Source organism: Pseudochaenichthys georgianus, chromosome 22 (genome assembly GCF_902827115.2).
Source record: "Pseudochaenichthys georgianus chromosome 22, fPseGeo1.2, whole genome shotgun sequence".
Lineage (NCBI taxonomy): Eukaryota > Metazoa > Chordata > Actinopteri > Perciformes > Channichthyidae > Pseudochaenichthys > Pseudochaenichthys georgianus.
The window spans coordinates 9,981,519-10,053,607 of NC_047524.1; the positions used below are offsets into that span (position 1 = coordinate 9,981,519).

Here is a 72,089-nt window from a genome sequence, read left to right on the forward strand (position 1 = left end):
CAACGTCCCAACACTCCATCAGTTGAGGTCAACAACGTCCCATCCTTACTGTACACAGCTTGGATGGTTCCCTGCTTCCCCCCTCCTGAGGTGTCGGACAGTTTTCCAGACAACTTTGGTGCCGCCCGAAAGTCCTTCTCCATGTCTTCTCCAAACTTCTCCCACACCCGCTGCTTTGCCTCGGCCACGGATGAGGCTGCTGCCCTTCGGGCCTGTCGGTACCTTGCAACTGCCTCGGGAGTCTCCCGGGATAACAAATCCCTGAAGGCCTCCTTCTTCAGTCGGACGGCTTCCCTGACCACCGGTGTCCACCAGGAGGTTCGAGGGTTACCGCCCCTTGCGGCACCTAGGACCTTGAGACCACAGCTCCCCCGCCGCGGCTTCGGGCAATAGAGGCTTTGAACACCGACCACTCTGGTTCTATGTCCCCAACCTCCACAGGAATGCCCGAAAAGCTCCGCCGGAGGTGTGAGTTGAAGGCCTCCGAACTTGGGCCTCCTCCAGACGTTCCCAGTTCACCCGAACTACACGTTTGGGCTTACCAGGTCTATCCAGAGGCTTCCCCAGCCACTCGACCCAACTCACCACCAGATGGGTGATCAGTTGACAACTCCGCCCCTCTCTTTACCGAGTGTCCAAAACATACGGCCTCAGGTCCGATGATACGATAACGACATCGATCAATGGACCTTCTGCCTAGGGTGCTCTGGTACCCACGTACACTTATGAGCATCCTTATGTTCGAACATGGTGTTTGTTTATGGCCAATCCATGACTAGCACAGAAGTCCAGTAACAAACCACCACTCCGGTTCAGATCAGGTGGGCCGTTCCTCCCAATCACGCCCCTCCAAGTGTCTCCATCATTGCCCACATGTGCGTTGAAGTCTCCCAGCAAGACTAAGGAGTCCCCTTCAGGAGCCCCATACAGGACTCTTTCCAGGGTCTCCAAGAAGGGCCGAATACTCTGAACTGCTGTTGGGTGCATAAGCACACACAACAGTCAGAGTTTTCCCCCCCATAACCCGCAGGCGTAGGAGGCGACCCTCTCGTCCACTGGGGTAAACTCCAACAACGAAGCACCTAACCGGGACTTGTGAGTAACCCCACACCCCGCCCGGCGCCTCACACCCTGAGCAACTCCGGAGAAGAATAGAGTCCAACCCCTATCCAGAAGTAAGGTTCCAGAGCCGACGCTGTGCGTAGAGGTGAGCCCAACCAGATCCAACTGGTACCGCTCCACCTCCCGCACAAGCTCCGGCTCCTTCCCCCCCAGAGAGGTGACGTTCCACGTCCCCAAAGCCAGCTTCTGCCGCCCGGGTCTGGTCCGTCGAGACCCTCCGCTTTCACTGCCACCCTTCTGGCAGCGCACCCGACCCCATCAATGTTTCCCGTAGGTGGTGGGCCCGCGGGACGGAGAAGCGGAGGTGTTGCCCACGTTGCCTTTTCGGGCTGGGCCCGGCCGGGCTCCGTGGCAAGCCCGGCCACCAGACGCTCGCCGACGAGTCCTCCTTCTGGGCCTGGCTCCAGAAGGGGACCCCGGGCTTCCTCCGGGCCGGGTATCCTCACTTCTTGTTCTTGTTTCTTTCATGAGGTCTTTTGAAACAATCTTAGTCTGGCCCCTTGCCTGAGACCAATTTGCCATGGGAGACCCTACCAGGAACACAAGGTTCCAGACAACACAGCCCCCAGGTTCATCAGGGCACACAAACCTCTCTACCACGGTAAGGTGCTGGTTCTTCACATTTCAATAAATTGTATTTGTATTTGCACTCCTTTTCAATCAATCAATCAATCAATCAATCAATCAATCAATCAATCAATCAATCAATCAATCAATCAATCAATGTTTATTTATATAGCCCAATATCACAAATGTTACATTTGTCTCAGTGGTATTCACAGTGTGTACAGAATATCAGTATGACAATACGACACCCTCTGTCCTTAGACCCTCACATCGTACAAGGAAAAACTTCCAAAGAAAACCCACAGTTTAAAGGGAAAAATGGGAGAAACCTCAGGGAGAGCAACAGGGAGGGATCCTCTCCCAGGACGGACAGACATGCAATAGATGCTGTGTGTAAATTGAAAGATAATATATTTGCAACATAGGTATTCCAAATGTTTGGAAATGCATGTGTGTATAATAGGAAGATGAATCCACGAGGATATCCATCCAGGACCGATGATCCAGGACCACAGCCACGACTCGCGATCCAGGGCTCGCGATCCAGGACACAGGACCGCAGGATCATCCATGACTCCGGATCCCGGCGTGTATAGACACCAAAAAGAAAGACATTTGGGGAAGCTGGGTTAATCGGAACATGAGAGTACACAGGTATAGACAGAGAGAAGGAAGAAGTAAGATGTCCCCCGACAAACTAAGCCTATATCAGCAAAACTAGGGGCTGAATCTAATCAGCCCTAACTATAAGCTTTATCAAAAAGGAAGGTCTTAAGCGCACTCTTAAAAACGGATAGGGTGTCTGCCGCCTGAACACAAACTGGAAGCTGATTCCACAAATGTGGAGCTTGATAAGAAAAGGCTCTGGCTCCCATTGTACTTTTAGAGACTCGAGGAACAACCAACAACCCTGCATTCTTGGAACGCAATGCCCTAGTAGGACAGTAGGGTATAATGAGTTATTTAAGGTAAGATGGCGCCTGCCCATTAAGGGCTTTGTAGGCGAGAAGAAGAATTTTAAATTCTATCCTGTGTTCTATAGGGAGCCAGTGTAAGGCAGCCAGAACAGGAGTAATGTGGTCCCTTTTCCTAACTCTGGTTAGTACACGAGCTGCAGCATTTTGAATCAGCTGAAGCGACTTGACTGACTTCTTGGTACTCTCTGATAATAAAGAGTTACAATAATCCAGCCTAGAAGTAACAAATGCATGGACTAGTTTCTCTGCATCGTTTTGAGGCAAGATATGCCTGATTTTTGCAATGTTACGTAGATGGAAGTAGGCGGTCCTTGAAATTGATTTTATGTGGGCGTTAAAGGATAAATCCTGATCAAATATAACACCAAGATTCCTTACAGTCTCACTGGAGGCCAAATTAATGCCATCCATAGTTAGTATATCTTTAGATAATTTGTTTCATAGATTCTTCGGGCCAAGTACAATAACTTCAGTTTTGGTCGTGTTTAACATCAAAAAGTTTAAGGTCATCCACGTTTTTAAGTCCTTAAGGCAGTCTTGAATTTTATTTAGATGATTAATTTCATCAGGCTTGATTGATAATGGCTAACTTTGGTTTGCGTGGAAGATTCATCATTAACACGTACAAACTGAGAGCGTTCAGATAGATGGGACCTAAACCAGCCTAAAGCAGTTCCCTGTATGCCAACTAAGTGCTCTAGTCTTTGCAATAGGATATCATGGTCGATAGTATCAAATGCAGCACTGAGATCAAGCAAGACAAGAATAGAGACAAGTCCCTTGTCTGAGGCTATTAGAATGTCATTTGTGACTTTAACCAGAGCTGTCTCTGTGCTATGATGTGTTCTAAAGCCAGACTGAAAATCTTCAAATAAATCATTGTTTTTTAAGTAATCACACAGCTGTTTTGCGACCGCTTTCTTAAGAATTTTTGAGAGGAACGGAAGATTAGAAATAGGTCTATAGTTGGCTAAAACCTCTGGATCGAGGTTGTGCTTTTTAAGAAGCGGTTTTATCAACACATCCTCACTCCCAGGTCGGCCTATGTTGACGTTATGTCAAGTCCCCTGCCGGCTTTTTCCAACGCAAGGGGGGGGGCCTTAGCGTCCATTTTCAACGCAAGGGGGGGGGCCCTTAGCGTCAATTTTCAGCTTTCCGGGATGTCCATGTGCTTGTATGGACGCTCATGGAAGCACGGCATTCGTTTGTGTCGACTGCCCTTAAAGGCAATGAGAGCGTCGATTCTCATTGGATAATGGAGAATTGTACACCCGGAAGTAAATATTCCCCTTACTGACGATTGATTTTACAGTGATATCTGCACTACTCATCGACTAAAAAACACCAGATTATCCTTGTTAATTACACAACATTGATTGGTTTAAATTGTGTGCAATGCTTTTATATTTTTCCCCTTCGATTCGGAGAAACACGCTGCTATCGATATTATTTCTGTTATGTTATGTAACTGTTTAATGGTGTTATCTTTATTGCTACCCCCTTCCCCGTCAACGTATAGTGTTGGTCCACAGCGCAAACATATTAGTTTAACACAATCCGCATCTAAAGATACGTTATTTTCCCCTGTGCAATTCCAGTCTCACATCTCAGAGCACATCGTCATTAACAAATACCGGAAACAGACCGAAAACATTTTTTAAAAATAAAATAATACCTTATTCCGAGTGTGCTTGCTTTTCTCTTTGAAAGTCATCACATAACGACATTGTAATACACGGTTCGGCTGCATTAAATATTACATATCTGCCGTAGTTCTGTATTTATAGCCCTGATGAGAAGACAAACATGAGGAACTGAAAACGTGACGTGGATCATAAATATATCAGCCATTAAACAACATCTTACATTTCTTTTCACACAATACGTCTCCTTGCAGTATCAACACTAATTCGGCTCACTTTTATATTTGATCCAATTGGCTGTATTTACACCATAAAGGTGCACAGATGATATAAAGAGACACCTGGTGGTTAAAGCATGTTATTGAATTTCATTATTTTTATTATTAGATATTAATAGGATCCCTATAAAGTATATTCATTACTCGTTATTCTCTACTAATAGTTAATTAAAGACTGTATATAATGACTATTTTGCACATCCCGTTCAAGATTTCAAGATGTTCTAAGGTTTATTGACATATCATATAGGCCTACACAACTATGGTGTAGTTCTGCACTGAATGAAAAACTTGGGTCGCAGGTTCCTCAACAGTGCATTACAAGACATCTATCAATATGTGTGCATACCTCCAGCAATGTTAACTATGTTGAAGCACTTATTTTAACTGATATTATACATAATGTATACTCTTATAAGATGTATGCAGATATTTCATCTCCGGCCTTGTCAGGTATTGAACAATCAATAAATAAAGAACACAGAATTGTTAAATATAAAACACAGAATTTGTGTGATTATACTAAATGATTTACAAATAAACACCACTGCATATTTAACTGTTACACATGCTGATGTAACGCAAATGTTCCAACTTGGGATCAATAAAGTATATCTTATCTTAAGCTGATCGATGGCTGCTGCCATATTTGCAAAATGTGCCTCTGAACCTTGACAAGTGCATGTTTCAGGCTTATCAATTAATGTAATGTAATGTTATCAATTAACAACAGGAGGGGTCACAAACATAAGTCCAGCTGTTAAATAAAGCTCTTCTGACCTTAGCTGGCGTGTGGGTATATATATTAATACTGCCCATTATGGGCACAAGCAATTTTCACCCATTTATTAATTATATGTTTTAAATGTGAGTGTTTCCTGTCCCCTAAACCTCCAGGGATGTACACAGTTTAATACTGGCAACTTCTTATTATGGGAAATACGAAAACGTCTTTTAAAACTACAACTCCCAGTAGAGACGTGCCATAGAGAACATGTTGCGAAACATAATAGCCAGCATGTGTAGTTCTGGGGACGGGGTGGGGGAGGGGGGGGACGCGGTGGACCCGTTCAAATCCAGTTTTGAACAGTCTGCCGTGGTTCCATCCCATTTCAAGTGCTGTTCGAGGCTCGGTAACCCTCGGAGCACACTCTCCAATCACAGAGCTTGAGGACTATCACGGGGTTTGTCAAACAGAGCACATGGTTTAGTCCAAACGATAGCTGGGGATTCTGGGTAGTGTAGTGTCTTCTGCCATCCTTTATTCCGAAAAAAGATTTGTTTCTCCGAATCGAAGGGGAAAAATACAAAAGCATTGCACACAATTTAAACCAATCAATGTTGTGTAATTAACAAGGATGATCTGGTGTTTTTTAGTCGATGAATAGTGCAGATATCACTGTAAAATCAATCGTCAGTAAGGGGAATATTTACTTCCGGGTGTACAATTCTCCGTTATCCAATGAGAATGGACGCTCTCATTGCCTTTAAGGGCAGTCGACACAAACGAATGCCGTGCTTCCATGAGCGTCCATAGAAGCACATAGACATCCCGGAAAGCTGAAAATGGACGCTAAGGGCCCCCCCCTTGCGTTGAAAATGGACGCTAAGGCCCTCCCCCCTTGCGTTGGAAAAAGCCGGCAGGGGACTTGACATAACGTCAACATAGGCCGACCTGGGAGTGAGGATGTGTTGGTTTTATCACTGCTACTTTGAATGTTTGTGGAACATAGCCTGATAATAAAGACATATTCATAATATTTAATAAAGAAGTGCTAATTAATGGAAAAACTTCCTTCAACAGCTTAGTTGGAATTGGGTCTAACATGCACGTTGATGGTTTAGAAGAGAGAATCATTGAATGTAATTGTTCAAGGTTTATGGCTGAAAAGCATTCTAGTTTACTATCTAGTGTAATATTAGAACTTACGTTTCCGGGAGCTGTTGATAACACTATACTGGTCAAAGGCGAGAGGTCATTCATTTTGTTTCTAAGAGTAACAATTGTATCGTTAAAAAAGCACATCAAATCATTACTACTGAGTGCTATGGGAATAGAAGGCTCAATCGAGCTGTGGCTCTCTGTCAGCCTGGCTACAGTGCTGAAAAGAAATCTTGCATTATTCTTATTCTCATCTATTAATGAAGAGTAGTAGGCTGCTCTCGCTTTACGCAGTGCTTTCTTATATTCATTGAGAGTAATATGCCAAATTAAACGAGATCCTTCAAGTTTAGTGGAATGCCTTTCAAGATGTCTCGACTTTTGTTTTATTTTGCGGGTTTCGGCATTATGCCATGGAGCTAATCTATGTTGTTTTATTTTCTTCTTTTTCAAAGGAGCAACAGAGTCTAATTGTATTCGCAGCGCATCTGTAGCACTATCAACAACATGATCAATTTGGGGTGGTGTACATTTTGTATACGTTTCCTCCCCTACATGCAGACATGCTATCGAGTTAAGTATTGGTGGAATCTCTTCCTTAAATTTGGCTATAGCACTAACAGATAGGTTTCTGCTGCAAGAGCTTTTGACTAATGCTTTGTAGTCTCGTAATAGTACTTCAAAAGTTACTAAGAAATGGTCGGATAAAGCAGGATTATGCGGTTCGACTAATAGTTGCTCAATTTCAATACCATAAGTCAGAACAAGGTCGAGAGTGTGATTATAGCAGTGGGTTGGTTTATTTACACTCTGACAGAAACCAACAGAATCTAATATAGAGTTAAATGCAACAGTAAGGCTATTTTTATCATCGTCAACATGAATATTAAAGTCACCTACGATAAATACTTTATCTGTTTTAAGAACCAAAGTTGATAAAAACTCAGAGAATTCAGATAAGAATTCTGAATAAGGACCTGGTGCACGGTACACTGTAACAAATAAGATTGGCTGCAAAGTTTTCCAGGTCGGATGCGTAAGACTAAAAACAAAGGAGGTATAATTTAATTTTGGTTTAGTATTGATAAGTAAACTTGAGTCAAAGATTGCTGCAACTCCACCTCCTCGGCCCGTGCCTTGAGCAATATGAGTGTTGATATGGCTGGGTGGAGTGGCCTCATTTATGCTGACATATTCTTCATGTCTCAACCAAGTTTCAGTGAGACAGCATATATCAATATTATAATCTGATATTAAATAATTTACCAATATTGCTTTAGATTCTAGAGATCTTATGTTTAAGAGACCACATGTAATCTTCCTGTTTTGTTGCACTGTAGTAGTTGTTACATTTACTTTTATTAGGTTATTATGTATGACACTTCTATTAGGTTTACCTTAAATTGTCCTTGGGCAGACACACACACCGCTAATATTGGGTATTTTATTGGGTTCGGGATTCCTATGGATGACTGCCTAGGAGAGAGCGCAGAGAAGCGTGTCAGACTGCGACTCCGCCTCCTGGTCTCAACTCCAGTTTGTCATGGATTAAGTCCACAAAGCCCTGAAATGTTTGCCGAAATGAGATCTGCACCTTCCAAAGTAGGATGAATGCCGTCTCTCTTAATCAGACCAGGTTTTCCCCAGAAGGCTGTCCAATTATTTACAAAGTCCACATTGTTTGCTGGGCACCACCAAGACAACCAGCGCTGAAATGATGACATGCGGCTATACATGTCATCATTGATCAGATTGGGGAGGGGACCAGAGAAGATTACGGTGTCCGACATTGTTTTAGCATAACTACACTAAACTACACTTTTGTCCATTATTCTTACTGAAAATGTTAGATTACACATTCACATCTGACTGAAGATTGGCCCCATGTATTTGTGACGTTGCAAACTCTGCGGTACAAGTGATGTGAAGCTCATAAAGTGAGGCAAATAGAAATAATCAGCTGATGGAGTGTAGATGTGGAAATAGGTGCATTCGATCAGCTGACTGTGTTTTCACAATAAAAGTAGTTTCTTAGAGAATGTCATGTACTGGTCTTAAAATCTCATAACATAAGCTTTTAATTTTCCTCTTGGATGTTCTTCTTGACCCTCAGAGAAGGAGAAAATGTTGAGTCGTGTCTTTCAGGCATGTCCTTTCCTAACAAAAAGTACAGGAAACATAAAACATATTGTTATTATTATTAATACAAGTGTGTTATTTATGAAAGAGGTGTGTTTGTGTGTTTAGGGGCTGTAGATATAATTATTTTGTAATGTTTTTTATTTATTTCAACAGTGAGCTACAAAGACAATCCGATTATGAATGAACAGTATGAAGTTCATCAACATTGAAATATATTTTATTATCAAAATAATATTTAACTGTTATCAAAACGTAGTGCAACTGTAGAAGCTTGCTCTGTTGTCTCACTGAAAGAATAACTTTTACCACGTTTTTTAAAGACAATATTGAGAGATAAATAGTAGCAGTTCTCACTGTGTGTTAAATATCTTTGCCTTCAATACATTAAATTAGAAAGCTGACAGTCATTGTTAACATCTAAATGTAACTTTTTGCATGGAAAAAACCCTCAACTTAACTGATGTGTAGGTGATCAAGTATTTAGTATTGTTTAGAACTAGAGTCTACAAATGTAAACCACCGCTTGTACTGTCAGATTTGCATACGCGGGATTTGATGCCGATAGATGCTCGTGATGCTTGCAAAGCCATGCCATGCTCCCCCAATGCAGTTCGGCGAAGTTTAAAAATCTTCTACGTCACCCCATTCAAATGAATAGGCGAAGCGTTGAAAGCATTTTTCGATGCCTGTAGTGTAGACGGGCCGTTACGAGGGCCGCGTGCTGCACGTATTGACCATAGACTGTATTTAGACCTATTTAATCCTATTAACCAAGCGGCAAACTCTGGGGAAGAGCCGGAGAGTGAGAGACAGAACTGGACTCCTCACAGCAGTGAACTTCAGCACAGGCATAGAGTCTTTGTTTCATACTGTAGCTACAAATAATCAAGAAAGATATTGGTTGAAATAAATGAAGTATTGACTTTAATACACTGATATACATTCCATTAAACTTTAATGGAATGTATATCAGTGTATTAAAGTAATCTGACAGTACAAGCGGTGGTTTACATTTGTAGACTCTAGTTCTAGAGTTATGTGTGTGGAAAAATGCATTAAGTAAAACGATTGCATTTATCCCAGAGTAAGTCATCTCTCTCCACAATTACACTTTTCCCCATAATGTCCGTTTCAAAGAGACGGCATTGTGACGGGCGCGAATAATTGGCCCTTTCTGTGTCGACCCTCCATGGGCAAATATTCCCTTCACGGGGAGTTTTGCGCCGGAACGGGTCACCATGATGCAACTCAATGCCTTTCATTTGACCACCCTTCCACATCTAACCATTCAACCCTACTCAGTAGGGCCTACTGTACACTGTTTACTCACCACCACAAAACAGACAGAGTGAGCAACCAGATGGTTATCACAGTGTAGAGGTGGCCAGAAACACTACCATAATGACGAAAATGCTACTTTTACAGCAGGGAAGTTCCAAAATGTAATCAGAAAGGTGTTTACGTGTTAACGCATACAGCCGTTATGACAATGTGTAACAGGCATGTAGAATAGTGTAAATACCATTCCTAAACATTTTTAACAAAACAAGTTTCCAAACATTAGATCTTCTAAATGTTCCCTGTACTTGCTCTGGGCACTGTGCATCTTAAAATATCCAAACTGCTGTCCTGTCATCCCATTGTTGTCGTCTTACATTTTTGTTTTATTATTTTTGCAAATATCAATGTCTACGATGTGATATTTCTTCTATTGCTTTTGGGCTAAGGCAGAGTTGGGAGCAGAGTGAGACAACAGATTTGTTCTGGCAGATTGCTTTGTTTACTTTCCTTTCTTTCCAGGACACACTTTATTTAATCTTCTAAAGTTTAATGCAGGCACAGATTACAGGAGGGCATAACATGCCTACGAACAGTTGTAGATGGATACGGTGAAGTCAGTGAGAAAACATGCTGTTTTAAGTTATGATTCCCAAAATACACAAGGATGTGTAAACATAAGAAATAAGACATCAGTTAAATTAACTATAATTTACCCAACTGTAAATAATTCACATATCACTGCAGCCATAATTATGATAATTGAGTTCAATGGCCTGTGACTTTCAAAATCATTAAGCTTTTTTTTTAACTATTCATCATTTGCATTTTATCGTGCATTTTACAACTACAACAACTTCATTTATTTTATACAACCATGAACTAACATTTGCTATGGCTTTTAGTCAGGGATCAATCCTGCCATTTACGTCGCTCCCCACCAAATATGGCAGCCCATTTGCGAGTTATCTCCAGGTAGATTGCAGGTTTATTGGGCAGGTAGTCCATATACACAGTCTGACCCGTTTTTGGTATTGCCATTTCAATCTGAGTCCCCTCGTGCCATTCATTAAAAGATGTTATAGCGATGAAATCAGGCCTGGCTTGTAACGCAGCACTCAGAGAGGTCTCGTAGTATTTGCCATTGATGCGGTTTCGAGTGTTTTGGAAGTTCCAGGGTCGAACGCCTGTGTCAATGTACCCGGGGCCCACACTTAAAATGTATATTAAGTTGTTATCTTCACAGAAAGCTTTAAGGGACTCCCAGTTTCGCTGAGTGGACCCATAGGAAAACCCATTGGTAGCAAAGTAGGTGTAGACACCATCAAAACCAGCAGTAAGGATATCCCTCTTATGTTTCTCCTCGACCAGCAGGGCGATGAAGATGGCGTCATACGGGGTGTCCCTGATGCTGTTACTATCTGTGTGTTTGAGCAGTTTGCCCCACTGCTCAGAGTTCATCAGATATGAGTCATACACATAGATGAGTGGAAGAAGCTTGCCAGTGTTCGTCCGGTACTTGAAGAAGGTAGGGTGATCTCCATATCTGAGAAGAGGAGGCGTGAAATAAAGGGAAGAAATACAAATGTCAAAGGAATAAAATGACTGATAGAAACCTTAGAATTATTGATCGAGAAAGATTTCCAGAGGGAGTTTGAGATTATGGTGCTGACATTTGACTGAAAACAGTGAAGAAACACCCACTTGTCAATGATGTATTTTACATTAGTTAACATGTTGACTTCATCTCTTCCTTTGTATGGCTCGATGTGAAACGCTACCTGTACACACAAAAATGACAGAATCACAAAATATTGATGAAGTTTGCTGATAACTACAAGCAAAAGGCTACTAAACTCACTACGTTCCTCATACATACCTTAACATGGTATTTATGTGCCACCTCCATCAGCAAAGGCACAATGTCATCCGTTGGTTCACCGTTATCATCGCTCATATTAGGAGGATACCAGGACACAACAAGGACACCTGAGAAAAAACACAGTATAGTGTACATGTACTGCAGTGATATTAAATGAGTCGGAGTAATTAAGATGGGGCAGAAATGATATGCCGACAATCTGTTTCATGGTATCTGTTAATATGGATTAATATGGAATCACAACTCTAAATGTTGGTTTGTTAACTAAATTGTGTGCCATTAACAAAAGCAGATTTTATAATTATGATGACAAAGTTAAGTTTAATGTCAATCTTACCAATGGCTGCTGTGCGTAGCTGTTGCATATGGGACTCTATGATGGAGGGATCCCTGGAGCTGTAAGCCCCTAAAGAGGGGTAGAAGTTGGCCCCAATGTCTTCAGGTGGGACGTGTCTTGCTTGTGGATAACCCTGAGCTACTTTTAAGTCCCAGTGAGGCAGCTGTGGGTGGTCCCAGTGGATGTATTTGCCATCAAACTTGGGGTTTCCATACCATGTGTAGTAGAAGGCATGGAGATAGTAGTTTGGAGGAGGGAACTTCCTCAGTGCAGCCTCCAGTTTGTCTGACTGAGCGGAGTCAGTCATTTGTCTCTGGACAAGTTTATTGTAATTTTCTCTCTGGATCTGGTCGTCATTCCTTCTCTCCGGGACCGGCTGTTCACCGACAGGGTTGTCGAACGGAGAGTCCTCAGGTGTCAGCGCTTTTAAGACCACTGTTACTATGAGCACGAGCAACACCAAAGCAATTAATGTGATGCAAGATTTGCGCCTAAACCTTGCCATTCTTCAGTCAGTGCTTGAGGCTTTCCACAGTTCATTGTTGAGACAGCAGTGAGGGACTGTAGCTGAACAGGATGCCATCAATGCTCTGTCAGTGAGGTAACGTTCAGCCTGGAGGTTTGAGAAAACAATGCATTTAAGTGTGTTACAAAAGGAAAAACTCTTCAACTTTGCCCCTAAAAATATCAGAAAATAAAGAAAAAATACTATCAGAATGTAATTCTTTTTTACGTTAGGCAGCAAAATGCTTACATGTAAGAGGTTGCATCAATCCAATATTTGGTTGTTGATTTAAATTGCATAACAGTAGCTTAAAAAAAACAGTGAATTAAAGAGGCACACGGAGCTAACCTAGCTACATTGTTTTAAATGACTACACACAAGCCGGAAGTGCTGTCAGAACGTACAGTATAGTAACACATGTGTTAATTCAGCAAAAGCTTCTTACATACAGTTTAGCGATGCATAGACACATTTACTAAACTTACCAGACTTTAACCATACCTATATCGATTAACTTTAGACTTGTCAACAGCAACCTAGAATAAAAATGGTGACACAATATTAGCTTTATCCTCCGACAGGACACCACTTCAATTGTTTTCGTAATAAAACTCTATTAATTGAAACAAAACCTCTAGTGTTAAACACTCAAGTACAGTCTTCACAGTTCGGACGACTCTTCATTACATATTTCGTTGTAAGAGATATGAGAGATATGAGAGATGCAGAGGACGGGACACAACCTGCACTTCTGGGCTCGGTTGTTTGCAGATCTACAAATGCTTCAGCAGCGCATGCGCAGTGGCAGCGACACATCCATGCTCTATATGAATCTGATGTTAGAGCTGCGTCAACAACAATGAGAGGAGCAGTTTTACTGAATGAGAATTATACGTGTCGCCCCCATTTGTTTGGTGAGGTGTATTACACAATGGAATCACTAAAAGGACCAATACATTGTTTTTTATTACTATACAAAAATTCTGTTTCGAAAAAAAACATTCCAGCGTTATTTTGTAGTTGCAACATTTAAAAACGTGCTCATCTCGACCATTGGGCCGAATCTGTGTAGGCTACACGGTAAGTCAAGCAAACTACAAATATATCAGAAATAAGGATATTGTTGTTTTGTCATTTGTTAATGTTCGTGTTTTATTTACCTTTTATATTTATATACCTCATAACATATATTGGAGTGTTGACACTAATGGAACAGCAATATTCATGTCAATAAGTTGATTTGATCAATCAATAGGTCTGTTTTAATGTGTCTGTTCATAGTATTCCATATTTGCTTGAAACCATGAATATGGAAGAACTAAAGCCAAGAAATCCATTAGTGTGCAGCAAGAAAATGAGCAGCCCTATCAGACAGCCCTATCGGAGCCAAAGCCTCCAGAGGTTTGGTGACGGCGATGATGTGATGATGGATCCAGTGAAACAACAGGATGTACAGGTTTGGCTAGTCAAGATGTTTGTCCAAAAATGCCCAAAATGAACATATAACCAGTTTTTTTGCAGAAATCTTAAATACATGTTAAATTAATTACTTTCATTTATTTTCTCAGGTCAACTCCACATTCAGCTCACAAACCATCATCTACTACACTCTCCTCTTTCTAAAGATGGGACTGTGGATCTGCTTTGCCTGGGTCATGGCCCACCTCCACCTGGGCCTGCCATGTTTCATCCTGCCACTCATCCTCTGGTTGTATTCAGGGCCGATGCACAGTGCTCTGAAATGGGCTAAAAGACGTCTGCGGGGCAACTTTGAATAAACTGAGATAAAAAGTGAAGAATATATAATTTTTGCAATTCCTCAAATTTCTTGAAAGACAGAGCATTCATGCAAATATGAGTGAATTCAGAGGGGACAGTTTTAGTTTCCATCAATTTTATTGATTTATAGTTTCAAACAAACTTGTATAAATTGCAAAACAGCTTTTGGTAACACTTCATTGTTTTCTTATTATCAGTATTGTGAAATAAATTAAGTGAATATAAAGAAAACAATGAGAATCATGAAACAGAAAAATTCCACAGAAAGCATTTTACCAAAAAGAGCAAACTAAAGATTGAAAAAAGGAAACGGTTAGCCACAAATGGGCGATGTTGCTTCTTTGCAGAAGACTAAAATGAACCTCCAGTACCTCCTCGCAACATTTTTCCCAGGACATAAAATGAAAAGCCCATCCTGAGCTGTCTGGTTTGAAACTCACTTGTTATTTGTATTGTACTACTGTATATATACACCAGGTGGCATCACTGTCACATCGCATAACGGCCGATCCTGCCACTCCTGACTCCTCCAGCTTTCAAACTCATTACCAGGACACACTGGGCGATGTGACAGGAGGATAGCTGGCACATTACTTACAACAGTTCCAAGAACAAACTTCCCTCATTATGTTTTTGATGTTGTGTACTCTACACCCACAGCCCTAAACAATTCAAACACTGTAGAGCATTTTGTGAAGCTGGCTTTTTATTCAAGTGCTGTTAGATGTTTTCTTTCCTTAACTTCATACAAATACACTTTTAGTACACCATTTATCCAGTATGTCAACAGGTAAGATACTGACTACAAGTCACACATATTTAAATGCATGGACATGAAAAAAAACTCAGCATCTTTCATCAAATATCAAGAGGACTTTGGGAACATAATCATAAACAAATAATAATTAGACCATGTCAATAGCAGCTCTTTGTGAGGAGAGGCGTGTTTTTGTGTGGGTGTGGAGTCGAGGCACAGGGAGGCATAGCAGAGCAGAGGAATGGATGCCCAGAGGGCGTTGTGTTTTGGGGAGAGCGGGTCCACTGCCAGCAGCATCCGATTTACCCTCTATCCTTCATTCAAGCCGGTCTCTTCACATTCCTTGCTACTCATAGGGAGGTGCACTTTTTTTAATGGTTAATTATATAAAATGTTCGCTTGCATAACAACCGCAAGTTCACCGCAAACGCAGTAATAATGTTTCAAACAGTTAAACCGGAATATAAGAAATGTTATCGTGTCTAAGGACCTCAGTCTCATTGTAACACATTGGAAGGATTTTCTCTGCTTTCAGAGGTCAAGGCAAAAACAACAACAATGTTCAATCTCTACTGTGTTTTTGTCAAACTCAAAAAGACTTCCTCTAACTCAATCACTCTGTCCCTCTTCGCGGAGACAACACAGAACCTCAGAAAACTTTAAATGGCATTGGAAGTAAAACCACAAACTCTGTTAATAATATCAAAAATACCAACAAACAGGCAAAAAAAAAAGAGATTGGTCACAGCAAATGTATGTACACATACACATTAAGAAAAGAGCTGTCAGTGGATTTTGGGAAGGTTGTGTGAGTGGGGGAAGAAAGAGGAGAAAGATTTGGGCAATTAGATAAGCCCTGTATCTTCGCTATACAGGGGAGTTACAGGGGTCGCCATGATGGCAGACCAGGGACGGAGCGGGTGAGAGATCAGGCGGTGCGTTCACCTCTTCTTAGGGGCTTGAGCGGTGCGGGGTGGGGTGACGGGACGACCAGAATTTACACCACCGTACTGATACTTGGCCTTCTTCTCCGAGGGCTTTAGGATCTTTAAAAAAACAGAGAGAGAAAATGTGAGTGTTTCTGAGATGAAGTTTAGTTTAAATATCAAAAAGGTGTTATAATGGTTTGTTAGAATACCTGGAAGGAGCACATGAGGGATTCATCCACACTCATCATGCCGCCTGCATTGTCGAACTCCCCGCAGTAGTTTGGAGCGGAGAAGAGTGTGACCAGTTGGCGTTTGGCAAAGAACTCATAGCCATCCTCCACAACCTGTTAGAAGACACGGGACATTATTCCACCGCCTACAGCGATCGATAAACACACACAGAACCAGCTGGTTTCAGAAACCTACTCTGCTATAATTGTCATGTGTCCACAACCACCTACATCTGAATCAATACAAAGCACCCAACGCAGAACCAAAACAGCCAATGTATTAGGGATGTGCATCTCCATCACTGAGGCCGATGCGATGCGCATCTCGATACGTTGCCACAATACGATACATTAACGATACATTTGAAACACCAGGCGATGCGATACGATACGATTCACCCCTGTTGCGATACAGTTCGATACGATTTGATTCAACATTATGCGATTCGGTGCGATTCAACACGATGCAAAAATAATGATACTTCAATATGGTACGACAGAGGATTTTTGTTTTATTCCTTATATGCAGCAAATCATAAATTAACAAAAAAGTGCTTTACATATTTGGTACTGCACATCCCATCATGCCATTTATTTGTTTACCTTTAAAAGCTCTCCAGAGTAGGCTACAGTACAATTGTATAACACCTCACAGTTAAACAATGTAAGGATGCATTGCTCATGATTAACAATGTGCAAATAACAGCTACCATAGAGCAATGCCCAGCTGCCAGCCTGATGTGCTTAACACTCATTCTAACTCACCAGTGAGCAGAAAGCAGTGGGTTCTATATGAACAATAAAGAATAACCTTTCACAAACAGGTATTTCATAACTGCTTACAGTGAGGAAGACATTTAAATTATTATTGGCCGTCACAGGCTGCTGTAAACTAAACACCACTCTCTCTGACAGAACACCTCACTGAGTGATTTAACTCATATGTCTAACTTTCAGGTTTCTCTTTTCAGCCGCAAACCCCATGTCGCCTCTTTATGTGGCTAAGTCGCTAAGTTCCTCGTACTACTACGGCATCGTTAACAATTTGCGAGCGATTTTTCAAGTTGACCGTCTGTAGTATATAGTGCCGCGCACATATACCATCAGGACGTTACTGATGGGGTGCGGTTGCGGAGTGATACTGTGTATGCAAGCCCGCATCTGGACGGATCTATGTATCATGGCTGTAGACCTGTTGAGTAATAAAGATACCTCATACAAAGGTCTACGGATACCTTATTACTCTCCATGACCTGCGGTCAACTATATAGCATAAAGGACTATTACACCGTCTTTCTTGAACAATCAGAAGTGTTGCCAAACGTTTGATTTGTATGTATTTTTCGGTGCGTTGTGTTTCTCTTTCTCCTCAACTTCCGTGTGTGTTGATAACCGAGACTCTCGGCCTCCGTAGTGGCGAAGCAAATATCAAAGATCGTCTCTGCTGACAAGACATGGGGATTTTATATGAATGAATCGGTTTTTTACCGATGCAAAGACGCTACGCAATCGATGCATCGCGAGTTCAACCCGGTTCAACCCAAACTGTAGCCGATGTGCACTCTTTCAACCGGTGCACTCGCATCTTGAACGTTTATGCCGGTGCACCGATGTGAATCGGTGAATCTTAACATCTCTACAATGTATACATTCTACTTTTGAAAACAAATAGTTTTTGGTCAATAAAACACAACCCCTCCTTCATGAGTTCGAGTTGCTCCCTTAAAATGAAATAGAAGAAGGTAGGCTGTACACCATGGATATAAATGAAAGGACTGTTTTACAATTGAGAAATATGTCCTGTTTCATGTGAAGCTTTTATCTTGAGCACATGTTTTTGTGTTCATTTTGTTTCTGGGTGACACCATAGATACTATTCTGTTGTATTCTTAATAAACATGTTGCCAGTGTCTTGCAAACAGCAGGTTCTTATTCTCTGTTCTATCTTGGTTCAGCAAAAAAGTTGATTGACAATAACTGAGTGCAAAATGAAGTAATAATGAATGATTCATGGGGGAGAAATACACTGGGCTAGACTGCTGTAGCAGGCCTATTAATAATGTGGTTTAGCTTGTGTTTCCTCCACAGTATTTACTTGTTCCAAAGACACACACACTAATGGAAGTCCACTATAAGTAAAGTGCATGGCCAAACTGTTTTAAGTCTCCAAGTTTGCTTGCCATGCACTTTTAATTTATACCATCCAACTCCCTTCATAATTACCTGGTGGGCTCTGCAGATGAGGTCCAGGTCGTGGCGGTTCAGGAACTTGCTGACCACATCTGCTCCGAAGGTGAAGGAGACCCCGCGGTCGTTCTCTCCCCAGCCCTGTACATCCTTATCTGGGTCCGACCACAAGAGGTCACACAGTAGGCCTGAGACACACATGAGAGGAAAGATAGAGACATAATTAGGTAAGAGTCGAAAGGAGAGGAAGAAGTGGCTTGAGATCCGACTGATGCAGCACAGAATATCTACTGATGTGATAGACATTAATTCAAGAAAACGTATACCAAGTATGAGCATGTACTTAAGTAAAGTGGACCTATCATGCTATATTTGAACAATATATTGTAGGGCCATACCTATATAAAGTATATGAATATAGTTTTTTTTTCAAAATACCAAAAAGATCCTGCATTTTAGTCATGCCTCATTTCGCTCTATTTGCTCTTTCCAGCGCTGTTTTTGCAGGGGGCTGATTCTGTGAGCTGCAGCTGACCACGCCCCCCTGCAGGAGAGGGGAGCGTGCTTTGAGATCAGCTGCTAGGCTGCAGCGGGGAGAAGAGGGGGAGAAAAAGAGATCTTCGTCCACGTGTTTTATTCTTATAGAAGTAAGAAGAGAAGTAACGGGGCAGAAACCCTCCTTTTTACGCAGCGGTCCAGACATAGACATCAAACGGCGACACATATTCAGTTGCCAGTTACTTTTGGCATTAGGGCAGGGATATCTAGATACTTTCCAAGGTTTGACATAATTAATTGTGCTACTTTTAAAAGCAAGCAACGATGTTTTCAAATCTGTAATCAAAAAGCTCCTCAAAAACACTATCGAAGCAGTTCCTGCCGTTGCTACGTTAGCTCAAACAGTAACAACGGACTATTTTTCTTAGCGGATGCAGGTCAATTTAAAATCAATACAACTATTTTTGAAATCAATAAAATCATTTTCTAAATCCATAAAAGTATTTCAATTAATATTGGGAGTCATGTCGTTACTTTGTCGAGAATGTGGCCGTGTAATAAGCGGGATAATGTGCACATTGCATAATGTGCCTTCATGCCGATCTAGATCCCTCCGCTTCGCGTCGGGCTCCCGATCGGCCTGTCGGTGTTCTTTTCCCCATAATGACCGCGTCGCTGCACATTATCCCTTACATATGATTATATAGAGTCATTATTCATTTGTTTTAAAGCAGGAGGCGCAAAAGCTTGCCTCGGGAGGGAGAAAAAGAGCCACAGCGGAGAATAAACAGAAGGGCAACCATGGCAACCATGCAAGGGAAGTCTTCTTCGCTGCTTTTGTGGCAGACTACAGCGTCACTTGCAGGCCTGGCATATGTACTACAGCGTCTCCAGCGCTTTCGAGCAGCAATGGCCGGCCATGGCCCAACCTCTCATTCCCCTGATAGGTGGAGAATTGACCAATAGCCGTAGCACCACTTTACTGACGTCAGTAAAGTGTTCAAATCTGGATCAGTCTGTATCAGACATGGATGTATAATAAGAACTGGATACAGCGTGGGAGGCTGGGCCTCATTCATTCCTATGAGTTGCTCAATGGCGCATGATGACAAAATGGCCCAACTTTTGAGAGGGCGAAACGTCACAGATTATCCGGCATGCCTGAGAAGTACCCGTATGTGTACTCAGAGCATGCGCAACTTTAACCACGCCGCCCAAAAGGCTCGTTCACATTAAGCACGTGAATTTGCGTACACGTAACAGCACCGCGCGTTCATGACAGTATGGTACTGGATTTATATTAACGAGGCGGCAGTTAGCAGCTAGCTAGTAAATTATGCTAAGTTACACATCAATCGTTATGTACTTTTATATTACGCTGACATCAGGATCTAGTGATATCCAAGCAACAGAGCTTCATTTAGCATGATACTTGTGTGGGTTGTACATGAAACCACTTGGTAATATATAAAAATGTATATGTTGAAGCCTGTTATGATCAATTGTGAGTTAAAACTTTATCTAAAAAGTAAAGCTGATGATGGATTACTGTGGTGGAGTTAAAATAACAATAGCCTATTTCTTTTTGAAATGTGATGGAGTAAAAGGATAGTAACTGTGATTATTCATGTTAAGTAGCCCACAAGTAACTAAAACAATTGTAAGTGCAATAAGAAGCTACAGGAACGTTAATCTACGTCGGTAATATTAACTTTATTTAATACAACATTTACGGTACAAGATTTACATCATACAGCCCATGTAGTATAATATTTTACAAATGATGAATTACAGCAAACATGTGCAATATATCCATTATTACAGCTCCGTGGGCTGGCAGTAAGGCGATATGGGTCCGTTGTTATTGTGCATCCATGGGTAAAGATAAACGCATGTATTGCTGAACACGTAACATGAACGGGCCGGGCGGTCCCGTGGATTAGATGCGCGTTCATAATGCAGAGGGAAATAACTCTCAGAATAACGTTATTAGCACATTATTACAACTTGTGGAACGAATGTTTTTAATAAGGGCTATACAAACGTTCATACTGGGTAGTTTATTTAGTTTAAAAAAAATTATCCAACGATTTACAGACCACTCTTTCCCAATGTAAGTCAATGGGAAAAAGTGTTTCCGGGCCCAGCAACCTAAAGGAAGTGTAGTACCGCCGTTTGACCAGCACGAATATTCTCATCCGACTCCGGCGCACTTCCTGGGGGCTTGGTATCAGATCCGTTGCAGCCCCTTTTTTAGAGATTTGGGTATGGAGGAAAATAGAGAGGGTTGTATTTTCTGACACTTGGTGAGTTCCCTGGAACACCGGGGACACATATTCATGTATAAAAGACGTACAAAAGTGCATTTTGCATGATAGGTCCCCTAGTGTGTACACTAACCCTAGTGTACACACACTAGGGATGTAACAATATACCGAATATCGCGGTAAATAAAAGTCCCAATACCGTCGTGAGACTGACAAAATCTACCGCGATTGTTTTTTTTTAAACCTTTATTTAACCAGGTGGTCCCATTGAGATCATCGATCTCTTTTTCAAGAGAGACCTGTCCAACATGGCAGCAAGTAGGTTACAACATGAACATAAAACAACAGAACACAAAAGGACATCGTATTTACAGTGCTACATTTACACACCTAGAGACATTGACAAGTACTAACAGTATATTTATATCTCGCCCTGTCAATAAGCCTCACCTTCTTGGCAAAAACTGTATTGTTGTTGAAGTGGTGGAGAGACAATGCAGTTTGACCCACTGCTGTCACCCATGGCCAAAGCATATCTCTCCGTCCCACTGAGGTGGCGTTAGACTTTTTCGCTGTCCGTCATTTTGACAGACAGGATTGTAAAATGTCCGTCATAATCCCTTATTACCCGTCGGGTCTGAACTGTTCACAAGAGAGCACGCTGGTGAACTGTCAACAGGGGGGGCGGTGTTATGCCGTGTGTGCATGCACCTCGCGGGAGCGCACACAGCGTAAAGCAAAACCTCCCAGACATGTATTGATCTGTACGGAAAAGTACGGTTTGGAAACTATATCATTTCCTTTTGGCATAACACCAGCGCCTCACTGCGGGGAAACGTTGGCGCTGTTCCGAGTTTGTTCTAATCTGTCAAAATGACAGACTGCTTTCAGATTTTTCCGTCATTGTTAAATCAAATATTCGGTTAACGCGACCACTGCTGTCCCAGCAACATCAGTACCAAGCGAGAGAGTTTTTTCCAGAGCAGGGGATATTGTAAATGCCCAAACATCTTAGTGAGTTTGAGTTGAGTTACTTGAAAAACTAAAGTGAAACTTGATTTATTTTATTGCAGGGTCTGATTATTAAATGTCCTTGTTTATTTGTGAGATGCAGTGGCACAAATAAAATGCCTACTTTGTTTTGTAGTACTATAGGTACAAAAACACTGGTTTTCTTGTTCTAGTCTGTTACTGTCACTTTGTTTTTGACACTTTAAAATACTGCTATCCTACTAAAATGCTGTACAAATCAGATTTATTATGTAATAAAGAAACATCTTCCGAGTAAAACAAAGTTTTCCCCTCTTTATTATTCAATATCGCACCGTGGACTTGTTATCCACACACACACACACACACACACACACACACACACACACACACACACACACACACACACACACACACACACACACACACACACACACACACACACACACACACACACACACACACACACACACACACACACACACACACACACACACACACACACACACACACACACACACACACACACACACACACACACACACACACACACACACACACACACACACACACACACTACCTGTATCAGGCACGTCTGTTGGCCTCATGATCCTGCGAATCTGCTCCATTGACTGCAAATCAGGCGATAGCCCTAAAAAGTTATGTCAAATGTAAAGCTATATTTCAAGTACAATTATATCTCAATCAGGAGAAGAAGAAAAAACGACCAAGGCGAGAAAAAACGAATGTGAACAGTTGCTGTACCTCCATGGCAGCAGAAGATCTTCTCATCAATGATAGCAGCGATAGGGAGGCAGTTAAAGCAGTCGGTGAAGGTCTTCCACAACTTAATGTTGAACCTACGCTTGCCTGCAGGAACACATATGCAAACAATCTATTAAAATCAAGCTACATATGTGCATCAAGGCAAACTTTGGGTACAGTATTCAAGGTGGGTTTAATTGAACGTACACTCATCGTAGAAGCCGTAGATGCGGTTGATGGAAGCGCACTCGTGGTTGCCCCTGAGCAGGAAGAAGTTCTCTGGGTATTTGATCTTGTACGCCAGCAGAAGGCAGATGGTTTCCAGGGACTGCTTCCCTCTGTCCACGTAGTCACCCAGGAAAAGGTAGTTGGCCTCTGGAGGGAAACCCCCATACTCAAACAGCCTCAGTAGATCTGTGTATTGCCCATGGATGTCACCTAAAAAAGGGGGCGAGAGAAAAAGGGGTTAATTTGACCGTTTACTGTAAGTGCAGTCACAATGAAAGGCTGCTTTATTAAAGTAACCGTCGTCAAAGAGAACAGGTTAACAAAAACTGTGCTGTTAGAGCAGAAAAGTAGTAATCATGAAACATTTAAGAATATAACCAAAGCCAATGCAGGAGCTAATAACAAAGAAATAAAAAATGTTTAGTATCCAAACCGCATATTAGGGCTTATGATGGTCATGATAAAGTTGGTACTTGGTATTTGGTCTCCTGAATTTGAAATGTACTGCCTAGTGTGAGTGTTTTAAAATCATCCATTCTTTTACATTGCTTAATCGAGTACCTTTATTCCATGTTTTTCATTATTAGACAGGGCGACAGATATCGCAAGCTAGACAGAAAAGTATGGAAAGAGAAGGAGAACAGGACAAAGACGAATTTGGCAGAGTAACAGGACAGGAGAGAGGAAGAAGAAGTCTGGAAGCATTTCATTTCAATTGGACAAATATTTGTCCAAAGCTCTTCTCATGTCAGGATATGTGCTAAAATATCTTCTGGCAGCTTGAAAAGGTACCTCCTCCGCTGGAAGAAATCCTAAGGGACACACTGACGTTTAATTTTAACAACTGTGTCAGGACTCAGGGTCAACCTTGTCTCTGTTTGACATCAGTCAGGCAGCGCTGTGCTGGAGCAGCTCGTATCAGAGCACAGGATCTCTGACAGAAGACTCTTCAGCACTTAAGACCTGCTTCTTATTATGTCCTCTCGCACTAATTCAAGAGCTGCTCTAATCTGGGTTAAGTGTTTCAGACACAAAAGCAGTGAGTATCACCAGAAACAGTAAGACAATAATAACCGGCTTTATTGTGACCAAAATAGGAATTCATGTGGCACCATTTCTTTATGGAAATGCTGCTTCACAATATGGCACCGGTAAATTAAAATGTTAAACTGCACAGCCGTCTCGCTCCGAGATTAAATTGACCAAAAAGAAATGCAACTTTATACACTGAACAAAAATATAAACGCAACACTTTTGTTTTTGCTCCCATCTTTCATGAGATGAACTCAAAGATCCAAAACGTTTTTTATATACACAAAACAACCATTTCTCTCAAATATTGTTCACAAATCTGAAAAAATCTGTGATAGTGAGCACTTCTCCTTTGCCGAGATAATCCATCCCACCTCACAGGTGTGGCATATCAAGATGCTGATTAGACAGCATGATTATTGCACAGGTGTGCCTTAGGCTGGCCACAATAAAAGGCCACTCTGAAACGTGCATTTTTGCTTTATTGGGGGGGTCTGGGGGGGTCCGAAAACCAGGCAGTATCTGGTGTGAGGGGTAGGGTTAGGGTAATGTTGTGAATCGAGTGGCCTGTGTTCGTCGTCCATAACATACGCCTGCCCATACCATAACCCCACCACCACCATGGGCCACTCGATTCACAACATTACCCTAACCCTACCCCTCACACCAGATACTGAAAATAGTGTATATAGAAAATGTTTTTGATCTTTGAGTTCATCTCATGAAAAATGGGAGCAAAAACAAAAGTGTTGCGTTTATCTTTTTGTTCAGTGTATAATGAGAGTGGCTGGCATTGATTTTTCTACTTCATGTTGCCTGTCTGTAGACACCGTAACCCAAACCACAGCTGGCATCTAACCTACACGGCAACAGGCTTGTACTTATTTTGGCCTGTGCCTCAGGATGGCATGCAAAAAACACACTTTTTTCCGTGCAAAAGAACGATTTGAGGAACAGTTCTATATGTTTGAAGTCTAACTCCTGTTGTGCTCAGCAGTGGATTTGTGTTTCACCATCAATCATTTCCTTTGCCCTGGACACGCAGCCCCAGCTTGCCATACAGAGTTTTGATGCAAGTGCTGGTAATGTTAACAAATTCTCAATCCTTCACATTAATAATACAATGTCAAGACTTCAATAAAACAAGCTTTGACATTAATGCAGTGCTCCAGCAGAATAGTCCATGTAACAATCTGTCAGAATGAAAACAGGAACGCTTTTAAAATGACTCCTACTCTTGTTGCCGTTTTCAAACCCTAATTTTTCTTTTAACTCCTTATTGGACGGTAAAAAGGTTATGGTAGGTGAAAAGCAGGCAACCCTGTGTCAGAGGTGTTTTCCAATATTTCCGTTTTATAGCTACACGACTTTTATATACCTCTTTTTGTTTGCCAATTAAGATCAGTGACAAAATTAGTCATGTCTAAGTCTGCAGTGTGTTGGTCTGGGTAATGCTGGGACCAGATCTGAAGACTGCTAAAGGGTACTAATGCTACATAAAAACACGAAAAAACTTTTTTAAGATGATTCGTTTTGTGGGCTGAAAACAACACATACTAAACAACAGAGTAAATACAGAGGACAACACACAAAACCATAACGCTTGTCTGTGCCCGCACCAAAACAGAAATGGGCATAAGGCATAAACAATTCGCTTTACAGTACACACAAAGCTGCATTTGGATACAATGGTACCAATGCCAACACAGACTGTAATCTCTGCAGAGACAGTTGGGGGGGGGGGGGCTATGCATGAATTCCTGTACAAACTAACATTTAATTTGCCGGCTGTTTGAAAATGTGTGCCTCTAAACGGGACTGCAGGTTAGTGTTACCATCCTAACTATCCTCATCTCCACAGTAAAAGTTGCTGCATGACTGATTATGAATCTGTGAGCTTTACAAAGACTGGCATTACTTCCTACGTGGCATTACCCCCCCCCCCCCCCGCCTGCCCTCTCACAAGGAATTGTAGGATGACAGTGAATTATTAACTCAGCACTGCCTCTGCAGTTTTTACAGTCTGAGAATAGCAGCCCAGAGATTTAGGGTTTAAACAGCGAAGCAAAAGGCTGAAAGATGAAGCTCAGGTCAGTGTTATAAACACAATGTATCTCCCGCAACGGTGATAATAAAACCCTGACAGTGCATCTCGTGTGCACCCATGTGTGGTAGAGTAACGTCCAAAACCATGCTGACATTCTCTGAAAGATCTAATAGACAAATGATATCAGTCATAGTGAAAAAACAAAAGCATGCACAATGTAATGGCCATTGCATTAACATCGTAGCATCAGATCACAGGTACTCCAATAACAAAGCTGTAATTAAAGTGCAGTGTTGCATGACCTTGTGTAGTCAGATAATTTACCAGGTTCAAAGCGCCCACATAAAAACACATCAGTGGTGTGAGGAAAACACTGAGTAATACTGCTCAGAGCACATTACACGATGAAAACAAGTAAACACAAAAACACTCATCAAACAGGCTACAGTCCCTAACTGTAATCTAGTCTGGCTTTTTAGATGGCATGACTTTCGCATTTTTAAATAACTAAAAGGACCCTACTCCTAGAAATGCAATTTAATGCTATATGTACAAGTATAATGTGAAATATCACCTCATGAATGAATGTATACAACACTTCATCTTAAGTCAAACTCATAGAGAAATAATTAGACAATAAATACAATAAATGCACACACGGGCAAAAGTATGCCTGTGGCATTAAAGTTACTGTGAAGGAGAGAGGAGGCGCAGAACCTGATCCATGTGGCCTCGGTAAATAATGAAAGGATTCACTGTTTGGTCTTTATATTCAGTGCTGGTCCTCCTAAAGGCCTCACAGCCGCGGGTTAAAAGCAAGTCTGGGGGTAGGGGTTCAGCAACAATACAGAGAAAGTAAAGGAGAGATAAAGAAACTGCACACACTGACAAATAGCACGACCTCAAACTCATACATATTTGAGAGTAATGCGCATGGGTTAGGTCTGCATGGATGAGTCCAGACAATGATTCAGATGCCTACATAGTAGGGGTGTAACGGTATCCGTATTCGTCCCGTACCGTCACGGTTCGGACGTCACGGTTCGGCACATGCAGTCACACGGCGAATACGCCTTTTTTTATGAGTGGGAAAAAAGTCTGTCACTCAGGGCAGTATTACACTATATATAATCCAGGGGGCGGTATTGCGCCTAAAAGCCAGCCGCCCGTAAATAACAAATTAAGAACAAGAACCAAACGAACAAAATACATGAAGAAGAAAAGTTAGCTATGGCGAGTTCACACAACACACAGGAGCTAGAAGACCCACCTGCTTCTTTTAAATCAGCTGTGTGGGAACATTTCGGGTTCCCTGTGGATTACAACAATGATGGGGTGGGTGCGAGTTGTGGATCGGACGAGGACGGTGTGTCGGCGTTGTTCGACAGCGGTGCGGTATGCTAGTGGTAACACGTCAAACATGCTCAATCACATCCGAGTCAGTCTCAGTCCCCAGCGAGAGGGTTTCCTCGACGGCAGGTGACATAGTTACCGCCAACAGATCTGCCCTCACTACTGACAACGTAGACAAACTCATCTTTTTGAAGAACAACTTGAAAATAGAGTAAAGCTTGAGTACCTTTATTTAGGCATAATGGCCTCACACACTCACAAGTTAATTACACATGTTAGGCATTGCTCCTAAAGGTACAGATTATATTTTGTTTTATATTTATCATTGTATTTATTTTATATTTTGACATCAGGAGATGTTATACAGTTCTGAATTGCCTTTTATTGATTGTGATTCAAACACTTTCTTATTATTTATTTGAATATTTTCAAGACATTCTTTTTAGTTGTACAGCTTATTTAACCTTTTTGTTTGACATCAGCCATTATAAATAATATGGCCATCTGAGTGTGTGTGGAACTGTTTGTGGTTTGTTTTTAACTGTGTAATACATTTAATGATTCCAAATGTTAGAGTTCCTTATTTTCATAACAAAACTTGCACTACTGTTAAAAATAAATGACAGCAACAAAAAAAATGCATTTGGGACTTTTTTTTGCTTTTCCTTGTTGTACCGAACCCGTACCGAACCGTGACCCCCAAACCGAGGTATGAACCGAACCGTGACTTCTGTGAACCGTTACACCCCTACTACATATTGAAACATTATACTGTCAATTTGAAGAAACAATATCTATGGAAATGTTGCTTCACGTGACATTCATTACTTGAATACAATATTTGCTCTCTTAGTTTGACACATTATTAGACCTACATAACAACAATCTGAAAGTAAATATGTGTGGGAAGGAGAGAACAGCCACACGTGTACTGTGTGTGAGCCTGAGGGTATATACTGTATATGTGAGCTTGTGTACTGTACTTTTGAGGAACCGGCATGTATATTAGACAGCTGTTTGCATTAGAGCGATACTCAGGAGGGAAGAGATAAAGCATGTGGGAGTTTGCAGAGATGTGCAGGAGCCAGCAAGAGAAAGTGATAGTGGTAGCATTTCAACTGTTGTCAGGGAGTGCGCTTGCAAACATGAATTGCTTTACTGTCTGTCCATACTATGTTTGTACAACAGTGGTACACAATATGTGAACCTGCGCCATATGTTATATAGAGGGTGACGAGAGCTAAAACTAACATGATGTTGTGAGGAAATGAGAATTAAACAATAGGTTTATCTCTATGTCCCTCCTCGACTCGGAAATCGATCAAGACACGCCATGTTAAAGGACTTCCCAATCGCTTAAATGCACATGGAGGAGTCGAGGAGGGGTGAGGGACGAAAGGGAGGATATATGAGAGCAGACTACTCGGAAGTGTTTTCACTCCTCGCGCATCAGAGCTCCGCCCCCAGCTGCACAGCCTCTGCTCACTGCAGCTGTTCTTACCGTTAATAAAGGAGGATCAGAGTCATTAAATGTTTAAAGTGCTTCATGAAGAGTAAAATATATAAATCTCTTAAACGAATGAGGAGATCATACTCTATAAAATATACTTTCAAATTCAATAATAATGTTTTGATTATAAAATAATAACTTACAACATTATTACTTGTGGTTTTTGACCCACAGAACGTCAAACATTTAGGATATATAAAAATACGGGTAGCATAACTAATAAATATTTTAGTGATTTGTCTCTCTTCTGTAGGACAAATTAAATAACAACATCCAATACAAAAGTTGATCTGAAACAAGCTCAAATACCATAATGAAATGAATCCATCAATTATTATTAGAATTATAACTAAAATGAAATGTTATACCTGGAAAAACAAATACAGGACCGAAAATAATACATAGAAAACTATGATAAAAGAGATGAATGGAAGAGATGGACGAAATCATTTCAATGAGAAAACTGAATTCCGGGTTTGAAGGGAATTATGTGGAGGGAAGTCCAGTGACAGGTGATAGACTGTTCACAGCAGAAGTAAAGGGCGTTGTTTATGGAGACGCTTGAGTGAACGAGGACATCCCAACTCATACCTGAGGACTCCTCGTCTTACGGAGGCGGAGCTAAGACCAGGTATGGTGAAAAAAGAGAGAACTATTCGAGGCAGAAAAAAAACAGCGTAATATACCATCTGACAAAGGCCTGCGCTATAATGCTTCAATTAACTGGCTATTCTTTATAATATACTCAGATCAATAGGAGACAGAGATGTTAAGTTATAAATCAAGGGGTTTTATTATTATTTACAGCAGGGGAGGGGAACCTTTTTCCTTTCAATTTTTACAACATCCTCCGAGGGCCGTACAAATGATTGAACTCAACCTCTGCTTAAAAAAACTAAACTCACAGCCCATTCATTTGGCCTTTCATTCATGCTGTGCAAAGAAAAAGCAACCTCTTAATCCAGATATCTTACCATGCATGCATGTGCATGGGTGTGGCATGACCACCACACCAGAAAGATATGGACACAAGATGTGTGCAAATGTATTTAGTATCCTATCCATGTGAACATGATTTAAGTGGGGGGGGACCTAACCTCCTCTAGGGGGGTCCGGGGGCATGTTTTTCTTTTAAATATTGAAGGTAAAAGCATCAATCTGGTGCACTTTGAGAGCAACACCCTTATGAAACAGAACTGTAAGCAGATTCTTCTTTTTGGATATTTTCAAATCACTCCTTTTAAACAACTTTTTTTGTTACTGTCATATAGTATTTTATACCTGTTTTTCATTTAGTCTATTGTCTCTAATAACTATAATGATCATATCAAGGTGTGCCTTAACCTCACTGAGCTGAGGTTATTTGAGCCTCTCAGGAGAGAGCTCTCTTCCACCTGGTTGTAGAAAAGCTCTTTAAATTCGTTAGCATAGCTAGCTAGCTATGCTAACGAATTTAAAGAGCTTTTCTACAACCAGTCTACACTCCTTTCAGACGAGACATACACCACGTGAAGACACGTTACGCTCGTGTTGTGTTCAAGGAACCTGTCCTTGGCCAGAAAAAACAGGCACTCGTTTGTTTAATTATTTTGCGGTCTAGATTTCTTCTTCTTTTTTGAAGTGAGAAGTTGTCCGTCGGACTGACGGATGGACGGGCGGACCGACCCCCACCCCCAAAACAAAAACTCTTCGGTTCTCCACGAATTACACAAGTCACCCAAATCAGCGTTAAAAAAGCGGGAGGCGCCGAAAAGCGACTAATTTGCATCACTGTAAGACGCAAGGAAGGGACGTGAGTGAGGAAAAGGAGGAGGCTAAATAAACAATTGAGATGAGGGTCAGAGATGAACAGCACTGACCACAGATCTTCAGCGGAGCCTCGAGCTCCAGCAGGATGGGCTGACTGAGGAAGATCTCCCTGGATTTGATGCAGAGGCCTCGCACCTCTGACTCGCTCATCTGGACTATCTTTCCTGGGCGACATCCTCGTACTGGAGAGGAGAGAAAAGACACGTTAGTAACTGTTAGCATCATTGTCAGTGTTAATACGACAGAATCAGCAACCCCCAACTTCATCAGAATGCAGGCCATGGAACAATAAATGTTCACCTCAGGTTAAAAAAGAACACTGTCGGGAGAATCATCACATAATAATTCTAAAATCTGATGAGATGTGTACGTAATGGTTTTGTAGCTTATAACTGCTAAGTATCATCCACTGCATATACTATGAGTGCAGCTTGCATCTTCAGCACGGTGTGGGTTGATTGGCTGTGTAGTTGCACCGTTAGCTTAAGCCTACTTTCTGGCGTTATGCCACAGCTCTTGGAACAGATTTATCTCACAATGATGAAAAGAAAAGTGAGAATTGCAAATGTTGGATACAGTCAGCAGGCAAAAGAAATCAGAGATATGAAGAGTGAGATTTGACATGAAAACTGCCTGCCTTGCTATAGAGCCTTGTGGCGTGCATCATTTCGATCTAGTTTCTAACTCTGCACTTTATGTGTCTAATATTTGGACAGCGTGTTTAGTGCAATGTTTCTCAAAGGTGTCATGCATTTAAAAAGCACACTATCAGTTACATCCTGTTACAACTAGGCAAAACGTTGCTCTCAGGCTTTTACCGCATATTAAGAGGAGTGTCAGAAGTGTCTACATCACACTAGTTACCTTTTTTTAGGATTATTCATTGATTTAATAAAGTGGTCAGGCATTACCATAACAATAGTGGGGGCATAACAGAGATGAACAGTGCTTTGACACTGAATTCAATTATGCATATAGTAAATGGTAATAATATAATATAGCAATCTTTGATTAAATCTCAGTTTGAATTCACAAAAAGCTTATCAAAGCACTGTGTAAAAGATGAACCACTGACTGTGGAAAGCCTGACTGAGCAATTATGTAATAACTAACTATTTTGGAATTGCCTTAAAGCTTGACGCCCACTAAAGATCCCAATAAAGCATAGCTGAGCCCAGTGAAACAAACGCATGTTAGTAAGAGAGACTTTTAAATTGTTTGTACTTAATCCTTATAGAATAACAAATTATAGAATGACCAAAAAGAAAACAGTTCAAAATGGTTTAGCTGATGTATTAGTGAGCCAGTCCTAAAGCTTAGTGCATGCATTTTTGTACTCACATTCTGCTTACACACTGCACTCACTATCAGCAGCCCATTAGTCATGTAATCCAACAAAATCTGAGAGAGGTGAGTGAACCAGAGAAACATGGATCCTCACAGATGGTCAAACCGAGAACCAAGAACTATTCTAGGGCTCCACCAACCTTAACCAAGTGTTGCTTTACACCATCCATTTCACACTATTACATTTCTTTATCACCAATCTAATATATCCGTTTCATACGCGTGTGCCGCATTGGGTGAAGCATGAGATTGCAGAAGTAGGGATGTTCACTCAGCGGCCGGGCGAGGTAAACTCGGATGCCCTGCTTTAACACTGAACTTTCACTGTTCCCACTTCTGCAGCCTAGCACTTTTAAAAGAGATTAGTTCTTAAGAACATTGAGGGGCGAAGGGTAAAATGAAGCAAGGACAAGGATTTGCAACCAATATACCAAACCTCTGTTTGTGTGTGTGTGACGACAAGTTTTAAAAGGTCCCATGTCCTGCTTTTCCGGTTATTACCTGTCCCCTTGTGTGTTATGTAGCTTTTTCTGCATGTAAACGGTCTGCAAAGTCACAAACCCTCAAAGTACACCCTATAGCGAGTAAAACTCTAACACAGAAAATACCTGTCTATGTTGCCCCAGAACGCCTCGTTGAAGATTTTTCTTTTTCCATTTTTTTCTTTCCGAGTATGGTGACGTAACTATGCCCAGTTACAAGTGGAGCTCCTCACACACACACACACAGGCCCTGTGGATTTATCTACGTGAACTCAGCCTGAGACAGCGATACACCACGAAACTCAGCCTGAACTTAGGCTGCGGCCACACGAGGACGAAAACGGTCGTTTGCGTTACTGTTTAGTGTCATATCGACCGTTCGGCCACACGAGGACGACCGAATACGGCACTAAACGACTGAGGAAACGATAACGGGTCCCAAGGTGGATAGAACGGCATACGCAGCGCTCTGGGGGGTCCAACGGCTCCGTGTGTACGCCCTATACGATCATTTTCTGATAATGATGAGGCAATAGCCCCGCCTCTCCCCACCCCTGCTGCTCACCCCCGCGTCAAAGTAAACTGCACACTGAATTCAGATTATTTATCTTTCTCTCGATATGGACCTAAACGCGAGTGAAGTCTAATCTGACAGGACGGAGACACGCAGCTCTGCTCACCTGCCGCTCCTCCCGCTGCAGCAAAACACACACTTCAAGTCAGATCATCACCCTTAGCTATTTTAATTACCTCTCAAACTCCCTAAACTAGTTATAAATATGTTTATTTTTACTGTCGGCCGGGTCACTCATTACTGGATCAGCTGCTGCATGAGACAGACACTGACGCTGTCTGAAGAGAGGGAGGAAAAAGAGAGGCTCCGTGTATTTTATTATTATATTATATAAAGTCGTTATTCATTTGTTTTAAAGCTCAATAAATAACAAAGAAGACCTTTGACCGGGACTTTTATAATTTTGTCCGGAAGAATTAAACTTTAATACACGTTGACTGGCGAAAAACTCTGCCCGGTTCCCTCGGCCCCCACCACGGAGAATAAACAGAAGGGCAACCATGCTTCTTCGCTGCTTTTGTGGAGGAAGTTACAGCGCCACGTACAGGCTCCTGCATATGTACTGCAGCTTCTCCAGCGGTTGGAGCTAAACGGAGCGGTCTCGTGTGGACAGACACTATCCGGATGACTATTGCGTGTGGACGAAAGCTTGTTTGCGATTGCGTTTGCGTTAATCCTATGCGTTTAGCCGTTTTCGTCCTCGTGTGGCCGCAGCCTTAGCCTGAGCACACAAACAAACTGACAGGCAGGCTGTGAGTGTGTGTTTTCAGGAAACGACCCTAGTAATCCAGCTCACACTGTCCGCAGCAGCGAGCCCCGCAATCTCCCGCCAACACGGCACCCAGACCCCACGCAGCATTCTCATCTGTTTGTCATTACTGGTGTCATTTTCTGGTTGCCAACGCCATTGTAACACATAATCACTGATGTTCCGCTGTAACGGTGGTTTACTCATCAGAACAGAGTGGGCGAGCTGACCAATCAGAGCACACTGGGCTCACAGGGAGGGGGGGGGGGCAGGAGCTCCAACGAGAGTGAATACACATACTATACAGAGATGCTATATGAGAAACCAATGTGAGTTTGGAAAATTGAACAATGTAAATCTAATGTTAAATAATTATCAGGTTTAATGTTTTGGGCTTAAACCACTAAACCCTTTAGAATTGTTATTTCTTCAGTCACTGATCCAAACTAATCCACTAAACAAAAAACCCATCACAGTAACTAACTAACTAACTAGCAAAAAGACTTCCAAATGGAACTACTACAACTTGACCCGAAACAATCAAAAAAGTATATTTTATATTGGACATTTAACATAATCATAAATTATTTGCACATGTGCTTTATCCAAATCCTGGTGTAAACTAACCCCAACAACTACTAAGCTGAACAATTATGTAAGGAGCCTATAAAATGATTATTATCCAAGGAATTAGGCATCATTGTTTGAAAAGAGGGCTTGAAAATAGAAAAACAACAACACAATATCGTGCTCAACAAGATCACAGAAAAACTGACCATCTATGAAAGGTGCCAATTCCAACTTGTATTGAAAATATGAGCAACAATCAACAAGTCACTGTGGTTCAATCTGAGAAACAAGGAAAACTCAGTGTGAAGGGATCAACAAGGTTTCCAGTAGAGAATAAATAGTGTGTTGAGAGGAGTAAACAAGATGATTGCAGGCTGTGAGGTAATGGTACTTATTTTTAAATGATTCCACCATTTAAAAGTAATGTTAACATGAAATTGAGACTGCAAGAAACATAAGGCAGCTGCAGTGTGACGGCATTTTCCAGCAGTTACTATAAATATTAAATCTTAGAATTTCAGTGCTGGCATGCTGCTGTCTCATCCTTCCAACAAAGTCACAGATACTGGTGGAAAGTATGCCAAGGACAGCTGATTTTGCCTTAGTGGTCTGGTCGACTCAAAGCACATATCACAGGGGATCAGAAAACTCCCTGAGCATGAGGACGGCCAACACAAAAATTATGTTTGTACATCCGTCTCATTGCCAAAACCTAGCCCTTACATACCAAAAAAAAAAATCCCTTTTGTCCTATTTATCAAGTACCAAAGCAATAATGAGATTGTGAACAAAGCAACACAAAATGACATACTTTAAACTGGAGATAAGAAACTAAATGTGTTGACAGGTCAGGGTTTACACACAGTTTTTATACAGTCTATCTTACTTGTTTAATGTTTTGAGATTGTGGTATTATTCACCTGTACCAATACTAATGAATTCCAGAAATATGCCCTTTAAACACAGCTACAAACCTACAGACATAAAAGTTGCTTAACAAAAAGCAAACTACGTCACAATTCAAATAAGTCTAAGATAGTGATAAGGGCATCCAAACAAAATGCTTACCCATGTTACTGTCTATATTTTAAATGTAGCTCATTTTCTATAGATTTAACAACTCTTCCAAGATGGTAATTTTCCTTAATGTAACGTGAACAGAAATTACACAGTAAAGTATAACAAACAATTACAGCACCGCGGATATTGAACAATTTATGGACAGGGATGCTGGTAAAAATCGATGTTAAACACATTATTTTGTTTAAAATATATTAACTTATTTAACATTAAAAGTGCGTAACAGTTCCGACCGTCACTGCCATGACAACATGTTCATGCGTTGCATGTTAAAACGGACAGGAGTCAGGACAGTTCCAGCCCTTCATCATTTGGAGATTAAATAAACCTGAACACACCAACAACTTTTAATACATGCTTAAGTGAAGACTACGACACAGCAGTATTACTTATTTGGAGTAATGTTACCATAACTGCGAAAACTGAGAAATGTAGGCGTTCACTGCTGTGTTTATAAACACGGCCAGCTAACAGCTAGCCGGAGATACACCGTTACAATTGGCTGGCGTTAGCCCCACATGCTAACACTTTCACTGCGTGTGCAGAGGCAACCGCGGTAGTTACAGAAAAGATATCGGACCAAGCTTAGAGAACACAAACAGCTAACTCTGTGAAACATTAGAGACATTATTCAAAGTGTTCACCTTCCAGGAGCCGAGAGATGAGGCTGTCCACGTTCAATTCGCCCTCCGCCATCTTCACACTGATGTGGTAGTAGTGTTGGCCGGTTCGATCCCCGCTACATACACCAGGAGGCGCTGTTGTCAATAAAACAGTAACCGTGCATGATCATGACGGATACATTTACTGAAAAATATACTTAAAACATCAAAAGTAAAAGCATATAATCCTGTTTGTTAGATGTGTACATTATGGGGTTTGAATCATTCTTACTGATGCAAAAAATAGTAAAGAATATTTTTTATGTTGTAGCCGGTTCAGGTTGAGCTAATATGAATTATTTTATTGTTGGGTAATTTTGGGTATAGCAATACACCATAATTATTTAACAAAGCAATATATATATATATATATATATTCGCAATGAAAGTGATGATTTCAGCTCTCAAATAAGAGAAGTGAAAAAATGCCTTATTCTTGCACTACAATCAAACCCCCTTTTTTCTTTTTTCAATGGGTTATTTGACCTGTGGTTATTATGACGACCATTACATGCAGGCTGATCTGTGATTCGAGAATCATTTCTGGATGGGTGGTTTATGTAATTTATGATATGTTCAGTATTTCCTGGTGGGGATTTGCCAGACAGGCAACAATATGCCTGGACTTGTCCGACTGTGCAGATGTCATACAAACAATTACACTAGATTACAGTTTATATGAATGATTACAAATAATTTATTCCAGATATATCAACAAACATTTACAATTATTACAAGCGAAGACATTGAAATAAAAAAGAGGATATAACACATTTCATTGTATATCCAAGTTAGTTATCATGCACATAATTGCCACATGTTGAATTTGTATTTACATCTGCTAAGATTGTGCTGCACAACTTTTATTTTAACATTCTGGTACATAATAATCAGGGCTGTCAAACGATTAACATTTTTAATCAGATTAATCACAGCTTAAAAATTAATTAATCATGATTAATCACCATTCGAACTATGTCCAAAATATGCCATTTATTTATGTATATTGTTGTGGGAATGAAAAGATAAATGAAAGAAGGCGGATATATCCATTTAACATAGCCTACTGTATCTATGTTTATTATAACATTTTTCTGCGTGTCAAAATGAAAGACAACCCACACACCTATCAATCATCAAACCGTGGGGTCTTCATTACGTGTTGATTTCTATCAACGGGGGAGTACTTCAGGAAAGTCGACAGAGGGGGGGGGCTAGTGGAGTACTTCGTGACCACAGAGTGTGAATGTTGTGATCAGCTGTTTTAGCGCAGTTCTCCAGTGATGGGGGGGAGTCTCCCTCCGCAGCCGGTTGGCGTACTTTTGGCACAGTTCCGTTGTACAGACCGACGTTAACAGCAGCCCTGTCTGTGCACACGGAGACCGACTCTGTCGTCCGGTGATCTAACCGCCTTCTGGAAAAGCTTCACAAGTACGTCGGTACGCAAATGCGCTTTGTGACACAAGTGACGGTACGCATTTCAGATTACGCACATAACCTGCGTACCAGTTATGTGCACCCCTGTACCAGAGCCATATTATTACTATGATATGGCTCTGCCCTGTACTACAGCAAGAGTATTCTCCGTCGGGACTTCCTGCAACAACACCACGCCGTTATCAAAGATGTTCTATTGAAAAGACGATCACTACGTGACAAATGTTTTCAAAACCGTGGCTACTGAAATCAATCTTACTAACTGCTGTCTGTGCAATTTACTCCGCGCGAGTTGGCAGACTTTATTTTGCTTACTTTAACATCATTTTTCATGGTGGGGCTAAGCCATTTCTTGGTATGGGTGTATCCTACCCCAGCTATACCCTGGCGCTGCCACTGGTGGCAGGTATGGGGCGGGCCATTCTGCACATGCGTTAAATGCGTTAAATATTTTAACGCAATTAATTCAAAAAATTAATTACCGCCGTTAACATGATAATTTTGACAGCACTAATAATAATAATACATTTCCATTTTAAGTCAGGTCAAGTACATTTGTATAGAGCCCAACATTACAAATTGCACATTTACCTGAAGGGGCTTAACACTCTGTACATCAAACAATACCATCTACCTCTCAACCCTTTTAATACAATTACATATATAACAGCAGTAATAAGTTAATGTGTAGCCAGTAATTTCACACTTTAATTTTGCATATGAAATCTACTTATTTAAATTAGTAGTCGGTGGCTGCATTGTCTCATTAGGTCCATGCCTTTAGTGGTGTTTGAATGCAGGACTTTTAATGAAGCATAATTCTGTCCAGACTGGTCTGCCTATACCACCTTTGCATCCACTAAGATTGTCTGTGGTTACAGGACAATATTTAACTTTTCTATTTAAAGCAGACATGGTTAACGGACAAGTTGTTTGGTAGTTCCTTGATTCCTTGAATAGTCCAGTGCAAAGAAAAAAGTAGCATTTAAAACCCAGTGCCTTTCATCTCCACAGCTGTCATCTTCTTCTTGCTTCTCTTGTCTCTGCAGCAGAGCAGGAGCCAGGTGACAGCCCAGCCAATCAGAATACCTGTAACAGCCAGCACAGCAGCGAGCCATACTGGCACGGTGTTTGTGCATTCAAAGGGGGGAGGCAGGGCTGTGCTGTGAGCAGTGGGTGATGTGGTGGTGGTGGTGGTCGTGGCTGGACTGGGCAAGCTGTTCACCTTTGTGAAGATGTAAGGATGCTCCTGGAACAGGAAAGGTCCTTTATTCAATCACATCCACATTTATGAGCAATTCTTGCTTGTATGTACAAATTACACAGATATCTCACAAGTGGGACATCAGTAGCACAATGAGACATGCTTTTATTCTTACCTCAGTCGGGCACTTGATGTTATTTCTTGCATTTGTGAAATTGTTGTATGTCTGCTTTCTACCCACTGGCTCCAACTAGAGATACAACAGAGAACATATTTTCTCAGCAAATGACTAACTTGAGATGTGGTCTTTTAAACTTATTCACAACACTTCCCCTGTCAAACAGTCAGCCATTAACTGTCCGCCTGCTGGACTCACCATGTTATTCCACAGAGCTGAAGCCATGTCAGCATGTCCCCTCTCACTGAAGTGGAAACAGTCCACAGAGAAGTAAGTGGTGTCAGGCGTGCCTTCCTGGAGAAGAAATAATATGATAGATGTCAGTGGGAATTATGTGCTTTGAGAGGCAGGGCTTATTACAGTTATAAAGATCATGTATTTGTAAATGTAGAGTGCAGTAGAGTTCAGGGGTACATGGAAGACTTACAGCATTCATAGGAATGATAGTGTTCTTAAAAAAGGGCTGCACAACCACAGCAAAGTCTTCTCTATCATCATAGCCCCCACCATACGCAACATTTTCTGTCTCAAACTGAAAGAAAGAACACACAAGTTAAAAGAATTCTGTACAAACAAATAAAGTCAATTTAGTCGAACTACTTAACATGAGTGGTCCCCTTCATCACATGTTATATATTGGACCATGATTGGCTTACAAACTAGTTGTGATGTTTGTTGTGCAGTTTTTCTCTCCGTCAGCAGATACATGTGAAACTATCCTGTTTGTGTAAAAACTCTTTCTGAGTGGAGGTGAGACTCTAACTAAATGCTGCTGGTCACCAGAGATGGAGTCGTTACTAAAAAAAAGTAATATATTACATATTACATATTACTTTAAAAAAAAGTAATATATTACACTACTTCGTTACTATCTACATAAAGTAATTCGTTACTTTACTCGTTACTTTACTCGCAGGGCCGGCCGCCCCTCCCTACAGGCAGATCACGCAGACTGCTAAAGTTTCAAATGTTCTCTTTAGTTCAGTTTCCATTGTCGCATAAGACTGATCCAGATAGCTCCTGAATGTTTTCCTATCTGACCATGGCTGTCCTCTGTCTCCTGCTATCTGACCGTGGCTGTCCTCTGTCTCCTGCTATCTGACCGTGGCTGTCCTCTGTCTCCTGCTATCTGACCGTGGCTGTCCTCTGTCTCCTGCTATCTGACCGTGGCTGTCCTCTGTCTCCTGCTATCTGACCGTGGCTGTCCTCTGTCTCCTGCTATCTGACCGTGGCTGTCCTCTGTCTCCTGCTATCTGACCGTGGCTGTCCTCTGTCTCCTGCTATCTGACCGTGGCTGTCCTCTGTCTCCTGCTATCTGACCGTGGCTGTCCTCTGTCTCCTGCTATCTGTATATTTTGCGCAGTCTATCTCTGCTCACGCTGTTGCGTCAGCGTGTTCTCCTGCGTGTTGGCCATGTGTTGCACTGGAGCCAGACTTCAGCCGAGCACGTACGAACTGCGCATGCGTGAGTGGCAATAACTCTCCTTACCAGCAGGCAGCGGTAGTGTGTATTCGTCATTCAAAACAAGCAACAACCGGAAAACAGAGAAGAAGAACTACGTGTGTGTGATATAAATAAACAACAGCTATGTGCGTTAGCTTCACCTAGCATGTGTTCTTTGCAGGTGTTTGTTGAGGTTTGATTATGACTGATTTTAGAAAGTAACGAAGTAACGCGTGTCGGGGCAATGTTAGTAACTGTAGTGTGATTACTGGATTATAAAAGTAGCGCGTTACACTACTCCGTTACCGACAAAGTAATATTATTACAGTAACGCGTTACAAAGTAACGCGTTACAACGTGCTTTGAAAGTTACAAAGTAACGCGTTACACCCAACGCGTTACACCCAACTCTGCTGGTCACACATTTTGACCTCAGTGTTCCCGCTGGCTAACCTGTAGATCCCGATTGAAACGTTTTATTTCAGCCAGCTCTGGGGAATCCTCTGTTGTTTGCAAGAAGCACGGGCAGATCAACCTAAGGATCAAGGGAGAAAATTAAACAGCGAACTTATAAAAGTGGTGTTACATTTTATATATTAATTGATTCAGTATGCTATTATTCTATGGGTAGCTATGATTCAGAGATGAGGTATCCTTTGAAAAAACAAATGTTTTCTGGATTGACTATACAGAAGTGGCTTTGATTCGAACGAGCAATCTGCCGTGGACTGAGTGCTCTTAATTCATGTGGAATTGATTGGGCATGAGTGGATCGATGAGCTTACGGTTGTAACACACTGCACCCAAGACTATCCTTTTTGATCTTGCGAAGGCCTTCCATTTCTAGGATCTCCACGATGTTGACAATTATCTTGGGAACCTGGAAGGGCAAGAAAACATGAGCTTTATGCAGTTTAAAAGAGTAACATTTATTCTTTTATCAATGCTGTCTTGAGGGAAGAGAAGAAAATGTAAATCTGGGATGAAAGCTGGATAATTATTATAATATTCTGGACGGTTATGGTATTCTATGCATAATAAACAATATTTTTTTTGTAGATAAGATAATTACTTTACCTCTTGGTAAAACATATCCAAGCTTGTCTTCATATGAAGGCTGTAGTTCTGAAGTGACAGAGTGGCCTAGTTTTGAGACAAAAGGAATAATGAAATTACACACATTGCACACGGTTTTCAAATAATCCATAGTGAACACATGTAGTGTAATGCCTACTTTTTCATGAACAACTCTTCTGTTTTGCGACCATAGACAAATAGAATAATGAGGGCAAAAAACAGGGGAAACTGGCCAAAAATGTAACTAAAAAAGTGTATATAAACCAAAAAGAGCCGACGCCATGCAACATGTAAAAGTGTACAAGCAACAACGAACCCTAAGCTGTCACTACCACAGTCAGAGCTCATCTTAAATTGATGCTGTCTTTTGATATTCTGCTTCAAAGCACAAACATTAAAAGAGAGAGTACCGTGTCAGGGGAGTGCAACGGGAGTAATGGAGAGAGAGGAAAAAAGGGAAAATGGAGGCAAAATGATAAAGAAGAAAGAGAGAGGAGAAGAAGAAGGAGGAGGGAGGGAGACAGGATGAACAGAGTCTGGGTGACCTCTGTGTTGTTTATGCCTCTTGGAGAACAAGGCATGTCACTGTGCCTCGTGTGCTTGTTTAACGCAGACATAGGCCGAGATGGAGCAGGGAGGGAGGGTGTTTCGTGTGACAGAATGTGCTCATTGAAAAGAAACCATGTCTGCTCTCATCTTACTCTGACACAATAAAACAATTAGGGGAGGGCTGCTCACAAAGCTTGATTATTCTGCTCCAGTGCGAGGTCCCATTTGGACAGTGATATCATGAGACGGCTCTACACAGGGCATCACACGACACTACGGGCTGTTTGACCACTGTGATGCGGCAGGAGATACTTTTAACTGAGGGGAGTGCTTTGAAAATATCATTTCCGATGACTACTTCTCAGAGCAACTCACCCGGTCATTGCAGTACTGACACAGGTCATTGCCTCCGATGAAGAGGGTCACCAGCTTCCAGTCATTCTCAAAATCCACCGTCTATTTTTGTCAGAATGAGGGTTAGAAAGAAATAGAGATGGAGCAAAGATAATGTTTTGTCTTGCACAATATAAGTTGTGGTTACAAAACAGTGCATGCATTTGCATTGTGCGTAGGTTAAACTCACTGTGTCATTCTTCATGGTGTCAATCAGCTTCCTGATTTGCCCTGGGATTCCCCTGCATGACATTATTCATGAGTGCACAAATACTTATAACATAACACATTAAAGGGAGGAATGCAAACCTGATAACAGATACAAAAAAATGTATAACTCACGCTATCTTGGCTCCTGATACGGCCATGTTGAAGGCAGTCTGCCTTTTCCCTACTCCCTTTGAAAATCCTTTGATTTCAGGATTGAACTTCTTAAGTATATCTGATGTAAGAATAGAAGGAATTAAAGCAAAAGAGAAAATGTTTTGTTACAGCCCGAATCTGCCATCTAGTGGAGTTAATATGAATTATTTGACAACACAGAACAGATAAGGCTTGGGACTTACTGGGTAATGTTGTGACAGTCTCAAGTGTTTTGTCTCCTCCAATGCTTTAAAACAATAAACATCAGATATATAAAATGCAAATCACAACGCAGTGTATGTACAGGTGTGTGTTTATAGTTTGTTTGCAGTCGTTCACCTCCATGACACCCCAGTGTACTCAGTTCTTAGCTGGAGAAGATTCTTTGCCTTTGCACCAAAAGCGGTCTGCAAAAAAATATTTGTTAGATATATTTCTGACACATTCAATAAATATAACTTTATGGACTTCCAGAAACAGAAACTATGACAACCTGGATTTGCAGAAAATTATGCACAAATCAATAAATTACTAAAACAACATTGGATAAAAACATTAAGTTGATTTTATAACTTATGCAAACAAATCCATTTCATAATTTGTCTAAATAAATAGTGCCCTGTTACAATTAATGGTATGCTAGTATGCTCTTTTTTCTCCACTTTTTTAAAACAGAAAAGTGTTTAACACGAAGAAGATAAGAGAAAGCCTGAAATTAAAGTGGCAGAGACAAAACATATAAATAAGAATTAAGTATATCAAGTCAAGACTAAGACACAATCCATAGTGCTGTAATAAAGACCTTTTTATCACACAACATATAAAACATACTTGGTACAAACGTACCGTTAAAGAGTCTCCCACAGCAGCCACTATTTTGACGTCAGCTGGTCGTATCCTGTGAGCTAAACAAAAAATCAACATTAGCATAATTTACATATCATAACATAACATTATTATTTCCTTTATTGTAATGAGATACACAGTAACTGCTTACCTGAAGTGGGCACGGAGTTGGATGGAGCTGTGTTAACACAGGAAAAGTCCCTGCCCCAGTTCTAAATGACACAGAGACATGCTGGGATTTATACTCTGTTACTTGGCATCAGGCATTAATAATAATTACTTGCTATTCTAAGTTGTGCTGTATGAAAAACAGAAGCTGTGACGTACTTTAATAGGAGCAGGGGTGGGGGGAGGGCCTGGATAGGTGTAGTCGCTGTTGACAGCAGTCCTAAAAAATGGGTTGGTCTGATAAAGATATAATAAAAACACATTAATAAAGAAACTGATAAGAAATAAGAGCATATAATGTGTAGTTTTTGATAATTTGATGGCTCAGTTACCTCAGAGGGACACTTCAGATCAATGGCAGTAGAGAAGTCTTGTCTAAAAGTCTTGTTGCCCACTGGCTCTAACTAGAGATAGGGAAAGTTAGTGATTTATTTTGGATCATAATGAGAGAAATATCTACATATGCCAAAATATGAATGTAAAGAATGTCTTTTAATTAAGCAAATACCATGTTGTTCCAAAGACCCTTAGCCATGAGAGTGTGAGCTCTCTGGCTGAGATGAAAACAGTCGGGGGAGAAGTATGAGCGGTCAGAACGCCCATCCTATTCAAAAAGAAGAGACAGGAGAGAATCAATTCAGAAATAAATAAAATAAAAGTATATTTAATAAAATGTAATAGGTATATTTAATGTTTCAGGTATGTTACCTCTAACTTAGGCAGGTATATCTCTCTTAGGAAAGGCTGCAGCACCACAGTGAAGTTGTCGTGTGTGTCATACCGACCGGAGTCTATGAGCTCTCTCATGGAAAGCTGGTTGGAAAGAAATGGAAATGGATTTGTAAAAGCTTTCAGTACTGAAGAATATGGTTAAAAAATAAACCCTTTGTCTTTTACCTGGTAGGCCTCATTGAACTCATTGACCTTCTTGAGTTCAGAGGATCCATCTTTAGGCTTCAGTATGCACGGGCAGATTATACTGAAAGATAAACATCAACACTGTTAAAGAATGACTTGGTCAGTGTTCTTCCTCACATAAAAAACGCTTACCTTACAAGCCAGGTGGGACAGCCCAAAGATTTATCTTTGTGAAGATCACGCAATGGTACAATGTTTAACAGCTCTATCAGATTGACGATGGCACGAGGCACCTGGATGACGCAGAACACGTTTGTAAGGGGTGCGTGTTTGGATTATGACTTTGAAATTGCTGACATTCAGTGAGGTTGTTTGTTTGTGCAACAAGAGGAAAACCTACTTCTTTATGGAGAATGTCCAGTGCTTGTCTAATACGACTGATGACATTGCTGGGTGAGAAAAAAACCTGTGGAAGAACACAAGATCCAAAACATGAAGTTGATCCTGTGCAAATAATAAGACACTTTTTTGGTAATAAATTAATCTTTTTAGTCAGTAGGTAATTTTTGCAAGCATTTATGTTCTGGTTCAGATTTTAAATATGCCCTTCATTATGTTTTTTGACTGTTAATCCAACAAAATGTGCAATTTGAATACGTATCATTCAGCGCTGATGGGAATTTCATTGACTAAAAAAATGTATCAATCATAAATAAATAGCTTATAATGTTTTGGATTATTGTGGCTAGATATGTTATATCCCTTGAACAACAGATCCTAAATCTTTATTTTTTAGATAATTTAAGACAGTTCAACAATCCCATGAAAACAAGCAAAGCATAATGCCAACTTTTTCAATAAAAAAGTTTTGCTCACGCTGTCTTTGCAGAAGTCACATAGGTCATTGGCACCAATAAACATGGTGATCACTTTCCAGTCGTTATGGAAATCAATACCCTGTTAAAGAGATAAGAGTTAAATGTTTTGGTAATGTGGTAATTGTGAACATAAAACTGAAACAAAGGTTACTTGAAACCATCTGCATGTGTGTGTTATTGTAGTTTACCAATGTCTTACCGGATCATTTTTCATTTTGTCCACTAGGACACGCACCTGTTGCACCATGTCACTGAAAATAAAAAGGTTGGATAGTAAAAGTGACATTTTGTTTTTACTGATGTGACCTGCTAAAACTTAAAATGATGACACACCTACTCTTGGCTCCTGCCACTGCCTGGTTGAGGAAGGCTGTCGGAGAGTTTTCATCACCTTCTCCCTCTGAGAAGCCGGTCAGGTTGGAGTTAAACTCCCTCAAGATGTCTGCAGAGCAAGGACACAGGAAATTCCGACAAAATGAAATGGAAACATTACTACACATGATATGGCACGTCCTGTATTCTGTAGTAGATATAAGGTTGTTAAATATTATAATAAATGTAATGAAAACATTTTTGTTTATACTAAACAGCATAATCAGCATAGAACTGGCAATAACGGTACTATTTAACACAATCTCAAAGTTCCCAACCGCGATAATAAGTCACGTGAACTTCAACATGATATTTCTGTGAAACGATTTTAATTCATCATTATGTTCCACTTTTTATTGCATTTCTATAGATTTATTTAAATAAGCAATTTACAGCATCTCTAATACATTTAATTGAATAATCTTTTAACATCTATTGAATATTTGGTATCTTAATATTGATAACCAAAGACATCCTTTAATGTATTGTTTATTATGGTCATTATCTGCTTTACAGTAAAACTGAGTTCTATAATGATGGTGATAAGACACCATAACAATAGACATTATCGAGCACAATGCTTCAATTAGATAATGATGAACCTCACATAGAGATAAACCTTAAGGAAGCAGTTTTACATTATTTATTTTCAGGCTGATATTACAATTTAAAAAACAAATAAAAAAGAGACAAACATACTTGGCAGGGTGGTCACAGTGGTAATGTTTCCATCACCACCAATGCTGAAATTTAGGAAAACAGCATGTTAGCTTCAAATGTACCTTACAAGTATTTTTCCACAAATGAGTACTTTAGCTTCTCTTACCTCCATGAAAGTCCTCTGTACTCAGTAATCACTAACAGAAGGTTGTCTGACTTTGCGCCCACACCATTGGCTGCCTGCAAAAAACATCCGATGTGAGATTGAGTATAACCAGAGGAAATATTTGTGCAACCATGACTGCAGCTGTGGGGGTATCTAAGACTATATGCAAATATCTTTAAATAGTTTTTAAGTTATAATTTGGGCACCATGTCTTTTCATTTAGCCTTATTATCGACTCCTATCCTAAGTGTTTTATACGTCGGTGATTGTGTTTGCATGTCCGAAAACATCCACACAACACATAACATCTCCATTACATATACTATATACTCTTATTCCATATTCATATGTATTGGAATACTGTTCTCAGATATACATTTAAGGGAAAGAAGGAGGAAGGAGACACTCACTGTAAGAGAGTCGCCCACTGATGCCACCACCTTGATATCTCCAGGTCTGAGTTCATGAACTAAAAAGAGGATAAAGGGTTTGGATTGAAGTACATTTCCAGTAATACATTAGCAGAATAAAAGCTAAGAAATGTGTTTTTTACCTGAAGTGGGTGTGATGGGAGATGAACTGCGGTCTGTACAAAGTATCGTAGTCCCCATACCCTGCAAACGCACAGTACTCTCAAATAAGAATAAAGAAGAATGAATGCATCATTCTACAGTGTAGTTGTGAGGTTGAGTTGAAGGACTTACAGGATCTATACGTGTAGAAGATTTGCTATAAACTTTGCCCTCTGTTTCAGTAGGGGAATTGTTCTGTGTCCACAGGAAAGGTCGTTGCTGGGATAAAGGTGAAAAACAAGTTATAACCTTAACATCAGATTTAAAATCTTGATATCGATCATATCTTTAGTACTGAATCATGCTGCAACACATTTTGTGAAGCAATTCCTTGTTGCAGTGTTATGGGATGACATGACGCACCTGGGTAGGGCAAGGAATAGTAAAGATGCTTGTGTCCATGACCTCTGCCTCACCTGTGGAAGGCTGAAGCTGCAGGAGGAAACATCATGATTGGTTCATATCTTTTGGTTTAAGTGGGGCCATTTCTGAGCAGCCAATAGCCATGCAGCCTTTAACAGCACTGCTAAAACAATTCTGAATATTGATGTATTTTCTCCAGGCTAGGATAAGATTATGTCATCAAGTTAATCTTTACATCTTTTATCTAATCTCTTCTCAGAGTTATAAACTTTCACAGTAATCACTCCTCGATCTCACTTCTGCTTTGAGAGATTATGATATGATTAGCTCATTTTTACAACAAAGACTCAGGGTCAATTCCAGTGTCAGGATAACATCAGTGTTTTAAGCATGTTGTTTTGTCAATACACTCTACATGTGCTTGTTTTTCAGGACTTTGACTCATATATTCATTATAATAATTAAATTTACCAGGTTAGTCCACAGCTGAATAGCTAACTGGTTTGATTCAGAAACTGTTTTCTCCTAAAAAGAAACAAACGGAAATGTTATGCGAGTTACAGATTAGCCATTTCGAGTATGTATGCATTGTTCCAGGAAAGAAGGCTGAACGGTTTCCATTTTTTAGTACATAATGGTTCATTTTAACTGGTGTCTGGAAATATTTATATAGTTTTTCCACTTACAAATTCTGAGATAGGTTCAAGGATGACTGGTGTAGACTGCAGCACGGCGGTGAAGTCTTCCCTTTTAGTGTGCCACTTTGGATTTTCCAAAACATGACCTAGAGAGTCCTGTCACCAAAATACAAAAAGAGTGAAAAGGAGTAGTAGCTGAATATGACTCAGATGCCACAAGCACATTATAGGTATTATTTATTTACATGGATTTTACCTGAAGTGTTTTCAAAAGAGTTGCTTTGTGTAGTCTCTGGTTTATGCTTTCATCGCTCATACACTCACAACTGCCAGAAAATAAAAATAAAACACATGAATGCCACTTGTCTTTTAAAACAGATCATGTTCGACTACGTGCATGTAAATAAAGGATTCTATTATTTCAAAATGTCAAGTAAATTAGGTATTTTGCTAGATTTTTATTAACTAAAATGTAAAACACTTACTTGTCCTGCAGATGATTTGTGCTCCAGACGACAACATGAACTAAAGTGTGATATAACTGTAAACATACACATAGCATATTAGTTTTTTTTCCATTCAATCTATGCATGGCAACACTCTATTGAACAAAAGGTGATATACCCTTTTCTCCAACAACTGGAGAGCTGCTTTTACTTCCTGCACAACAGCGTTAACATCTGCAGCCACCTGAAACAGAGAGAAACAGTATTACACTCTTAAGGTCCTTTAATAACTTTTATCTTTTATAATCAAACAGGATTTTGTTGTTGTGAGGAATCTTACATGTGGTGAACAGGCACACAGGGAATCTGCCGAGACAAACAGCAGCACAAGATTCCAATCCGTCACCTGCAAAGACATAAGGAAGAGAAAACTGAAGATACTGCATCCACTTTGAGAAGTGGGTAAAAGGTGGTATGTTTCATGTTGAGGGTCATCGAGACCTACAATCTAGCAGATCTGACACTGGCTAATCAGGCAGAGCAGACTCTGGATAAATCTGCTGTTTAGTCAAACCCTCATTTAAAACATAAAATGATTGGTATTCATCTAACCTGACTTCACATTTCTGGGCCAGTGGGAGTAGTTAAAGAACTCAGAGAATGTTCTTCAATTAAAAAAAAAATTTCCTTCATTTTTCTCTCACTGCCATGATTTTATATTTGGTTTAAAGGTGTTATATGAACAATTTGGTGAAGCTTCAGCCAGGTGAGGTTAGCTTAGCTGAGCCTAGAGTAACAGAGAAAGAGCAGGTCTGGCTTCCTCCAAAGGCAACTGCCTACCAGGGCTTATAGAAGAAATACAGGTTGTAGACTTTAACAAGTTGTTACCATTGTTATGATAGGGTTAATGTGTACCTGATTTGAAAGGGATAGAGACAGTTCCTCAGCTTCCTCCAACAAGTTTCTGCAACACACACACTCGCATATAACACACCTGCAGTACAATTCTTACAAAGCATGTATGTGTGTTACCGCTTTTGTGTGACTGTATTAGTGTGTATATGTTACCTGGGCTGCTGTGAGATCTGCTCCACATGTTGTGTGATAACTTCAGGGTTAAACATGGACAGCAGCTCTGTTCAACACACAAAGACACAAGCTTAACTACAGCTAGTACAATTCCTTACGATAAATACGTACAGTGCAATATGTACACTATGTTGCAACTGCTGTTGTGAAAAAGGAAGTAAGTGAAAGCATCCATTCCTGTCCGTTAACATTTTGCTCACTATTATGTGAAATGAAGGTCAACAACCTGTCTTTATGGCCTCATCCCTTATCAATGAAGATAAACTATGCCTTATTATCTGACATTTTCTGTGTCATGGTCCTTGAACAAAGTAATGGTCTGACAGCAAAATATAAATGACATCTGTAGAAAAACGATGCATGATGTATTCAAAGCTCTTATCTCCCCTGGATAGATTACATACAGTAGGAATTATGTTTAAAACCATTGTCAGATTCTAGGTATTTTAGATCATTTAACAAATATTTATTTTGAGATAGTAAATAACTATATAAGTGGTGATTAAGGCATGTGGTGGAAGGTTTAAAGACTTACCAGCAACTCTCTTGACCACTCGGGATGCTTCATCACTAGTGATAAAAAAGACACAACGTCATATTGAGAGACACAACCCATAACACATAAGCTTCTGCTCAGGAAGCCACATTTGTTAATTACTAAAGTAAGGTATTCCGATAAATACACTGAACAAAAATATAAACGCAACTTTTGTTTTTGCTCCCATTTTTCATGAGATGAACTCAAAGATCTAAAACATTTTCTATATACACAAAATAACCATTTCTCTCAAATATTGTTCCCAAATCTGAAAAAATCTGTGATAGTGAGCACTTCTCCTTTGCCGAGATAATCCATCCCACCTCACAGGTGTGGCATATCAAGATGCTGATTAGACAGCATGATTATTGCACAGGTGTGCCTTAGGCTGGCCACAATAAAAGGCCACTCTGAAACGTGCATTTTTGCTTTATTGGGGGGGTCTGGGGGGGTCCGAAAACCAGTCAGTAGCTGGTGTGAGGGGTATATATATATATACCCCTCACACCAGATACTGACTGGTTTTCGTTATTTGTGTTCAGTGTATATAATTGGATTTATACCTGTGTGAGATTGGAGTTCCCAAGACATAAACAGCTGAGATATCACCCGGTCTGAGAGTATGAACTGATGGTGAAGAAGCATTGTCACAGAACAAAACAAGATGATGATGTGAAGTTAATATGTCATAGAAAGCGATCACATTCTAGTCAGATTGATATGATTATTGATATTGATTGCAAAGCGCATTACCTGAAGAGGATGGGGATAAGGGGTCGGGTGTTGGTGAGCAGAGTAGCGGCATGTATGTTTCTGCCTGTAGCAGAGGGAAAAAAACATTAGACTGATCAAGTGATCATTGATAGAGTATCAGGAAATGTCCTAGATTACAAAAACATATAAATGTCATACTCTACCTGCTCTGTTGATAGGTCATTTTTTCGATCATTAATAGCACCTACATGTGATGTAATAAGGAAACAAAACCTTTTTTTATTACATTATTAAGATAACAAAAACATTTTCACTTAAAAACAGTACATTTTTCGAAAAAAGTGAATAATTTTCAAGTGTTAACAGGTAATAAAAAAATGCTAATTGTATTGTAATAAATTCTGTTTATTACTTTTGAATACAGCATATCTTTTAACATTGGGAAGTATCTAAAAATAATATTTTGTATGAAATCATGGCATAAATTACCTTTCCTTTTAAGTGTATCATGATTGATTCGACCATAGAGGTCAGTACTAATTCAATGTACTTTTTATTTTACTTTGCATCCTTATCTAATTTTTTCACATTAACACTTGCATTTCATATGAACTAGAATGGATTTGGTAACATTTTCTTTAATTTGTGCATATCACCATGTAATCCTTCAGACAGCTCCAACTTTGTTATACATAAATAAAGCCAGTAGTTTGTAGATATCACCTACTTTCATCCCTATTGTGGCAAATGGCCTGTTAATGTTGAACTCGGGTAGAAAATGCATCCAACAACAGTGCCTCTATGTTCACAAATATCCTTTAAAAAACGCAGACTGGTAACCAAATCATTCTCATCACATGACGTTGCCAGCTTTCAAGGTCTGTGGCAGCAACTAATATTTCAGTGTATAAACTTTATAAAATAGTTAAATAAAATAAAAACACATCCTGTACTTTACCTGTAAACTGAATGCAGGATCCAACAAGGGCCGCAAGAATCAGGAGTGCAGATCCAGTCATGATGAGGAGAGACACTGAGCTCCTTTCACACTGAGGGGTTTGTGTAATGCCCTCTTCTTTTCACCCTCAGTCTCAGGGAGAGAATGACTGTAAAAGAGTGTTGTATACCTGAAAAAGGGGTGGAGATGGAAAAGAGTTCCCAAGAGGACAATGTTTCAGAAAGGAAAAGAAGGCCCTTCTTGTGGGAACTGAAGAAATATAATTTCTTCTCACACTCTTTTACTGTCGATCATATCTTCCTCTTATCAGTTCATCTGGATGACAATCAACCACATTACAAGTCGTATTCTCACTATCTCAAGCAGCAGTTTTCTTATACATCTAAGTAATTTCTGCATGTTTACAACTGATCAAACTGACACAATATAAAATGTCAGGAAGATGATAAGCTATATGGCTCTGACCATGATGCTAAATCATCAATTCATCTTTATATCATATGCTTAATGGATGAAACTGACTTATCAAAGTCTGGAACTACGCCACCATTTCAAGGAACAGGGGGCGTTTATAGACCCAGCGAAAGTAACTAGAGTGATTGCTCGAGGAAAATCACATTTCTGGTTCATAATAAAACTCATTGTGGTGTAAATGCTCAAACAATCATAAATGTTATTCCTCTTAGTCAAAATGTATTATATAGCTTGTAAAAAGAACGAACGTCATTAATAATATTGACAGAACCATGAAAATAATAAGGATAATGTGCCAGTGTGCATTTTCATTTTCAATCCTTTTTAAAACATTAAGCAAACTGTGAGGATAAATGTAATTTCATAAATTTCAGCAAGTTTTATAGATACAGTAAACCAGCAATTTAGAGTGGAACAGTTTTGGAGACGTGATTGGATAAGAAGAATAGATTGCTAAATACTTTATGAGATTGTCCTTAGATTGGATCTGCAGATAGCCTTACCCTTGGAGTCAAGGGAGCGTTAAAAAACATGTCATCTTGGTGCTGGAAAGTTATCAGATTCCTATCTAAATCAAGATAAATGTTAGCATCAACATGCCTTGGCGTTCAAAGAGACTTTGTCCACATTTTGTACACAATATTTGAGCACTAACTTTTACAGCCTAACTTCACATGTATCCAACCCATAATTGCTGGAGAACATATTCTTAAACTAGGTTGTTTTACACAGAAAACAATAAAGGTTTTACATGAAAGCCCAAAGCCCCAAAAGTAAGAGTTCTCATTGCGTCGATTGCTCACTTTCAGAATTGTAAATATTATATTACTGCATTATAATGAGGGATGCTGATGCATTAATGTTTTTAATGTTACAACAGGTGTCCTATTGGCCTTATATGACTAGTTTGATCTATAATACGACTACGACTAGTTTGATCTATAATACATAATAATTTAGCATATGTGCACACGTACACGTGCATATTTACAATATTTGCCTGTGAATTGTAGTTATATAAGTGGAAAGTAGCATACAATGCAAATACTGAGGTAAAGTACAAGTGGGCTTTTTTCGAAAGTGTAAATCTACTAGAGTATGGGATTAGTTTTGTATCATAAAGATAAAGCAACACTTTTTCAGAATAAAGCAAAACTATGAGTTTAAAAGAAGAAAAAAACGAAGACAAGCAAAATAAAAATAAATTTCAAAAATAAAACTATAAATTGCAAACAAATCATTGGTGTAATCATGTAAACTATGAGTATTTTTTCTTTGTTTTAACATAGGTTTTTGTTTGCAGTTCTTGTTTCTTCTTTCTCAATGATCAGACTTTTGCTCTCGCTGCAGCTCTCTCGTTTGCGCTCCCTCATTTTTTGTTTGAGATTTTGACACAAATATCCCAGGTGGGCGGGACTTTCAGGGGTGCGTCCCCACTGGCTACTCAGTTTTTGAGTGACAGCCCACTACACCACAGATCATACAGTGCAACTCATGCAGCAAACTCCGGAGTCCACTCAGCCACGTTAGTGTTGGTGTCTCCTGGGGAGTTTTCATGAACATATCGGACTTATTTTATGGATTGCTGTGCATTATACTTGTGATGTGTAGTTTATACTTTGTTCCAACTTTAAATATTGTAATACCTGAACACACTGCTGCTGTTAAATAATTTCCCAATTTGGGATTCATAAAGTGTCCGTCTGTCTATTTATTTATTTTATAGATTAAAAAAACACATCTATGTATTTTCAAGCTAAAGGTGATGCACAATATAAACTGTATACTATTATTTTTCAAAGACATGTTACATTTCAAAAGCATATATTGCTATGTTTAGGACAAACAATTAAAGACTGCTTTAATTGAACAAATTCTACAATATAAAAGTGACAGATTTGCTTTATTAAACAGACCAGACCTTGCATACCAACACAATTAGGAACATGCTCACATCTTACTATGTTGGTCTGAAGAGCTGAAGCATTCATACACAATGGATAACAACAGTGTTGTTTCATTCTATATCCTGTGAGAAAATGATATACATTTAGCATTAAAAATTCGACATACTATTCCTGAGGAAGATATGAATAATCAACAGATTTGAATGGAATCTCTAACATTTTCATGTAGAATAAAGACAAAAGAGTGATTATACAAATTACATTTATTGAAATTTTAACCAGAAGATGAAGTCTCAAAGAACGTTTTAAATAAAAGGACATAAAACAAAAAGGTGGATAATAATAATATCTATTAAATGTATATGTAAAGATAGTGATAACAACAACGCCCAGCGTGGATGAAGATGGTGCAGGTCTTTCTTCATGTCCCCCCTCTGTGCTGTCCCCTCAGAGGAAGTTGGAAAATGGGATAAGACCTATGTACACCACGCTGTCTCAATGATCCACACTGTTAATATGAGAGGAAAATAAATGCTTTAGGAAATGAAAAATATGAAGTTAACAAATAAAACACAGCTCAGGAGCAGTCATGGACGGTAGGTTTTCCTACAAAGTTAACTCAGCCTCCATTGATTTTCATATCAAATTAGCGTGTTAATAAAATAAGCTATCATGGCTTATACTTGCATATCTAAACAGAATCATGAAAGTCTGTTGGTAGAGTCAGGCACACGAGTCCGTTTGAGTGTGTGCGCCGGTGTCTGAACGCTCACTCACTGCTAGCTATGTAGCTAAATGTTAGGCTACTTAGCTTGCATTGTTATGGATCTAAACATGGGCGTAGGAAGCATCCTGAATGTGGGAGGGACATTTAAAAAGATAAAAATAGATTTCTTGTATTCTGGTGCATTTTAACCATTTTAAGGTGGTTTGATACTTTTATGTGGTTATACTAGCATGAGGAAAATGATGGGTACATTTTGTAATTTCATCCAGTAGTAAAGAAAGGAAACATATTAATTAATGATTATTAATTCAGAGCCGTCTTTTAATTAATAAAAAGCAGTTTAAAGGTGGGGTAGGTACGTTTCAGTAACCGGCTCGAGTGCACTAAAATTTGAAAGTACACAGCCGAAAAGAATCCGCCCCTTCCTTCAGACTGCCTTACAGAGCACCTCCTCCAACACACATGAACGCGCAATGCACGCCCAATGACGGCACGCCTAATGAGGGCACGAGATACATTTGTGCGTGCATGAGATGGAAGGCTGACAGACAGGGCGGAAATCCAATCCGTTTAGCCGGGTATGTCTAATTTTAAAGCATTACTTTAGATCCCCTCCCTCTAAATGTATCAATAAACATTAGAAAGTGATGCTCCTGACTACCATACAAGTTTAAGAAGATAATATTGGTTTTAAAGAATTCAAAGCTATAAATAAACAGCAACAGGCTCTTTAACCAAGGCACTGTTAGCCTAACATGTAAACTAGTTGTTCACACTAATCCTAATATTATCACTTAATATTAGCAAATTCTATTTAATTTTTTAAAACATATTGATGTAAATACATACACATATCGATTTGTTGTATAAATATTGCAAATCAAAACCTTTATTCACTAATAATGACCAAAAATCGTAGTTCTATCTCCTGTTATCAATGCATTCACATTGCCCGCCATGAACTTCCGGGGAACGATCCTCGTCTACATGAACCACGTGACTATAACCGTTTTTGGACTTCCGTTGTCGTAACTCTTCTATCTATATGGCGCTGGGGGTGCCCTCTGCAGCCGGAGAGTGTGACCCTCTCTCTCTGACCCTTGGCCTTCAGAGCTGTCCTAGTTATTGGGTTAACACCTGATAGGGATGTTTTCCTGAGTGCACACAACTCAAAGTAATGGATTAGCACATTATCATTTAATTACAAAAATAGGATAGGCCCCTCAGAATTATTTGGGAGCCTTCCTGACACATGCATAAATGTAAGGTTTGTGTTAGTCATTTAACATGCAAGAATTATATACTCATCAGTCCAAAGCAGAGAAATGTTATTGTAATTTAAAGGTGAGCTAGTCCCTGTGGATATAACCCCTTCTCAATGATTCTAAATGGTATATTAATTCACCATTTACCGTTTGATAAAATATTAGTTTATCAGAAATATTTTCTTTTTTCTCTTCCATAAAACAGGTTTGAGAAATAAATGTTCCAATATAAAATCAATTACACAATATTATTGACTCTTCCCTCCCTTTTTTTACATATGTCACATATGAAATAATAACTTAGGAGTCTATTTAAGCATGGTGTAGTTTATAATCTATTACTCGAGAAGACTCAGCATCACCTGTGTGCAGCTTACAAACAATTGTGAGAAACATATATTATGCAGGAAATACATTTGTTGAAAAACAAAGCATATCTGATTTGGGAGGAAAAGCTTCATCCCCCTTATGGCCCGTCCACACAGCGGCGTGCGTTGACGCTTCCCCATTCACTTTGAATGGGGTGACGTCACTTTTAGCCGAAATGCATCGTGGGAAGCGACGCGGAGCGTAGCTGGCGTGGCTCGCTGCAAAAGTTGAGCAATGTTCAACTTTTGACGCCTCGGTGAGGCGTCAGCCAATCGAATCATATGCCAGTACAAGCTCTAGTCAATCAAACCGCTGCTTGTGTGTCAGGGGCGGGAGATTCATGTGATTGGTTGTTGGTCGAGTGTCAGACACGCCCGCCGGCAAGCGTCAACGCACGCCGCTGTGTGGACGGGCCGTTAACATCTCCCGCCTGTTCCAGCCTGCTCCAAATAAGGGCAAAGAGGCGGAGCCGAGGCGGGACCTGCTGCCACCGAGCTGGAAGTTCCAGAGCTAGCTGAAGCTACCAGGCTAAGCTAACATGCTCCCCATCTGCACACTGCCGTCGCATTTTACGTTTCTATGGTAAGCGGACATGAAAATATGAAGCAAAACTATAAATAATAATCTAAGTTATTGAGTTTTTAGCATAATACTTCAGAATCTTAAAACCCCTTAACGTTTGTATGCAATTGTGCTAAATTCAACACTGGAATCAAGCAAATATTAATATGTTTGCATGACATTAGTTATTTATATTTTGATATCACTTAACTATACGTTTAATACATTTAAGTCAAGCTAAGGTACATGTGATGGTAGCTAGTTAGTGCTCTTACCTGTGATGCCTAGATCCTTGACTTTAGACAAACAATTCAAAAGACAAAATGTATTTAAAGACCAATCTTTATTTGAATATGCCTCTTAACCTGAGATATTAGTTATACAGTTATAGTATTGACAATCTAAAAAAACTGAGCAACTCAACAGTCAACTTTATATTTCTTATTGTCCAAAGCATTTATTATTTTCATTTTTCCCCACTCATATTCAGTGTGGACGGATTGAGACAGCATGGTGTCCAGAGAGCTGCAGAGACTTCAGGGAGACACCTCCGTGTGATGGATGTCCTGTCTGTTGGTTTGGAGAGGACTGAGGGTCTTTCCTCAGCGAGGAGGACCAGGCCTGATGGAGGAGCGCATGCTGGGCACAGCTGATACCAACTGCACAGGCCTAGTCTGTCACTTTATTTGACTAAATGTGTTTACTTATACATTTAATAGGTTTACACCTTCTGTCCATATGTGCTTTTTATTTAAAACATTAGTAGTATTTAGTATTGTTTAATGGAATGTATATCAGTGTATTCAAGTCAATACTTCATTTATTTAAACAAATATCTTTCTTGATTCTTTGTACAGTATGAAAAATAGAGTCTTTGTACCTGTGCTGAAGTTCACTGCTGTGAGGAGTCCAGTTCTGTCTCTCACTCTCTGGTCCAGCCTGTCTGCATCACCTGGACACCTTAAACAAACAGATATATATGTAAAGTACCATGTGTACAAACAATATAACTGATTCTCTTCTGTTGAACATGTTGGATTGTGTATTGTCCGAGTCAGGGTCCTTTTTATTTTAGTGTAACTTTGGAAGTTGTGTTACCAATGCTTACTGTTTATTTGATACCCATTTGGTAATGCAATTAATAAAAACAACAAGGTTTGGGTTCGTTCTTCAGATGACTGTGACGTTAACGTGTAAGCTCAATAATGAACTCCAGCTCAACCAACCATATTGTAATATCTAAGTAATCATCTTGAAATATGACATTAATAATTGTAATATACACACATCTTATTGTGAGGTTGATTTCACATACACTACTTCGACATTAGCTTGTCTACATACTCTAGCATAGCCAATTTAAATTAACCTTAGCGATGCAGACAGTTCCTACCTACATAATAAAATATCTCTCTAAGTTACAAGGATGACCTTATTTTATAACCTCAAACAGAAACCGTTTGTTCTACAGTATTATCCCACTTAAGGCTTAACACTTGTCTATTTTGTTTTAACCTTTATATATACAGTCTATGGTTTTAACTTGGAGACTACGATTAGCATCGTTAGCACGGATGTAGCTACCACTCACTTACACGCTAACCCAAGCCTTAACATTCATTACGTAGCTGATTCAAATCATAAACACATCAATAAGCACTCAAATTTCACAGTCTGTTTCAACCGCAGAGCGAGTCACAATAGTCCGATATATAAGCATGAAGAACAAACAACCACGGCTGGCTTCAAGTTGTGTTCCCTGGATGAACTGATCAGGCAGAGTCCCTGTAGCTTCACGGAGCAGCTAGCAGAGAGACAAGAAGCTATCAGCAGCAGTCACTTGACAGAGCTGTCACTCAATGTGACCACGCCCTAATATATGCATACCTTTAAGGCTTAATATTAATTAAACAGATGAGTTGAGAAAAAATGCACCCCCCACACAGTAGTCATGAAGGGGGGATCTAACTATACAGAGAATATGGTTTCTTGAACCACGATGTAAACATGTTTATTTCTGCTGTAAAGTTGGGCATTTTAACATGGGGGTCTATGGAAATTGCTCCCTTCTGCAGACTGCCCCTACTGGCCACTAGATGAACACAGCGGCGGAGGAAATGCCACAATGTCAATGGGGGTACATGAGCCAACCACCTTAGGTATAAAGGCAGGGTTGGGCTTCAGCAACACTCTCGTTTGCGCCGGGGCAAACTGAGTGCATGAAGGATGTACAGAGAGCGCATGAATGTCACTGACTCGCTTGGCAGATGCCAGAGCCAGTAACAGCACTGTCTTCAGTGACAGGTGTTTCATGTCAGCTTGTTCCAGGGGTTCAAATGGAGGTCGGGTGAGCCCATCTAAAACCACTGCCAAGTCCCATAAGGGCACCAGTGACCTGGGAACAGGGAGGAGCCTGCGAGCCCCTTTCATAAAACAGCAGACCAAAGGATGTTGGCTAGCCGTCTTTCCCTCAAAGCCCACATGGCATGCAGCAATAGCAGCCAGGTACACTTTGATCGTAGAGAAAGCTCTGTGTTTATCAATTAAGTCCTGTAGAAATGATAAAATCACCCCGACAGGACATTGAAAAGAGATGTGTCCTTTTTGAAGGCACCACTCCTCAAACACCCTCCACTTACAGTCATAGAGAGACCTGGTGGAGGAAGCTCTTGCACTCTGAATAGTGTTTATCACCTTCTGAGGGAGCCCCACTGTATTCAGATTGTACCGCTCACGGGCCAGGCCCATAGTGCCAAGCGCTCTGGGTGTGGGTGAAAGATCGTCCCCCCCGCCTGAGACAGTATGTCCCTGCGTAGTGGGAGCTGCCACGGCTGCCCGCACAGCAGCTGATATATCTCCGCCAGCCAGTACATTGCAGGCCAGTGCGGAGCTATCAGGATAAGTGTGTGGCGTTGTTCTCTCACTCTGGCCAGAGTCGCGGGTATCAGAGCCAGGGGTGGGAACGTGTTGGGTAATCTATGCAGTGGCGACTGGTCATTAGGGGCAGGCACAGCCCCACCTAGTGTCAGCAGAAAGTATTAAAAATAATTATTACAACAAAATGCAAAAAATAAATTAAAAAATATATAAAATATATTTTAAGATCATGTTTAATCATCTGATTCGTCTGTACATTGATGTTTTAGTATGTGTTCTTCTAATTAGTGTCTACAGTGTGGGCCTATTGAGCTGTTTAGAGCCATGTGGGACAAAACCTGATCCTGCCCCTCCCTCTGACTGTCTAAGTGAACGGTGACTGCAAAAACTACACTGCGCATGCTCAGAGTATTTTCCTATTTAATGTGTGTGGCAAAAAATAATGACCAGAGGGGCAAAGTGCTGCCATCCCCACCATACGTCATCGCACATAATTCAGAGCTGATTGGCTGTAAGTACGTGTGCCGCGAAAAGTGTGGTGTGTGAAGAGGAGGAGAGAGAGCTGCAGTGAGGCGTCCTAAAACCAGGAAGTAAGCTGCGCATGGCTTCCCTCCACAAAAAAGCAACGAGATTTCTCCATAGGATTTTAGAAAATAGCTCAAAATAAGATCTGTGGGAAACGTAGCTGTTAGATAAATGTATGTTTTGTTCAGCCGGATAATATCCACATGTCTACCCTACTTTTATCATTTTCGAATAAAAAATCTATTGATTAGATTAGATTAGATTTATGATAGACTTTTGAAATTACAAGAAGATAAGGAGGAATTTTACAAAAAAGTAATAGAGATTTTTGTCCAGAAGGAAATGGACTTAATCTTCAAGTCAAGGTAAGACTGCAATTTTATTGAAAATGGGATCTTACTAAGAGAGAACAATTCAATATTTAAATGATAAAATTAAAAATGTTTGGGTATCCTTCTGTTGAACTGTCTGTTTAAAAGTAATTGAAGCATCAGACAAAAAAAGCTTTTGAAAATAATATTATATTTTGATTTAATATATTTGTAAACCTGAAGAGTCAGTGCCAGTGCCTCACCAGCCATGAACCTCTCTGCAGAAGCTTATATATAGACATCTGAGTTTTTTGTGCCCCACCACTTTTGTACATATAGAAACGCCACTGAATCTATGGTAGGGCTAACCCATACAGTGGTGGGGCTCAAGTCAGTATTTGTAATGTAATTACATACACGCTATATCGCACCCATTGACAGTGAAACGCCACGCGTGAGGCTTTTATTAGCTTTTATTAGTCACCTTTTATCAGCTAAATTACATCGAGAGCAACAGGTGTGAGTTAAACAATACAATAGCCTATTCTGCTAATTCCACATTGCTAGGCACGGAGAGAGAGAGAGAGAGAGAGAGAGAGAGAGAGAGAGAGAGAGAGAGAGAGAGAGAGAGAGAGAGAGTACGAGCTTGCAGAATATCTCTCTACTGTCAGAGATAGAAAGCAGAGACAGATCCTAACCAAGTACAGGCTCAGTGACCACAGACTGGCAATCGAAACAGGAAGACTCAAAAGATCCTGGCAACCAAAAGAGAACAGAATATGTGGTCACTGTACGACAGGTGAGACCGAGACAGAGATGCACTTCCTCCTGAAGTGCCAAACATTCAACGAAGTAAGGAGCGTTTACTGGAACAAGTTGAACTCTGTAATCCCAGGTTTCAAGGAGGTTGATGACCTCTCAAGACTGAGAGTACTCCTAGGAGAAGGAGACAAGGCACACCTTGCTGCCCAATATGTATACACATGCCACAACCTGAGGGACAGTGAATGACACACACACACACACACACACACACACACACACACACACACACACACACACACACACACACACACACACACACACACACACACACACACACACACACACACACACACACACACACACACACACACACACACACACACACACACACACACACGCACACACATACGTGTTGAAATGTAATTATATCACTGTATATATATCATCAATAATATGTAAACATTTGAAATGTATGTCGTGCAACTCTGGCACCTGTTCGACTTGTACCTCAATGCGAGGGCGTTTAAGAACAAATCTCCGAAATATACAATTAATCCTAGAAGTTCTGCTGTCTTTCTGCTGCAATTTACTCGGCGCGAGTTTGGGGACTTTTCACTGTGAACGTGACGTATCAGTAATGCATAATGCAGTAATGCACCCAAAGTTTCGTTGCTCTGATTGGCTGTAGGTCTGTTCAAATTGCATTCGCAGGCATTTTGATCTGACCGCGGCCGCGCTGATATTATAACGCGAGAGAATTTCCACACCTTTAGTGTATAAAACTCCCCCACTACTTAGACTATTCCTTGCACCCCTTTAGCATAAGCCTGAATGGTCTCAACCATATTGCGTCAGTAACGTGCACTTGTTACAGCAGCAGGATCAGTTTGTGTGTTGTGGACACGACCGGTAGATTTTCGCAATCCGTGTTCTCAACATGCTTACTTTTTATAATAGCCCGACCATTTTTCATGGTCGGGCTAAGGTAGGGCTAAGCCATTTCTTGGTATGGCTGTAGCCTACCCCAGCCATACCCTGGCGCCGCCACTGGCTGACATTGAGCATTTTCTTTTGATGCGAACAGATCTACCGCGGCTCGGCCATAACGCACCCACAGCTGACTCACAATCATTGGATGTAGAGACAAGTCTGCATATAGTGGTGCACCTCTGGATAGCAGATCCGCCCCGAGGTTCATCACTCCTGGTACGTGCGTCGCTCTCAGAGAAGAGACGTCCGCAGCTCCATGAGATCAGTTTGTGTACCAGCATGTGTAACTGGAGAGAACGCAACCCCCCTTGGCGGTTTATATACGATATTGTGGTCGTGTTGTCTGTCCTCACGAGGACATGATGTCCTCTGAGAAAAGACAGAAAACGTTTCAGGGTGAGGAACACCGCTAAAAGCTCCAGATAATTTATGTGTGACCATTGGAGGTCTCTGCTCCAGAGACCCCTCACAGGTCGACCTTCGTATATACCCCCCCAGCCCGTCAGACATGTGTCTGTGGTGACCACCTTCCGCGATAGGACAGCACCCATAGGCACGCCCCGTACTAGAAAAGTCGGGTGGAGCCAGTGGCGCAGTGCCATTACGCATTTCATAGTGACCATCACTCTCCTCCAATCTGAGGGCAGCTACCCAGCGCTGAAACTCCCTCATGTGTAAGCGTCCCAGTCGTACCACCAGAATGGCTGACGCCATGAGCCCCAGCAACCGCAGACATGACCTGAAGAGAACATATTTGCGTGGCTGGAAATGAGCGAGGCAAGCCCTGAAGGCTTTCACTCTCTCTGCTGACAAGCGGGCTGTAAAGGACACCAAATTCAGGCGTAGGCCCAGGAAAAGTACAGTCTGGGCTGGAGACAACATGCTCTTTTTTGTGTTTATTACGAAACCCAGGTCGAGCAGGTGTTTTACGAGGACATTCGTCTGCGTAAAAGCCTCTTGCTCCGACTGTGCGAGAAGGAGCCAATCGTCCAGATAAGTTGCCAGGCAAATACCCTGTTGTCTTAACGGGGTTATCGCGGCTTCCGTACACCGTACAAACACTCGCGGGCTGAGAGACAGACCGAAGGAAAGTACTCTGTACTCGTAACAGACACCCTGAAAGGCGAACCTCAGATATTTCCTGTGTGGGTAATATACTGGGATGTGGAAATACGCATCTTTCAGGTAGACTGATGTGAACCAGTCGTTTTGGCGCACGAGACGCAACAGAGATGTGTGAGTGAGCATTCTGAATTTGTATTTTTTTAGATATTTGTTCAGAGCTCTCAAATCTAGTATAGGCCGAATTCCATTCCCTCCCCGTTTGGGAACGAGGAAATACTTGGAATAATAGCCGCTCTGACTCTGTTCGGCGGGTATTATCGATATAGCCTTCTTTTCTAGTAGCGAGAAAATCTCTTGCTCTAGAATATGGGCGGACTCTCCCCGGGCCTGTGAATACAGAATGCCCGAGAAGTGAGGGGGGGTGACAGCGAATTGGAGCCTGTAGCCCCGTGTTACTGTCTTGAAAACCCAAGCAGAATCTGTGAGCATCCTCCACTTTTCGCTTCTCAAAGCGAGCAGAGATGTCACAGCTCTGTCGTCTGCCCTCAGTGTCTCTATTTGTTGTGTTATGGGGCCCTCTAGTGTCTGAACACAGTGGTATCCCAGGTTGACAACCCCGGCCGACACTGCGCATGCGCGTGGCGGTGGTGCCTTCACAATCCCGTCTATTGTCCGCCTTTGACCGTAGCCGCTCTCAAAAGAGGGGCAGACGACAGACTGTTTATTGTTTTTATTGTTTTTCTTTTCATTTTTATTGACTGCGCCCTTGGCTTCAAGCCTGGAAACGACAGTGGAAAATGATTTATTTTGAAATAACAATGATGACATGTGTTTGTGTGACTTAAACAGGCAGCGGAACTTGCTGTCTTCGATGTTAAGTCCATTTCCCTGATGGCGCGAACTTGAGGATGACGTTCTGGCATCACTCGAGGCGGCGGGAAGATGGGGGCATGGTGGCACCCCGAAAACACATGAGCATCCAACACTGGAACGTGCTCTGGAGCTGGGGAACTGGGAACTTCCAGCTCCTTCATCGAGGAGAGGAGAGGAGGCTGTCAGGCCGCCCGCTTCTTCTTCCTCGCCTGGTGGCTGAAAACCTGGGTCGGCTGCCCCTGAGCCGCAGCTGCCGGAACCGGAGATTTTCTTGGCTAGTCCTCAAGCTCTTTGATTGGTTGACCTCCAACTGCATTCCATATGAAAAACAAACGTTTCGTAAAAGAGAAAATCATACTTTATTCAGCAGTGCTTGCTTTACTCTTTTAAAGTCATCACATGAATGCATTGTAATAAATGGTTTGGCTGCATTAAATATTACACATCTGTCATAGTTCTTTATTTATCTACAGAGATCGGGCATCAGAATAGACCGGAAACTATTCTTTTACCGTTCTGTTTTAATTTCACAATAAAGTTAGTAGTAATATTTTGTTTTGATATTATTGTTTTTTATTAACTACTAGACCACTGGGTCATGTTAAGACCATCTTTTTTTGTTTCTATGGGTTTTTTCCATCGCTTTTGTGTTACAAATATCAAAACAATAACAAAATAATATTTGTCGTAAACTAAACCGGAAACAGCAGTATATTTTATTTTGTTAACACTGTAAACTTGACAGCTTTTTAACCCAAACCACCTACTGGTTAAAGCACGTTATTGCACGTTTAGAGTAATTGCAATGCAGGAAGATTGTGTTGCTTTTTAACGACTGTTTAAAATGCCTTTTTCTTAATGTCTTTCATTTTTGTAAAGCACTTTTGAATGTGTTATATTTTATGAAAACATTTAAATATTAAGAGTACATACAAAATAGTGGGAAAGTAGAAGGTCAATTATATAAATATAGAATAGAAAATATCAAGATACTCAAATGATATCTAGAGTAAAACAGTTTAGTGCTGTTAGGAGATATGAATGTTAATTAGGCCGCATTTCCAAATCTCCTCGCGTCCCTACACAAGCCATTATCTTACAGGAAGGGAATCCAGATCATACAAGTAACCGTTAAACAATAATCCACTTTAATGGTAATATACAATGCAATACAATCAAGTACAATCAATACAGTACAAATTACATACAGTTCTGTGGGATCCCACATTTACCTGATACTCACGTGAGCCAGCCAGCCAGCCAGCCAGCCAGCCAGTCAGAGGAGAAAGAGGCCGAACACAGCGGGGTTTCTGTCTATCTACTTCGCTGACCAGAGGAGGAGTTATCTGCGCCTCCCTTCCAGACCAGTGATTGGCTGCCCAAATTAGTATCAACAGCTCACATCTTAAGTCCCCAATCCCAGTGGCTCAGCTTCCTTATCACAGGGATCTGAGATGACTGTATGTCAACTCCACACCTTCCCCCTCTTCCTCTGTCCTCACAAAACCAAATGTTCACAGGCCCCGAAAACAGTTCACAGTTTTCTTACTCAAATCATTTTCAAGCTTCTTCACAGTTTGCATGAATACATACAAATATTTCCTTACAGTGCCTGATAGGACAACACATCCTCACTCCCAGGTCGGCCTTTGTTGACGTTATGTCAAGTCCCCTGCCGGCTTTTTCCAACGCAAGGGGGGGGGGGCCTTAGCGTCCATTTTCAACACAAGGGGGGGCCCCTTAGCGTCCATTTTCAGCTTTCCGGGATGTCCATGTGCTTGTATGGACGCTCATGGAAGCGCGGCATTCGTTTGTGTCGACTGCCCTTAAAGGCAATGAGAGTGTCGATTCTCATTGGATAATGGAGAATTGTACACCCGGAAGTAAATATTCCCCTTACTGACGATTGATTTTACAGTGATATCTGCACTACTCATCGACTAAAAAACACCAGATTATCCGTGTTAATTACACAACATTGATTGGTTTAAATTGTGTGCAATGCTTTTTCCCCTTCGATTCGGAGAAACAAAACTTTTTTCGGAGTAAAGGATGGCAGAAGACACTACACTACCCAGAATCCCCAGCTATCGTTTGGACTACACCATAAACTCTGTTTGACGTCACGTGATCTTCACATTTCTCCCTGCAGAAAAAGAAAACATGGCCGAACTTCGTTTTATTCTGGGTGTAAAATGTCTATTTTAAAGTTAGTTTGGCCATTAAAATGCGTTTTGATGTCATTTGATGCGAGAAATATGAGTTGTTATTTCAGATGATGTACATGATCTTTAGTTTGCTAGTTATTACGAAGATTACTTCAGGAAATTGCGTCCAACGTTTTCATTGTTACCAAGGTGGTTGCTAGGGACGCTGCTATCGATATTATTTCTGTTATGTTGTGTAACTGTTTAATGGTGTTATCTTTATTGCTACCCCCTTCCCCGTCAATGTATAGTGTTGATCCACAGCGCAAACATATTAGTTTAACACAATCCGCATCTAAAGATACGTTATTTTCCCCTGTGCAATTCCAGTCTCACATCTCAGAGCACATCGTCATTAACAAATACCGGAAACAGACCGAAAACATTTTTAAAAAATAAAATAATACCTTATTCCGAGTGTGCTTGCTTTTCTCTTTGAAAGTCATCACATAACGGCATTGTAATACACGGTTCGGCTGCATTAAATATTACATATCTGCCGTAGTTCTGTATTTATAGCCCTGATGAGAAGACAAACATGAGGAACTGAAAACGTGACGTGGATCATAAATATATCAGCCATTAAACAACATCTTACATTTCTTTTCACACAATACGTCTCCTTGCAGTATCAACACTAATTCGGCTCACTTTTATATTTGATCCAATTGGTAGATAGGCTGTATTTACACCATAAAGGTGCACAGATGATATAAAGAGACACCTGGTGGTTAAAGCATGTTATTGAATTTCATTATTTTTATTATTAGATATTAATAGGATCCCTATAAAGTATATTCATTACTCGTTATTCTCTACTAATAGTTAATTAAAGACTGTATATGACTATTTTGCACATCCCGTTCAAGATTTCAAGATGTTCTAAGGTTTCTTGACATATCATATAGGCCTACACAACTATGGTGTAGTTCTGCACTGAATGAAAAACTTGGGTCGCAGGTTCCTCAACAGTGCATTACAAGACATCTATCAATATGTGTGCATACCTCCAGCAATGTTAACTATGTTGAAGCACTTATTTTAACTGATATTATACATAATGTATTATACTCTTATAAGATGTATGCAGATATTTCATCTCCGGCCTTGTCAGGTATTGAACAATCAATAAATAAAGAACACAGAATTGTTAAATATAAAACACAGAATTTGTGTGATTATACTAAATGATTTACAAATAAACACCACTGCATATTTAACTGTTAGACATGCTGATGTAACGCAAATGTTCCAACTTGGGATCAATAAAGTATATCTTATCTTAAGCTGATCGATGGCTACTGCCATATTTGCAAAATGTGCCTCTGAACCTTGACAAGTACATGTTTCAGGCTTATCAATTAATGTAATGTAATGTTATCAATTAACAACAGGAGGGATCACAAACATAAGTCCAGCTGTTAAATAAAGCTCTTCTGACCTTAGCTGGCGTGTGGGTATATATATTAATACTGCCCATTATGGGCACAAGCAATTTTCACCCATTTATTAATTATATGTTTTAAATGTGAGTGTTTCCTGTCCCCTAAACCTCCAGGGATGTACACAGTTTAATACTGGCAACTTCTTATTATGGGAAATACGAAAACGTCTTTTAAAACTACAACTCCCAGTAGAGACGTGCCATAGAGAACATGTTGCGAAACAGAATAGCCAGCATGTGTAGTTCTGGGGACGGGGTGGGGGGGGACGGGGACGCGTTCAAATCCAGTTTTGAACAGTCTGCCGTGGTTCCATCCCATTTCAAGTGCTGTTCGAGGCTCGGTAACCCTCGGAGCACACTCTCCAATCACAGAGCTTGAGGACTATCACGGGGTTTGTCAAACAGAGCACATGGTTTAGTCCAAACGATAGCTGGGGATTCTGGGTAGTGTAGTGTCTTCTGCCATCCTTTACTCCGAAAAAAGATTTGTTTCTCCGAATCGAAGGGGAAAAATACAAAAGCATTGCACACAATTTAAACCAATCAATGTTGTGTAATTAACAAGGATGATCTGGTGTTTTTTAGTCGATGAATAGTGCAGATATCACTGTAAAATCAATCGTCAGTAAGGGGAATATTTACTTCCGGGTGTACAATTCTCCGTTATCCAATGAGAATGGACGCTCTCTCATTGCCTTTAAGGGCAGTCGACACAAACGAATGCCGTGCTTCCATGAGCGTCCATAGAAGCACATGGACATCCCGGAAAGCTGAAAATGGACGCTAAGGGCCCCCCCCCTTGCGTTGAAAATGGACGCTAAGGCCCCCCCCCCCCTTGCGTTGGAAAAAGCCATGGGAGCCTGCCTGCAGACCTCCACTGTCAGGACAGTTCCGGTGCAGACCTCCAGTGTCAGGACACCTCCACTGTCAGTACAGGAAGTGACGATTCTGACGAACACGTTTTTTTCCCCGCCCACTGAATCACAATGGAGACTCATCACGGAGGTGATGAGTCCGCTCACCGTGCACTTTGGGTCAGCCTTGGTCAAGCCCTTTTGACCCCCCAGCCTGGTTCTCGTAAAAGTGTTTCGCTCAAAAGACACCATGGACACCGGGAATTGACAGGGGACTCTGCCCGCCTCACGAGTGCCTATTTTCGGACACTTTTTTCCACTTTCTCCAGTTTTATTATTTTTTGGGCTATTTCACCTGGTTTCTACCTTGGACATTGCCCGGTCTCGGGTGTCCCCCCACGGCCTGTGTCCAGCCCGCCCCCCACTCATCCATATATTAATGGATTTTGACCATTTTTGTTGCATTTTTCTCCCCTCACTGATCGAATGGCAAACGCGACCCATACCCAGATATTTTAACTATGTCAGCATGACACCACTTAAGAGGGCAGTAGAAGTTAGTTAAAACCATATTTATTTTCTTAAAATTATTTGCCTCTTATTTATGTCATAAGCCTGAAAATGTTATGTATAATTATGTTACAGCTCTATAGTCTAATTACTGTTTGCTATTACAATAGACTGTTTCACTTCACTCCTACATACTTTATTTCTCCCTTTACTGCACTATTGGATTAAGAATCTGCATATTAAACAATTTGCTATAAATTATATCCATTTTAGATTCCATTGTGTATTAAAATGTCAATTATTTTCATATTTGGTAGTCATTTTTTCTGCTAGATCCCCTTGATGGACTCCTAAATTGCCCTTGTGGTGTGATGCGGGAGACAATAAAAGGCTTATCTTAAAGTAAACCAAAATTCCTCTGTGGTGTTCATGGTATAATCAAGGTGAATTATCAAATGCTTCATTGAAAAACAAAGCAAAACACACAAAAACTGACAAAGTGTTCCAACTTCCTGTTGCCCTTTATTCAAACAGAAATGCATTCGCAGAATGCCAGATACCCTCTTTTGTCTCTGATCTCGTTTAAGAAGGTCCACATGTCTTCCATATGTTTAAACCTAAACTTGAATGGCTCCAAGATTGCCTCCATCTCATCCTCGTCATATTCGTCAGGTTTTTGGCTATTTAACCAACCCTGAAGTTCTGGGACTAGGTTGATCCTCCTTAGCACTTCCTGTGGATCTTTGGTGTTGCCCTCATGGAATTTATCATACAACACATAGTGGTTTGAGGAACCAGTGAGTGGATGTCCATCCTCATCAGGAGTTTTCAACATCTGAGTTATCCATGGTAGAGAGACCTTTAGTTTGTTGTTCTGAGCAGCTGTGATGTTATCATGGGTTGATGCGGCCAGTCTTCCTTCATATGGCTTGAAAGGTAGTGATGCTGGGAAACGGAGGTTTTCATGAGTTGCCAAACCTCGAGCAAAATCATAAATACTGGCATTTGGCAGATGTTTCCATGACAACAGAAGATCTGTAAAATCTCTTGGAGACTCTGCCCTGAGGTTGAACTTCAAACTGTAGACCACACCATGAGGGCACAGAATCACTGACCACCCACCTTTGAAGGGAATGTGAAAAACAAAGTTATATAGTAAATGTGCAAATATCAAATTGTAGTTCCAGTAATCCAAAATTCGGCGCACAAATAGCAAATAAGCTTGACTCGGACAAAATACGTCTCAGGATAGTTTGTTTTTTACTTACACAAAAAGATATCAAATACAAACACATATTCTGTCAGGTCAAAAAACTATGTTGCTCGGTGCTTCTTTCTCCTTCTCACACACCAATCACCAGCAGCTGACGTCGGCTATAACGTCTCGTAATCACGAACAGCTGCGGTCGTCTATGCCGTTAATTTCACACGGCTGGTTCCAATAAATTATATACTAACACTAACAACAAATGATAATAATATTCAAATATACATTTTAACATATGGCTCCTACATTTCCGGCCCCTAATTGGCTAGGCGGGGAGCATACCAATTACTAAAATACACTTAATTGGGGCCATATCTAAACATAATTAAGCAACTGTAAGAACTTATATTCTTTTAATGGAAGTCCGTTTTTGTTTTCTTGGGGGTGGCCATCACACTGCTTCGAGAAGCAGACAGAGCTTCGTGATCGGTCTCACTAAGACACTGGTCTTGGTCTTCACGCTGACGCTGCGTACAGCGCCTTTGGCGTCTGACATAGTCTTAAGGACTCTTCCCATCAAGTAGTCTACTCCGACGTTGGTAAAGGAGGGTTCATCTGGCAATACACGATCTTTGGGCAGGTCGGCCATTTTCTGCTGTCCAGCCTTGGCATGTAGTCTCCTGCACACTGTACAATCAGTTATGATCCTTCTTACTGCTGCGTTAGCCTTTGGAATCCAGTACTTCTGCCTTAACTTTGAGAGTGTATGATTCCTGCCTCCATGTCCAAC

General features: G+C 40.6%; 3 protein-coding genes and 1 long non-coding RNA gene across 10 annotated transcripts; 1 reads left to right on the forward strand and 3 right to left on the reverse strand.

Moving 5' to 3' along the window:
- Positions 1 to 8,529: 8,529 nt before the first annotated feature.
- Positions 8,530 to 13,507, reverse strand: manea (mannosidase, endo-alpha). Of its 6 annotated transcripts, none has more exons than XM_071207247.1 (7): positions 13,246 to 13,507; positions 13,099 to 13,149; positions 12,109 to 12,721; positions 11,769 to 11,878; positions 11,594 to 11,670; positions 11,392 to 11,435; positions 8,530 to 8,626 (listed from the first exon to the last, which is right to left on the reverse strand). In XM_071207247.1, exons 3-7 carry the CDS (start codon positions 12,611 to 12,613, stop codon positions 8,547 to 8,549), a joined length of 816 nt encoding a protein of 271 aa, XP_071063348.1. In that variant the 5' UTR covers positions 12,614 to 12,721; positions 13,099 to 13,149; positions 13,246 to 13,507; the 3' UTR covers positions 8,530 to 8,546. The 6 variants fall into 6 exon arrangements, with proteins under 6 accessions (XP_071063348.1, XP_071063347.1, XP_033967940.1 ...); XM_071207246.1 differs by having other exon boundaries at positions 11,212 to 11,435; XM_034112049.1 differs by lacking the exon at positions 8,530 to 8,626 and having other exon boundaries at positions 10,387 to 11,435; positions 13,115 to 13,149; positions 13,357 to 13,507.
- A 90-nt stretch (positions 13,508 to 13,597) lies between these two features.
- LOC117468083 (uncharacterized) lies at positions 13,598 to 14,419 on the forward strand. Its single transcript, XR_004554426.1, has 3 exons — positions 13,598 to 13,693; positions 13,895 to 14,069; positions 14,182 to 14,419. It is a non-coding gene; the product is annotated as an uncharacterized lncRNA (long non-coding RNA).
- Positions 14,420 to 14,541: 122 nt separating this feature from the next.
- On the reverse strand, positions 14,542 to 36,542 carry LOC117467708 (serine/threonine-protein phosphatase PP1-beta catalytic subunit-like). Its single transcript, XM_034111534.2, has 8 exons — positions 36,440 to 36,542; positions 31,045 to 31,176; positions 23,223 to 23,453; positions 23,016 to 23,120; positions 22,831 to 22,902; positions 18,532 to 18,683; positions 16,288 to 16,422; positions 14,542 to 16,195 (listed from the first exon to the last, which is right to left on the reverse strand). Exons 1-8 carry the CDS (start codon positions 36,489 to 36,491, stop codon positions 16,091 to 16,093), a joined length of 984 nt encoding a protein of 327 aa, XP_033967425.1. The 5' UTR covers positions 36,492 to 36,542; the 3' UTR covers positions 14,542 to 16,090.
- Positions 36,543 to 38,525: 1,983 nt separating this feature from the next.
- Positions 38,526 to 52,506, reverse strand: plb1 (phospholipase B1). Of its 2 annotated transcripts, XM_034111804.2 has the most exons (43): positions 52,369 to 52,506; positions 51,614 to 51,654; positions 51,450 to 51,513; positions 51,260 to 51,323; positions 50,694 to 50,728; positions 50,138 to 50,204; positions 49,985 to 50,033; positions 49,410 to 49,475; positions 49,248 to 49,313; positions 49,109 to 49,164; positions 48,880 to 48,949; positions 48,672 to 48,779; positions 48,457 to 48,510; positions 47,986 to 48,054; positions 47,755 to 47,841; positions 47,604 to 47,664; positions 47,461 to 47,519; positions 47,051 to 47,124; positions 46,924 to 46,967; positions 46,186 to 46,294; positions 46,052 to 46,103; positions 45,851 to 45,931; positions 45,375 to 45,440; positions 45,167 to 45,267; positions 45,014 to 45,095; positions 44,825 to 44,929; positions 44,625 to 44,720; positions 44,449 to 44,520; positions 44,276 to 44,353; positions 44,100 to 44,160; positions 43,949 to 44,007; positions 43,442 to 43,509; positions 43,306 to 43,349; positions 43,082 to 43,181; positions 42,930 to 42,981; positions 42,722 to 42,802; positions 41,798 to 41,863; positions 41,506 to 41,600; positions 41,174 to 41,255; positions 39,704 to 39,808; positions 39,475 to 39,570; positions 39,274 to 39,348; positions 38,526 to 39,143 (listed from the first exon to the last, which is right to left on the reverse strand). In XM_034111804.2, exons 1-43 carry the CDS (start codon positions 52,427 to 52,429, stop codon positions 38,880 to 38,882), a joined length of 3,285 nt encoding a protein of 1,094 aa, XP_033967695.1. In that variant the 5' UTR covers positions 52,430 to 52,506; the 3' UTR covers positions 38,526 to 38,879. The 2 variants fall into 2 exon arrangements, with proteins under 2 accessions (XP_033967695.1, XP_033967696.1); XM_034111805.2 differs by lacking the exon at positions 48,457 to 48,510.
- Positions 52,507 to 72,089: the final 19,583 nt, after the last annotated feature.

Bases quoted from the DNA above. Each gene is read 5' to 3' on its own strand.
- plb1 (XM_034111804.2), bottom strand. From the start codon at position 52,429: ATGACTGGATCTGCACTCCTGATTCTTGCGGCCCTTGTTGGATCCTGC. The intron at 47,125-47,460 runs GTGAGTGTCTCC...TGTTTTTTGCAG, and splicing joins CAGTGGGCGACTCTCTTACA to GCAGCCAATGGTGTGGGCGC. The intron at 39,809-41,173 runs GTTAGCCAGCGG...TCTTTCTTTCAG, and splicing joins GTTTCAATCGGGATCTACAG to TTTGAGACAGAAAATGTTGC.
- manea (XM_034112049.1), bottom strand. From the start codon at position 12,613: ATGGCAAGGTTTAGGCGCAAATCTTGCATCACATTAATTGCTTTGGTG. The intron at 11,671-11,768 runs GTATGTATGAGG...TTGTGTGTACAG, and splicing joins CACATAAATACCATGTTAAG to GTAGCGTTTCACATCGAGCC. The intron at 11,436-11,593 runs GTGGGTGTTTCT...TCCTCTTCTCAG, and splicing joins GTAAAATACATCATTGACAA to ATATGGAGATCACCCTACCT.
- LOC117467708 (XM_034111534.2), bottom strand. From the start codon at position 36,491: ATGGCGGAGGGCGAATTGAACGTGGACAGCCTCATCTCTCGGCTCCTG. The intron at 23,454-31,044 runs GTCAGTGCTGTT...CCCCTTTTTTAG, and splicing joins GGCTCCGCTGAAGATCTGTG to GTGACATCCATGGGCAATAC. The intron at 18,684-22,830 runs GTAGTGTGTGTG...TGTGTGTCTCAG, and splicing joins AACAGACGTGCCTGATACAG to GCCTACTGTGTGACCTCTTG.